At 43.0% G+C, this 72,089-nt stretch overlaps 5 protein-coding genes across 5 annotated transcripts in view; all 5 read right to left on the bottom strand.

Moving 5' to 3' along the window:
• The window catches only part of LOC128483342 (galactose-3-O-sulfotransferase 2-like), an 8,878-nt gene extending 7,735 nt beyond the window's left edge, over positions 1 to 1,143 (bottom strand). The window contains exon 1 of the mRNA XM_053459505.1: positions 1,044 to 1,143. The gene's annotated coding sequence lies outside the window, so the exon portion shown is untranslated. The remainder of the gene's footprint in view (positions 1 to 1,043) is intronic.
• A 10,233-nt stretch (positions 1,144 to 11,376) lies between these two features.
• Positions 11,377 to 12,686, bottom strand: LOC128484123 (galactose-3-O-sulfotransferase 4-like). The gene is given in 2 exon segments (XM_053460442.1): positions 11,377 to 12,213; positions 12,492 to 12,686. Coding segments are annotated over 2 exon segments (1,017 nt in total). The 5' UTR covers positions 12,672 to 12,686.
• Positions 12,687 to 38,675: 25,989 nt separating this feature from the next.
• Positions 38,676 to 42,324, bottom strand: LOC128483715 (galactose-3-O-sulfotransferase 4-like). The gene is made up of 2 exons (XM_053459992.1): positions 41,849 to 42,324; positions 38,676 to 39,641 (listed from the first exon to the last, which is right to left on the bottom strand). Exons 1-2 carry the CDS (start codon positions 42,302 to 42,304, stop codon positions 38,817 to 38,819), a joined length of 1,281 nt encoding a protein of 426 aa, XP_053315967.1. The 5' UTR covers positions 42,305 to 42,324; the 3' UTR covers positions 38,676 to 38,816.
• Positions 42,325 to 47,255: 4,931 nt separating this feature from the next.
• Positions 47,256 to 63,931, bottom strand: LOC128484122 (uncharacterized). Its single transcript, XM_053460440.1, has 4 exons — positions 63,623 to 63,931; positions 62,343 to 63,514; positions 47,574 to 47,669; positions 47,256 to 47,382 (listed from the first exon to the last, which is right to left on the bottom strand). Exons 1-4 carry the CDS (start codon positions 63,929 to 63,931, stop codon positions 47,256 to 47,258), a joined length of 1,704 nt encoding a protein of 567 aa, XP_053316415.1.
• Positions 63,932 to 65,567: 1,636 nt separating this feature from the next.
• Positions 65,568 to 68,510, bottom strand: LOC128483833 (galactose-3-O-sulfotransferase 4-like). Its single transcript, XM_053460131.1, has 2 exons — positions 68,093 to 68,510; positions 65,568 to 66,445 (listed from the first exon to the last, which is right to left on the bottom strand). The coding sequence occupies exons 1-2, from the start codon at positions 68,489 to 68,491 to the stop codon at positions 65,663 to 65,665; spliced, it is 1,182 nt and encodes a 393-aa protein (XP_053316106.1). The 5' UTR covers positions 68,492 to 68,510; the 3' UTR covers positions 65,568 to 65,662.
• Between the last annotated feature and the right edge of the window lie 3,579 nt (positions 68,511 to 72,089).

The raw sequence follows: 72,089 nt of genomic DNA, 5'->3' as shown, positions 1-72,089 counted from the left end.
ATATGTGTGGATTAGTGTACGTGTGGATTGGTATACGTGTGGATTAGTATGTGTGGATTAGTATGTGTGGATTGGTATGTGTGTGGATTGGTATATATGTGTGGATTGGTGTATATGTGTGGATTGGTATACGTGTGGATTGGTATACGTGTGGATTGGTATACGTGTGGATTGGTATGTGTGTGGATTGGTATACGTGTGGATTGGTATGCGTGTGGATTGGTATATGTGTGGATTGGTAAGTGTGTGAGAGTGATGGGTGTTATGATGTACCATTTCCAATGTCTTTTTCATGATCTAATTATGCTCTAAAAGTACATCATAACTCCCATCACTCTATACTGTTCCATACAGTGGCAGAGCTGGGAGGCAGAGGCCTTGCACCCCCACCGCAGGACTCCTGAAAGGTAAGTGAACTTCAAAGAGGGGAAGGGTAGATAGTTAGGAGGGGGTAGATAGGGAGAAGGGAGTCAGGCAGGGGAAAGGGGGTAGATAGGGAGAAGGGAGTGAGAAGGGGTAGATAGGGCAGAAGGGAGTGAGAAGGGGTAGATAGGGCAATCATACTCCTATCATGCCAAGTCTGCGAGTACATCTGGGTATGCCTGGGCATGATAGGAATGTGATTGATGTTAATCATATATATATATATATATATATATATATATATATATATAATATTGTTATTTAATTGTTTTGTCCTATTTTGGTGTGTTACTTACTTTAAATAAAAGTGTTAGATTTCTTTATGATGTGGGGGGGGTCATATTCGGTTTTGGCCAGGTAAATGCTGCACTTTCGGTTTCAGTCCAGAATTCGTTTCGGTGCATCCCTACTACTAAGCCAGACAATGAAGTGGTAGGCCTACACCACATCAATGTTTGGCGTAGTATATAGTGATTGGGGTTTTGTTACAAGTTTTTATTATTTTTTTTTTTGTGATGGGGGGGCGCCAGAGGAGTAGTCCGCACAGGGCGCCAGAACACCTAAGGCCGGCTCTGCCTATGAACACATTATACACAGCGACAATCCACTACGTCACTTACCTAAATGGCGCACACGCAATATTATTTTGTAAGATGTACACGGACGCTATCCCGATAATTACAAGAGCACTGACAAAAGTCTTCGGGCGTGAAATTTTCCTGCACATATAATTAAAAAGAAAACATTTACGTAATCATTGAGAAAATTACACATTTCTTACAGTAATCAACTCATCCGTGACAACAAAGGACAAGGGGTTTATTCACAAAAACAGGGGTATGCAAGGAGGATGCCGTTTTTATTATGAATTATACATTATGGACCACCCAAAGTAAGCTTCACCTGCAAAAAGAGATTGGCGGGTGGTGTAAAATTCATCTATAAATAATTGCGATTACACAACTCAGTCCGTCTTGTAGATGTAACCTTCCTAATGCATAATGAAGTTAGCGAGGTGAAACTGCAGCTCTCCTGCACACTCGTGCTTAATTAGATAAACACGTCACTGGACTTTACACGTCAACCCAGTTACTATATGCGTGTTACTATAATTAGTCCTTTCGGAATGGATACGTGTATCTACAGATCACAAAAATTTGGCACATGAGTCAGCTACGAGAAATCACATTTCCGATGGTATTGAAGTATCATAAAGTGGTATAAATAAAAGCTCATAATTACCCCAAAAAGTATTACCTTTCCAAGTCTATAGTCAAAGGCTTTGTGACAATGTAACTGTTGGCCGTTTCTCTCTGTATTACTTGGTATTTTCTGCACAGGAACATTTGTGATGCCCTATTACCTCGTTGGCCTCTTTGTGAAACCTCTAACAACCAGCAAATATTATCAAGCATTTTTTATTAGTTTGTAGTAACTCTATGTATTTAATGCTATTTTATAAAAGGTACAATTTTTCAACTATTCTACACTGAATACCCTATTATCCCTTTATATTCTTGGTTGCCATAATAACTGCGGCTATTCGTTTTACTTTCAATCAACTCTGCTATTAATGAAGGTTTTGAGCATGCTACTGACAAATCAAAGTGTATTTTTCTTATTTGCCAATATGTTGTGTTTTCATTTTAGGTGTCAAGGACAAAAAGTGTTGTTTAATGAAGGCAGATATGATATCAGTACAAATGTTTAGATTTCCAATGTTAGTTAAGTTTAATAAATGTTCTTGAGATCTTATTTCAAGCAGCAAAAAAAAGGTCACATAAACATCACTGATCATTTATCATGTAAAATAAAATATAATTCGATACATTAAACTATAACATACCAACCGATTGTCTTCTGAGGCAACTATTGCTCCCCTGGTCTTTCATATACGACTAATTTTTGAATGTTTTTATTTACACTTGCTACATGATGTCATAGTTAGTGCGAAAAATGTTTTTACAGAAAATACACAAATGTACACACAAACCCTCTAATATATTAGCACAAACATTGAAGTATTTACTGCCAAGCCCACCGACTATAATTTAAAATGTAAATTTTAATCATATTTTTGCTAAAAGAACCCTATATAGGATACCCAAAATTTAGCGTAAAAAAAAAAAATTCTCACAGTCGGAAACGAAAATTCAAGCATACATTGTGCAGGTAATTGTAGTATTATCAAAATTAGAATATTGTTAATGAGTTGCATTCTTACCTGCAGCACCACGTCAGTATCATCATTATTCAAAAACTCTGATTCTTCTAAACGTTAGTATGACATAACGTCAGATGATCTCTTTTATTCTGGAATCAATGCTTTCTCGTGTTGCTTAACCTTCTTATTGTCTCGTGTGTTCTTGTGGTAATAATACATTCTTTCTTTTTTTTTCTTTCATGGTGTTCAAATATGTACTTTTTGTTCCCTCCTTTTTTTTTTTTCCATCTGACTCCACCCTTTGTTTTTTTCTCCTTTTTCAACTACCGGTATGTAATTAAATTAATTGTGCTAATATAAAACTGATAACATTTTCCCCTAGAATTGTAAAATGACTTTTGACATTCTCATTTCTCCACTTTGGCATATTTTGTCAGCACACCTTTCATCTTCGCAGATAAAATGCGTCACCTGCCATCAGTACATATCTTAGATATTTAGTATTCAATGGGACACACACTTGGAATTTCCCAGCCACTAATTAGAATTTCAGGTTATACAACCTTGTCAGATGTCGCAGTGAACATCAACTTTTGTGCTTTATTAGTGTATAATGAACGTTTCTTTAACTTCATCCTCTGGGGAAGTACTTTATTAGTCTTAATCTGTGCAGGGAACTCTAAGAGTTAACAACAATATATTATTAATCTATATATACATAGAGACAGTGGGTGAAATTGGAGTTAGACACACATGGCCACGTACTAAACTTTTGCAGCTTGCGGATGCATGTATCCCACCGGTGGCCGCACACTAAGCATAAAAACTCAATGTGCAGCCCGTCATATCGAGTCCTGAGCTGCATTTACCTCATGAGATGGCCTAGATGAGAGAGGCACATTGTCATCGTCAGTCTGGCCCTGCTAGCTGGCATGTAGGGGAAATTGTCTGCGCTATACAAACTTAGGTTCAGAAATCATATAAGCCATCCCCCCAATAAAAAATGGAAACAATAAAAAAGCCCCCACGCACATCTCGTAATAAATATGCATGCCCCCCAACTGTCCCGATTTAGGCGGGACAGTCCTGATTTTGGGTCTCTGTCCCGAAAAAATGTCGGTGCGCTAAGCTAGTCTCAGGCTCAAATAATACAAATGTGTAAATGAGGCCTACCAAACAGGTGTAAGCATGCTGCAAGAAACAGTGTATTGGCTGTACAATGTATACAAAAAACAAAAACTGTCTGCGCTTCTTACCCTAATAAAGTTGGCAAAGTTGTTTTTAATGTATTTGGGACATTTTATCCTGCCATAGGCATTCCTGCCCTTGTTCCTATGCACTGTTCCATGGTGCGGACAGCTGGTTACGCCAATCGCCAACAGATACGTTTGTAAGTCCACTTAAAACTTAAAACACTTAAAACACGCTTCATTTTTGTCAGCACAGTCATGCATATTAAAAATAACCAACACATTGAATTGAATTCCCATAAGGCTCAGCCAGACATACTACTTCCATGATGCTGGCTGAGCGTCATGGGAAGTGCAGCAACGGTAAAGCTGAAGATGCTAGCTGTGAACTAAAATTCCTATGATTCTCAGCCAGCCAGGTGTCCAACATAATGCTGGCTGAGCATCATTAGAAGAGTAGTCCACAGCAGCAGAGATTTTTTTAAATTAAAATGGCTAATGTTAGCCTCCTTCCCAGGACCCCTACACACTGCCTTTACACACACCTGCTCATAAACACACATATACTGCCTTTACACACACATATACACAAACACTGCCCTTACACAAACCTGCCCATAATCACACAAATACACGTACACTGCCCTTACACACACATATACACGTACACTGCCCTTACACACAAATATACACATATACACGTAGAGGCAGAGTGGCATAAAGGGGTTTAAAAGGCATATCATAGGGCACTCTGCCTCCAGAAAAGCCTTATGCCCCCCATATAACCCTCCCTCCCAGACTTACCACTGCTTCTGACTTCCTGGTGTCTGGTGGGGGCAGCGGGTGGAGACCTAGGTTCATGAAATTAAAGGGGCCGGCATGGACGCAACACGCCGCCCAATAGCCAGGCCTCAGCACTTCGTCCCACGTCTTAAAAGGGGTGGGACGAACAGCTGAGGCACAGCCATTGGGCGGCGCTGTGCGTGCACGCCAGCCCCTTTCATTTCATTAGGCGCCGGAGGCCAGAAGAGGTTTTCAATCCTGATCACAGCCGCTCAGCGGATGTTTTGAATGTTGGTCTGCCAGCCACCCCGGCCCACGGACCTGCCAGCCCACTGGGAAATTGCCCGGTATCCCAGTGGGCCAGTCCGGCCCTGGCCTCACTCTTCCTCTGCCCCTACAAAGTGGAACAGAGGAAGGGATAGGTGGGATGGCGGGACAGAGACCTAAATTCGGGACATTTGGGGGGGCATGCCATTTTTAACTACTCCAACCTTAAATGCTGCAAAGTCAAGTTTATCAACAATAAAACAGACATTACCACCACATGGTGGCAACAGATGCAACCATAGCGTAAAAATGGACAATTCAAGCCAGTGTTGCTATAGAAAATATTCTAGAGAGAACAAGATGATTGCTGGATAAAAAATTATCAGGGAAGACTAAGGAACTCAAGGAGAGGAGAGAGAAGTAACAAAGTACAGGAGGGAAGTTTATTTCAAAGAGGGGAGATTTTAGAATAAAGAGTTAGATGTAATGTAAAGAAGTTGTACTTTACTGAGAGGGTAGATAAATGGAACCGCTTCCCATCAGAAGTAAGGAGATGCATAGGATAGGCACAGGATACCGGGAAATTTCCCAGTGGGTCGGCAGATCCGTGGGCCGGGTGGCTGGCAGACTAACATTGAAAACATCCGCTGAGCGGCTGCGAGCGGGATTGGAAGCCTCCTCCGGCGCCAGGGGCGCAGCGTGAGGGGTGAAAGCTCCGCCCCCTCGCACAGAGCTTTCACCCCTCACGCTGCTCCCATCACTATGCGGCCATCAGATTGCTGGAAACAGGGGCGGGCTGGCCCGGGGGGCAGGGGGACAAACATTCATGGCAGCCGCAAAGTTAAAAACTAAGCGGCTGCCACAGGGACTGGCCGCCGTGCCGGTAGCGTACCTGGTAGGGGGGGGCGGTCCACCTGGAGTGCCGCTCACTGAGGGCTTGATGACTTGATGTCAAATCCCGGCGCACAACACTGAAGCCACGCCCACCGTCTTCCGCGCACCGGAAGGACAGGACACAGAACAGGAAGAAGAATGAAGAGGAGGAGGAAAAGTGACAGTACCAGAGGAAAGGTAGGAAAATATTAGTAAGTGTGCGAGAGTGATGGGTGTTGTGCTGTAGTTTATGATGAATGTTTGTGAATATGGTTGCAAACAGCAATCACACGCCTATCATGCTAAGTCAGCCAGTACATGATAGAACTTGGGCATGATAGGATTGTGATTGCTGTTAATTATATGTGTGTATATATATATATATATATATATATTAATATTGTTGATTTTTTTTTTTGTCTAATTTTGGTGTTTTACTTTTAATAAAGTATTTTAAACTTTTTTTTTTTTCGGTTTTGGCTAAATGAATGCTGAATTTTCAGTTTCGGTCCAGAATTTTCATTTCGGTGCATCCCTACTATATACTAAGCCAGTCACTGAAGTGTTAGGCCTACACCACATCAATGTTTGGCTTAGTATATAGTGATAGGGGTTGTACTGCAGTATTGTCAGTGTCTAGCTCAAAGTATAGGCACACATTGACGGTGGTACAGCGTAATCCCTAAGTATATAATGATAACAGTTATGCTGTACCACCGTCAATGTGTGCCTCAGTATATAATGATAACAATTTTGCTGTACCCCTGTCAATGTTTGCCTAACCATAGAAACTATGCAATTTTAAAGTGTGTGTGTGTGTGTGGGGGGGGGTGCCACATACAGGATCTGCCACAGGTGCCAAATACTCTAGGTACGCCCCTGCATCATGCAGCAGTCAGACCCAATGGCCATTCCTCAGCTCTTCGTCCCACGTCTTAAAAGCTTTAACTTCATTAGGCGCCAGTGGAGTGACTGCTATCAATGTCGCTCGCAGCCGCTTTGGTGGCGCAATGGGCCACTTGACTAGACTTGCCCCCCAGGCCTTAGGCTGCCAGCCCTCCCCTGGCTGGAAATGTAATCTAAACGGCCGATGTGTGCTGATGCCACCGGCCTGGCAGACCAACATTCAAAACATCCGCTGAGCGGCTGTGATCAGGATTGAAAACCTCTTCCGGCCGCCGGCGCCTAATGAAATGAAAGGGGCTGGCGTGCACGCACAGCGCCGCCCAATGGCTGTGCCTCAGCTGTTCGTCTCACCCCTTTTAATTCGTGGGACGAAGTGCTGAGGCCTGGCTATTGGGCGGCGTGTTGCGTCCATGCCGGCCCCTTTAATTTCATGAACCTAGGTCTCCACCCGCTGCCCCCACCAGACACCAGGAAGTCAGAAGCAGTGGTAAGCCCACCCCTGTTTCCAGCAATCTGATGGCCGCATAGTGATGGGAGCAGCGTGAGGGGTGAAAGCTCTGTGCGAGGGGGCGGAGCTTTCACCCCTCACGCTGCGCCCCTGGCGCCGGAGGAGGCTTCCAATCCCGCTCGCAGCCGCTCAGCGGATGTTTTCAATGTTAGTCTGCCAGCCACCCGGCCCACGGATCTGCCGACCCACTGGGAAATTTCCCGGTATCCTGTGCCTATCCTATGCATCTCCTTACTTCTGATGGGAAGCGGTTCCATTTATCTACCCTCTCAGTAAAGTACAACTTCTTTACATTACATCTAACTCTTTATTCTAAAATCTCCCCTCTTTGAAATAAACTTCCCTCCTGTACTTTGTTACTTCTCTCTCCTCTCCTTGAGTTCCTTAGTCTTCCCTGATAATTTTTTATCCAGCAATCATCTTGTTCTCTCTAGAATATTTTCTATAGCAACACTGGCTTGAATTGTCCATTTTTACGCTATGGTTGCATCTGTTGCCACCATGTGGTGGTAATGTCTGTTTTATTGTTGATAAACTTGACTTTGCAGCATTTAAGGTTGGAGTAGTTAAAAATGGCATGCCCCCCCAAATGTCCCGAATTTAGGTCTCTGTCCCGCCATCCCACCTATCCCTTCCTCTGTTCCACTTTGTAGGGGCAGAGGAAGAGTGAGGCCAGGGCCGGACTGGCCCACTGGGATACCGGGCAATTTCCCAGTGGGCTGGCAGGTCCGTGGGCCGGGGTGGCTGGCAGACCAACATTCAAAACATCCGCTGAGCGGCTGTGATCAGGATTGAAAACCTCTTCTGGCCTCCGGCGCCTAATGAAATGAAAGGGGCTGGCGTGCACGCACAGCGCCGCCCAATGGCTGTGCCTCAGCTGTTCGTCCCACCCCTTTTAAGACGTGGGACGAAGTGCTGAGGCCTGGCTATTGGGCGGCGTGTTGCGTCCATGCCGGCCCCTTTAATTTCATGAACCTAGGTCTCCACCCGCTGCCCCCACCAGACACCAGGAAGTCAGAAGCAGTGGTAAGTCTGGGAGGGAGGGTTATATGGGGGGCATAAGGCTTTTCTGGAGGCAGAGTGCCCTATGATATGCCTTTTAAACCCCTTTATGCCACTCTCCCTCTACGTGTATATGTGTGTGTAAGGGCAGTGTACGTGTATATGTGTGTGTATATGTGTGTGTATATGTGTGTGTATGCTGAGCCTTATGGGAATTCAATTCAATGTGTTGGTTATTTTTAATATGCATGACTGTGCTGACAAAAATGAAGCGTGTTTTAAGTGGCGATACAAGCGCGACATTTTAAAGTGCAATTGCTTGAATTGGTGGGTTCCGTGAGATTTTAAAAAAAGTGTCCCTCACATTTTTCACATTTTTAAATGTTGGGAGATATGTAATGGGGAATGTCTTGTAAAAGTCAGCCTTAGGGGTACTTAGTAAAAAAAACAGTTTTCAATGATTTTTTAACATTTTAATTCCACTTACATTTTCTTTCACACGCTGTACTGTACTGTTAGTGATATTTTGTCTTTGTTTTTTTCGCATTCTTCTGCATTGTAATTTTATACTCCGGTTACACAACCTGTTGTTCCTGATGTGCCATTTGCACTGAATTATACACGCTTGGCTTTCCTGAAATCACAGAATGATCACTACTAGTGAGTACACCTGTGCCTTTGCATACATATTGGTACAGTTTGGACTTACAAACGTATCTGTTGGCGATTGGCGTAACCAGCTGTCCGCACCATGGAACAGTGCATAGGAATAAGGGCAGGAATGCCTATGGCAGGATAAAATGTCCCAAATACATTAAAAACAACTTTGCCAACTTTATTAGGGTAAGAAGCGCAGATAGTTTTTGTTTTTTGTATACATTGTACAGCCAATACACTGTTTCTTGCAGCATGCTTACACCTGTTTGGTAGGCCTCATATTACACATTTGTATTATTTGAGCCTGAGACTAGCTTAGCGCACCGACATTTTTTCGGGACAGACGAAGGGATAGGTGGGACGGCGGGACAGAGACCCAAAATCAGGACTGTCCCTCCTAAATCGGGACAGTTGGGGGGCATGCATATTTATTATGAGATGTGCGTGGGGGCTTTTTTATTGTTTCCATTTTTTATTGGGGGGATGGCTTATATGATTTCTGAACCTAAGTTTGTATAGAGCAGACAATTTCCCCTACATGCCAGCTAGCAGGGCCAGACTGACCATGACAATGTGCCTCTCTCATCTAGGCCATCTCATGAGGTAAATGCAGCTCGCATCCTACTGGAAATAGGATGCGAGGTAACAGAATTGGTAACAGTGGCCCCAAGTTGGAAGTCAGTGATTCTGCAAAAGGCATCAACACTAACAGAGTCTATAAAAGGACAGGAGGACAAGTATCTCCATCTCCCGTAGCACGTGGCCGGGCAAATTAACTATACACCTTTTGTCTACTAAATGCCTTGCCTTGCCATTTACTATCAATTTACCAGGGTCAAAATCCAGAAGGTCATTCAAAACAGCAAACACACTCTCTGGAGCAAGGTAACTTTACAATTGAGCAGGGAGGAAAGGGTGGGTCGCTTTATAAAGGGATCGAGGTGGTATGGCTGTGTAGTGGGGTGCACAGGGCAGCAAGGATCGCACGATAGAAGCAAGATAGAAATAGATATACACTGATCAGCCATAGCATTATGACCGCCTGCCTAATATTGTGTAGGTCCCCTTTTTGCCCGTTGAGGCATGAACTCCACTAGACCTCTGAAGGTGTGCTGTGGTACCTGGCACCAAGATGCTAGCAGCAGATCATTTAAGTCCTGTAAGTCGCGAGGTGTGATCTCCATGGATCGGACTTGTTTGGCCAGCACATCCCTTACAGCCTGATTGGATGGAGATCTTGGGGATTTGGAGGCCAAGTCAACACCTTGACCTTTTTGTTGTGTTCCTCAAACCATTCCTGAACCATTTTTGCTTTGTGGCAGGGAGCATTATCCTGCTCAAAGAGGCCAATGCCACCAAGGATTACCGTGTCCATGAAAGGGTGTACATGGTCTTCAATAATGCTTAGGTAGGGGGTACGTGTCAAAGTAACATCCACATGAATGACAGGACCCAAGGTTTACCAGCAGAACATTGCCCAAAGCATCACACTTGCCTTTTTCCCATAGTGCATCCTGGTGCCATGTGTTCTCCAGGTAAGGGACGCTCATGCACCCGTCCATCTACGTGATGTAAAAGAATATTGATTCATCAGACCAGACAACTTTCTTACACTGCTCCGTGATCCAGTTCTTATGCTCACATACCCATCACAGGCGCTTTTGGGCTATAGTAGCTCGTCTGTTGGAATTGACCACACTGGCCAGCCTTTGCCCCCACGTGCATCAATGAGCCTTGGCCGCCTATCGCAGGATCACTGTAGTCCGGGAACACACCACAGCTGCAGTTTTGGAGATGCTCTGACCCAGTCGTCTAGCCGTCACAAATTGGCCCTTGTCAAAGTCACTCAGATCCTTACGCTTGCCCATTTTTCCTGCTTGTAACACATCAGCTTTGAGGATGAAATGTTCACTTGCAGCCTAATATATCCCACCCACCGACAGGTTCCATGATAACAAGATCATCAGTGTTATTCACCTCACCTGTCAGTGTTCATAATGTTATGGCTGATCAGTGTATTTGTCTAGTGGGAGCTCTTTGGTCTATGGAATTCCACCCAGGTCGATGCTCAGTCCTATGTATAAAGTCGCAGGCTTACACAAAAGAGGGAGCACGTGCAAAAGCGCTTGAGGAATGAAAAAGTGACATACCTTGTGTCTTTATTAAACTTTGTATCTTTTTGATTTCATCGTACCTTTATTTAAAGTAATTATTTTTCCTTTTGTGTAAAATGAAGTTTATTAAAGAGTTTTACAAAATATTTAGGAGAGAGGTACATAACAGATGTATGGGGAAAATATAAATAGATAAAAAAATAAATACATTATGTAGGTTACCCAAGGCATCTGGATATAGATATAACTATGCATATACAATAATGTATTACAGAGGAAAAATCTCTACAAATTTCCATATGGTTTTTGGTCATCTACATAAAGTGACTAAAATCAATGAGAATAGATACCAATTTGACATGCAGTGATTTTCTACAGAACCCTATAAATTAGTTAAGTGGAGAATGAGTTTCCAATATCTTTCATGTAGCACTTTTCAGTGACCATTGTCTAGTTTCTATGCCTGAGAATTTCATTTTAAACAGTTCATTAAATTGCAAACCTTGCATTTTTTCCATTTCTAGTTAAACCAATTACGAACCTGCGGATTCTTTTTCATTTTTTAATCTCTTTCTTACGCAAGAGACTGCTGTACTGCAGTTCTGGAGTTACTAATCTCTGGCACAGTAGCTGTTCAGCCATTCCAAGTCCTGGCTTCAGATTGTAACCGAGAATCTTGGCCAATCCATATTGGAATGGCTTCAGTGACTTGTCTTTTATTTCTTTGGCTTCCACCTCACCCTGAAAACATATTTCAGACATCTGAGCCCTCCGCCATCTAAGTTCCTTCACCTCTTGCTGCATACGGTCCTTTCCAAATTTCTCTACCCGATTCCAGAATGACCTGTTAAAGTAGACATACAGTTCCCAATCGAGCTGATTCCATGCCTTTATCCTATCATGAGTTTCAAAAGTATGGTTCTTTTTGGTGCTGTTGCTCCTGCTGTTAAGTGGAAATGACAACACGTCGTCAAAAGTCCAACATAGGGCATCCTTCAAGAGCACCAAAGATTCATCAAAGTATTCTGTGATGAGCACTAGATCAAACACAGTCTCCACTACTCGTCGCATATAATTTAAGTGCCTTTCAGATACTTGCCCATTGTTGTCAAAACCCAAGTCAAATGTTAAGAAGTTCTTGGCATAATTACTTGACATACTTTTACTTGAATAGAATTTGGAGGTATTGTTGAGGAAGTCCTCTAGACTTTTAACTTTGGAAAAGCTAGGCGTTGCTTTATAGTATGAAAATGAAGATTCCATGAGGGAGATTGGGTTCCTTAGGATGGTAAAATAAAATGTGTCACTTGGCATCACCTTTTCCACCTGTTTAAAGTATAGAAGCAATCAGTCAAATATATTCACTCAATATTTGTTACCGAAATAATAGGCAGTGACTTAAATGAATAAAATGAGGTTTAAAAACAAACATTGGAATTGTTATGTAGAATCATTGATTCAGCTCCACACACATTGTGTTGAAGCAGGGTGATACAGGTATGTGATGGAAGAAGTAGTCAGGGGGATGCTGATTCAGTATCTGAGGGGGATCATCTGCAAGTACACTGGACCAGCACAGGAAAAGCTGTATGAACATCACATACCTCATTAAGCCGGAACCTCATATGATGGCACATGATATGGAATGTATTGTTGTTGCCCTCAGAGAAGTTGTCTACCTGAGAAGCACTAAAAAATCCAGGGTAGTAGAACTGCGCTCCATTTTTAGATGGGAAAGCAAAGGTCAGGTTTCGAGACTCTCCAAACCTGAAGAGTATGTTCATAATTGTGCTGCTGGCAGTCTTGTGAGTTTTTAGGAAGAAAATGTGTGTCTTTGGCTGGCATGAGCCTCTGCTTTTCTCTGTATTCTTTGGCGTGTCTTGCTTCTTGATGCTTACGTTACGCTTTAACCTTTCTACTTGCTTTAGCAGTTCCTTACACGTTAGCTGTTTCATTTTACATGATACATTCATGTTCTTTTGAAATGCTGGTAGCTCTGTGTCGGTGCCTCTTTTACTCTTGTTTCCGAAGTGCCCCCCATCAGGTATAACAGAACCCACCTGACACGTGAATCTGTGCAGTAAACAGAAACGAATCTCTCTTTAGTGTGCAGCAACATAATTACAAGGCGTCTGGAAGTCAGTGGGGAGCGTGAGGCAGGAGCACACCTTAACGATAGGTATTAAACTGAAACTATAGGAGATTAGTGAACCTCCAAGCAGGGCAAGGGTTTCTGCCACCATGGGCCAAACATAATTTTGCCGCCCCATGGCTCCACCCCACAAGCCCCTCCCCTTTTCCCACACCCATTTATACCCCATCAAGTGACCGCGAGCCCTGCCACCAACAACCATCCATGTTCTCACTGTAGACTGTATACCACCTCAGTGCCTTCTTTTGGGAAGCCGTCAACACCTGTAGTTTGAACCTAGACGTTTCTTTGGTTGACATATTAACCATTTATTACCTGACACAAATGGCTAACTGCTGCAGGGCAGTGCGATAAGGATTACCCCACCGTATATAGAAAATAAATCACATTCATTGATTCATTTTATGAATGTTACATTGTACTGAGCAGAACCTGTCTGCATCATATAGGTTCATATATAGTGTGTGTATATATGTGTGTGTATATATATATATATATATATATATATATATATATATATATATGCGATAAGGATTACCCCACCGTATATAGAAAATAAATCACCTTCATTGATTCATTTGCATTCATCTGCATCATATAGGTTCATATATAGCTCATAGGTGTCAGGGTTTTGAATCTGGCAAACCTAACTATACCTTTAATATAAAGAGATATGCCAACTGTTTCTGTTACTGCTTGTTCGAACCATTGCATTTCTCACCTCTTATATTTACAAACATGCATTAATTGCAGCGTGACGAAAATCATTCCCGAGATCAGTAGAGCTGCAGTAAATAGCTTCATGTGTTGAAAGTGCCTGCAATAATAATTAAACAGACCATTTACATCCAAGAATTCTAAACTGTCAGTTATTATAGAATTATTATCTATGGTAAATTGTGCAACAATGTGCTCCTTGGTAAATAAGAAAATGCTGTAGATGTTTTTGATAATGTGAAATCTGTAGAAATACAATATTCAGTTTTATACAAAAATAAAATATTGTTCGTGGATACTTGTTACAGATCATTTAGTAAAAAGTAAATCCTAATACTATTATATAAAAGCAAAGCTGCTTGATCTGGCAGGGTGTGAACCTGTTGAACAAAAGCGATAAGGCAAAAAGATTTCCGAGCTCTTAAAAGACAACTACATGACTTAATTAATGAGTCAAAGAACTAGAGATATTATTTGCCTATTGTTTGAATGATATAAAAAGTATCAGGTCTGCTTTAAAGGGAAATACTCACCAATAATTTTTATTACTATTATAGTATTCAAAAATAGTTTTAAAAAAATGTTTTTCTTTCTTAAAACCATTTTCTTTTCTTTTTTTTCATAATATAGAAAACTGCATACTAGTCATTTGTATGTGTTCTAGCTCTGTTATATTAGCCTAATCTACTAGAAAAACACGCTTATTCTTCACTTGTCAAAATGAATCGCGGTAAACAATAGAATGGCTTAGTGCTAATCACACAGACTCTGACATAAAGATTCAGCTCGGTGCGGTGTTTGAGGAAAGTCACCAAAATATAACAACTGCATACAATATCAGCCTCCATGCCTGCAGATAACAATATTTTATAGGAACAAAATGCAATAAAACCAATTGCTGCAAGAATTTTTCCTCAAGATGAAGTAAAATCCAATTAAGGGTGAACAAGGCGATAGGACATGGTGATTTTCAGCCAAGGGTTCTTCCGTAGCTTAACGGATGAAGGGACTTCCAGACCTGTTTGTACATTTTCTCTGGGAGTAGGTACCAATTAACATTTTTATTATGAATGAATCTATCTATATACAGTATATATAAACTATATTCAATAAGAAGGATATATATATGCACTATATTGTATGTATATATATATATATATATGTGTGTGTATATATATATATATATATATATATATATAATGAACTATATTTTACATATATAAAGTCCTTGCAATCCTAAAAAAAGTTGCTTATTTTGTGAGATTTTTTTAGGGGGGTAAAAAAATCAAAATTGTGTTATTTATTTACAATGTACTAATATATTGAATATTTGTTTCCATTGTTGGTGAGTGATAAGAAGACATTCTTTATAATGATATAATGAGGGCATTTCATTTTATATGGTATGTTGATATCACACTAATCAGGTTATCCATCTGGTATTTAGTACAAGTAATACCATTTAATTGTGAATCTTTAATTCTTTACAATTTTTCAGACTTTTCTGAAGTAATGTTTGCCCAGTAATAGTAGGGATTCTAAAAATGTCTTAATCCATTGAAAAAGCAAACACAAAGGCTACTGTGTATATACTGCTCGTTCTGAAAACACTGAAAACAAAATTAATTAAACACTATAATTCACTTAAAGGGACAGGCACAGCAATCTAAAATTCTGAATAAATAAATGTGTCACATTTTAGGAGAGGAATAATATTCTATTTAATTATGTTTTTTTTTAAATATATCTCCAAAAAGGGAACTTTAATGGCTATGCTGTAGTAGTTTGATTAAATAAACCAAATTTTGCTTACTCACATGTTTTGAGTATTTTGCTGTTCTCTGGTAACAATATTGTGGAGTTAAATCTTCTCACTTCTTCTTCATCAGCAGTGATGGTTGGTAGGGCAAGAAAATGAATATTTAGGTAAACAAAAAAATAAAGTTTCTATTTTTTTCTATTTATGTTGATAAAAGCGTAAAACTTATTTTTTTTAATTGCAGTTTCATGTAATACTTTTGTATTTCTCTTTTGCTTGAATTGTAATATTCAGAGCATTTCTTATTTGTAACATGTTTGGCACTGACTAATATCATTATCACTACGGAAAAAATGTAAAAGTGGATTAGGTATAAGATCTAATTCAGTACAAGATGCTGTGATATAAACCAAAGTAAAGCAAAGAGTAGCACTTACTGACAACAAGACCAGGTAAAACACTCAGCAATATTTGTGATGTCTTAAAGCAAGCAAAAAGAGACCAAAATATAGACAGGACCGAGTTATATTTCCTGTTACATTTTGTTAGGAGTGGTTTATGTCATAAGCTTGTTCTTTAAATAACCCATTGATGGATATATCTGCAGGGAGTTGCATCAATGAGTTTTTGAATGGAAAGGTCACTCAGTATATGTGCCAATTCTCTACCGGTGAACCCAGGCTGAGAGAACAAGATGATAAAGACAACATAATTTAAAAAAAACACAAAGGGAAATGAAAAGAAATATGTATTTAAACAACATCTGCATTTACAATTTAGTGCATTTTACTAACGTCATCATAAGATAAATTTGAGAATATGGTGAGAAGACAACTACTTCAGGTGAGAGCATATGATATATTTTAAGTGCCCCGGTCAAAGGAGCCATGTGATCACCATTGTGTAAAAGAAGTTTGTAGCACCAATGAAGATCAACAGCAACAGAAACATACTGGCATGGCAGCATCTTTTTGCTTCATACCAAATATCTATTAAAAATAATAGGATGAGACAGTGATGGATCAAGGCCAAAAAATATGGTGTGTTGGATGAGGCCCCATCCAACCAGGGCCGGCCGAAGACTTAACGCCGCCTGGGGCGAAGTTTAAAACGCCGCCCCAACGCCGACGCGGGGGGGGGGCGGCATTTTAAACTTCGCCGACGCCATAATCTACGATCCCCCCCCGGTACTTACCTTTAAACAGTCCTGCTGCGAGTCTCCCTGCTCTGCCACGGTGCCGGCTTGTAATGCTGAGTGCTGGAAATTGACGTCACTTCCGGCGCTCTGCATTACAAGCCGGCACCGGGACCGAACAGGGAGACTCGCCGCAGAGGAGAGAGAGAGAGGGGCGCCGAGCGGGTAAGCGAAAACCACTCGGCGCCCCTCTCTCTCTCTCCTCCGCTTCAAAAAAAAAAACAAAAAAAAAGCGCTTGGGGCGGCAAAGTGCCGCCCCTTCTAAAGTGCCGCCTGGGGCAATTGCCCCAGTCTGCCCCATTATAGGGCTGGCCCTGCATCCAACACACACACACACATATATATATGGAAATATAGAAATATATATATATATACTGTAGTCAATATGCCTATCTAAATGAATATCTAAGCATAATAAGACAAGATAGTATCAAAAGGAATCTTCACATGTATCATAGGAGTAGAAATGCTGTTTTTAACTTGTACTTCTATAGTTATATGACGTTTGTAGACACACAGAAATGTCTATTCACGAAAGAGAGAGATGGGGAGAGTTATCAAGAGGAAAGCCCAGTGAGCATATGTTGTCTGAGCTGATGCCAAATACTCTAGGAATGCCCCTGGGCAGTAATGCATTATTTGTTATCAATGGAGCATGCGACATTTAGTTCTCTGTGTATGGAATGTTGTGTCTTTCTCTGTTACTCTTACCCTAACCCTTCAGGGCATCAACCACTCCTTAAAACACACCTTTTTAGAGAGACCAAAGGATCATCTGCCATTTATTATGCCTTTGTCTGTTTATCTCACAACCTAAGCAACGATAAAAGGTCAGCTGACCTGAATGTTACACTTATTAATATTCTGTATAAAGAAATGATAAAAGTGTTAATTCAAAAACGGTGTAAGAACATGATGGTTGCAGTATTTTCATCTCTGTGCTTGCACGGTACTTATCTGAGCATTTTTATGCCTTTACAGTTAGAACCACGTGTGATTCTCAGGGCCGGCCCTATAATGGGGCAGACTGGGGCAATTGCCCCAGGCGGCACTTCAGAAGGGGCGGCACTTTGCCGCCCCAAGCGCTTTTTTTTTTGTTTTGTTTTTTTGGAGCGGAGGAGAGAGAGGGGCACCGAGTGGTTTTCGCTTACCCGCTCGGCGCCCCTCTCTCTCTCTCCTCTGCGGCGAGTCTCCCTGTTCGGTCCCGGTGCCGGCTTGTAATGCAGAGCGCCGTCAATTTCCGGCGCTCAGCATTACAAGCCGGCACTGTGGCAGAGCAGGGAGACTCGCCGCAGGACTGTTTAAAGGTAAGTACCGGGGGGGATCTTAGATTATGGCGTCGGCGAAGTTTAAAATGCTGCCCCCCCCGGCGTCGGCGGGGGGGGGCGGCATTTTAAACTTCGCCCCAGGCGGCGTTAAGTCTTCGGCCGGCCCTGGTGATTCTTATGGCTCTTTTAACATTTTTCAGTGTTGCTGTTTAGCTGTGATTTTCTTCTTTCTCATTTTGTGCTCCCACACATATTATATATTGGTTTTTTTTTTCAGGACAAACAGGGCTTTCTTTAGATACCATTATTTTTATCATATCATCTAACTTACTATAAAAAAAATGATAAAATTATTTTTTCTCACTTTTTAAACAAAAAGCTTTTACTCATCTGCAAAAAGCCGGCCAATACAATTTACCCCATCAAACCAAATATTTTTGACAACTAGACACCCCAAGGTATTTGAAATGCTGGTATTTTAACCCTTTCCATGCACTAATTTTACCACCAGCCTTTGTCAAACTTTATGGTAGTAATTTTTTTTTTTATGTGTTCTGCAACACCCCACACCGATACAGTACAGCGATACCCCACATGCATGGGTTATTTGGGAGGTAAAAGGCCACCTTTGTGAGGTGTGTATTTTTTTGCCATTTAGACATCTGATCCTACTGCCCCCATGTCCCATATTTGGGACATCTTTGATCCCGGCCAATTCAATTTACCCCATCAATTTACCCCATCAACTAAAATAATTTTTTTTTTAACATTTTTGAACATTTTTTTTTACTAATCCCACTGATTAGTGAGCTGGGCTCCATTGACCTTACATGGTTGGATGTAGTACCTGCATTCAACCTGCAGGAGGCGCTCGAGAGTTCTCAAGAGGGTCTGGATAGACCCTCTGTGAACTCATATCTATTGTTGATGCCATCTTGTGAATGACGGCAACGTCATTTACATGATGGCACTTGTGGTTGCTCTTCGGAGCAATCACAAGGCTATCGGGGTAGGGGGGTTGTGTTGCTGACATGCCTCGATATCGAGGCATGTCAGCAACACAGTTTATGCTTAGGAAGCGATTCTGATCGCTTCCTAAACTGTTTTAGCCAGGGCCTTCCTCCCCGGATCCACAGTCAGCCTCACTTGTGAGGCTTCCGTGGATGCTGCAAAGCCGCAAAAACGCAGCGATCGCGGCAATGCAGCTCTTTAACGGCAGCCCGTACATGTACAGGCATTGTCGTTAAGGGGTTAAAAACAGGTGCTTAGAGAGCGTATATTGAAGGGTTAATATATGGATTTTTACATTTTGCTGACCGGCCCAGATAAAGTGTTGCCCTGCAGTATGGAGGATGTATAACTGACTAATTGGTTCCCTTCCATGAGTCTATACATCCACTTTACCTGTGCTGGTCATCAATAAGTAAAACTTATATGTGTCCTGTTCAATCTCGGTCAGATGGCCAAGTTGGATGATACTAAGAAAGAGGAGGATGAGTGGAAAAGGTATAGGTTGATACCTAGGACCTTTTCAAATTGGCTAAAGCCAACATTGGCAAGTGTCATTGGTGAATATCATCTGGAACGCTGCTGTTTTGCTTTTTAGACAGCATTAGGGAGACTTATTGTGTATATGGGACACCGTGCTTGCTAAGGCATGATGAGCAGTTCAGGAAATGACTGCTGTGCATCCCGTCCTTTTCTGAATCATAAAGAAATTGATCTATGGATGAGGCTGCACCAGCCAAGCCTCCCAGTTTTCAGACGACCTCAGGAAATGCTTTGGGTGCAGGCAGTACTCTATCTAGCAGGGAGCGGGGGCGGTCTGCCCTGGATGCTGCTCATCAGGGGGGTGCCACCACGCCGGCACCCCTCCAGAGACGGACAGTAATGTCAGTCACTAGAAGAGCAGGCTCAGAGATCAAGGATCTCCCTTTAACCGTCTTAAAGCCAATCAAGGTAGCGGGAGGTCTGCATGGCCAGACTGGGAATGAAAAGCAGCCCTGGAAACATTTGGACACCAGCCCCATATATTTTATCTCGTGGTCCAGCTCTCGTACCCACACGCATCCATCATACATACCTGAGTCACACTATTTACCATCCAAATAACTATAAATCATTCATTTTTATCACCTTATTTGCATTAAAATCCCAGAAACCAAAAGTGTTAAAAGTGTGAAAAATTCCAGTTCTGCCAGTGTGTATGTAAAAGGTTCTCCCTTAAGGGGGGAAGGACTGTGAAACCAAAGGGAATTGACCCCTGTAGAGCAGAATGAAATCAGGCCTTACAATTAAATTGGGTTTCACAGACTCCCAACCACCATCCAGGTTTAGAGTCAATATCACAAAACCTTTACTTTTCCTCTCACTGATTTCAGAGCCAAATTTTTATCCTCTGAAGTGACTACAAATTCAGGAGGGCGTTTTATCTCTAGATAAGTAAAAATTAAATAGTTCAATTCATTCCTACAGAAAGTAAAGTGCCAGGAAAAAGAAAACCAAAAATAACTTTTTCAATAAATTGTTTGTGGTACGGCTCATGCTTTGGCACATTGTTTTTGCCGCTCACAGAATGGATCTCGTGTGACAGAATGACCTGTCATACAGAGACCTGTATCTCAGGCATCTAAGCAGCTACAGACTCCCAACATATACCGTTGGAAAGGTAATCGCCTCACCTTTTCAACGGTATATAGATTGTAAAAAAATAATAAAAATATTAAGTAAAAAAAATAAAAATGTACAAAAAAAGTCAAAAAAATTATTTGGGGGTCTCTAAAGGCAGATAAATAAAGATCAAAATTGCCTAGAGACCCCCAAATTAAATTATCTAAACATAAACTAGTTTAACTTAAAAAAAAAAGTTTAAGTATTCTAGCTAAATGATCACTGTGGTAGCCAACGTTACCACAGTGATCATATAGCTATGAAAAAGTCACATTCCCTTTTTAAAAATGGCCGATACTAAATTTTAACCCCATGATCCCTTTGATCATGGGGTTAAATTTAGCCAATAGTAGAGGAAGGCAATTTTTGAAATCCTGATGAATAAATATATTATTAAAATATATGCAAATATTATTAAAATCAGCCATTTAGCCTGTGTGGTACGTGAGTAACCATCTCATCGCTGGAGCGCCTTGCATTTTTACTGCAAAACTTATTTTTGCTGTAAAAGTGATTTTTTTTTCCCTTTACCATCATTTCTTTGGGATTGTAAGGGGAAAGAATGGTGTGTGCTTCTGTGAGTGAATGTATGGAAAGTATGGTGTGTGCTTCTGTGAGTGAATGGAGATATGAAAGGCGTGTGAATGGTCAGTAATTAGGGTTGAAGCCTTGACATGGCATTACTGCTCAGAAGTTAAATTATGGCACAAAAAGTACATATTTGCAAAAACTACACCCCTTGGCGCATCAAATGAGGGGCTGCATGTGTTTCTAGGACAAACCTGGAGTGCGCAAGACACAAATGAACATGTCGCTATGGTTAGAAAAAACATATTTTCTAGCCAAAGCGACATATTCCATCATTATTTGTGCACTCAACTTTTGTCCTAGAAAAACATGTAACCCCTCATTTGAAGCCCGAAGGGGTGTAGTTTCTTGAAATATGTACTTTATGTACCCTAATTTAACTTCCCAGATGTCTCGACCACTTTAACTTCAGATATGGCAGATTGGAGAATCTTGTTAAAAAATTGTTTTAAAACATTTAGGGGTGATGCCTGCATTTAGACAGCTCTAGACAGCTGGTAAGTTAAATTATGGTACATAAAGTATATATTTTCAAAAACTACACCCCTTGGCGCATCAAATGAGGGCCTGCATGTATTCATAGCACAAGACTGGAGTGCGCAAGACATAAATGAACTTGTCGCTTTTAATTTAATTTTTTTTTTATTTTTAGAATTGTGATATTCACTTATTTGTTGTGCACGTGTCACTTACCTGGCTGCCGGTGCTTCTGGGTCCTCGGACCGGCAGCCGCCGAGGAGAAGGGGGAGACCTCCCACCGTGCCACGGCAACCGCAGCCACCACGGAGAGGAGGGAGACCCTCCACCGTGCCGCAGCAACTGCAACCGCCGCGGAAAAGAGGGAGACCTCCCGCCTCAACACAGCAGCCTCAGCCGCCGCGGAAGAGGGGGAGACCTCCCGCCTTGCCGCGGGAGCCGCAACCGCCGCGGAGGAGAGGCAGACCTCCCGCCTCTCCGAGGCAGCCTCCGCCACCGCGAGGAAGGGGAAGACCTCGTGGTTCCTCGCGTCGGTCGTCTTCTGCAGGAGCCAGGTCGGGTCCTGCTGCGTGCACGCGGTCCTCTGCACGCCATCTAGTGGCGCCAGCCGGTACTACAACTCCTTTTAGCATTTTACGTTCTGCCAATCCCAAGATGGCCGCGAACCGGAAGTGACGTAACGGCACTTTGAAAATTTGGCGGGAATTCGGTAATTGATGCCTGGACTTCCTCTGCCTATTTAAGAGTCTCAGAAACATCCCAGCCTTGCCTTCTGATGGTTGTACCTATCTCGTATAGTGTCTGCTCAGTACGCGTTCCTATTGATTTCCCGTTACCGACCCGGCTTGTTCCTGATATTGATTCCTGGCGTTTGACTCTGGCTTTCCTTACGTTTATCCTGACTTCTGGCTTCCTGACCTCGGCTTACCCTGCTACGATCCTGACTTCTGGCTTCCTGACCTCGGCTTGCTCATTGGCTATTCTATACTGGACTCTGGTATTCTGTCTATTGGACTGGCACACGCTGCTCTACCTGATTACAGGTTCTACCATACGCTGTGCGTGACAGAATCAGAAGGCCAACATGAGACCTGCATCGGTAGGACAGCAGAGCTCCACGGAGGATCGTTTGGATGGGATGGATCACCGTCTGGATCAATTTGCCCAAGCTCTCCAGACGTTATTGCAACGCACCGACCCAGCGCTACAAGGTCCTCCGTCAATTGCGATCCATCCACCTCCGCCTGCACCTGTTCATTCGGTACCTGCTCATCTACCTCCTCCTCAACGTTACGGTGGTGAGCCTGCAGCATGCCGAGGATTCCTGAATCAATGTGAGATTCATTTTGAACTTTCACCTTACGCCTTTCCTACTGAACGGGCCAAGGTGGGCTATGTGATTTCCTTGCTCACCGACAAGGCTCTGGCATGGGCCTCTCCACTATGGGAGAGAAATGCTCCTCCAGTACGGTCCTACTCGGAGTTTGTCTCGACACTGCGCGCAGTATTTGACGTTCCTGGGAGGAGGAGTACGGCATCCACATCACTGTTCTCCATCCGTCAAGGTTCTCGTTCTCTCCAGGAGTATTCTATTGAATGCCGTACCCTGATGGCAGAGGTCGACTGGACTAACGAGGCACTAGTCGCCGCATTCCTTAATGGACTATCCGAATCCCTGAAGGATGAGATTGCGGCTAGAGACCTTCCTACGGATCTGGACGCGGTGATTCAGTACGTCTCCCAGGTGGATTTGCGTCTTCGCGAAAGACAAACTCAACGAGAAAGAGTAAGACGACAGGAGAGGGGAGCGAGGGACACCGTGCGTCAATTTTTTCAAGTCCCGTCCCCATCCACTATGCCTGATTCCGCGGAGGAACCCATGCAGCTGGGGGCAGCTAGACTCACCGAAAAGGAGAAGAGCAGGAGAAGAAGGGAGGGGCTATGCCTGTATTGTGGCCTTTCGGGGCATTTCCTGAAGAACTGTTCAAAGAGGCCGGGAAACGCTCGCACCTAGGTAGGCTGAGGGGACCTACTATAGGTGTGATCCAACCATCCCCTGAAACCAAAGTCACCCGTATGACGGTTCCGGTTCGAATAAGCTGGGCTAAGGGCTCTGTGGATACTGTGGCCTTCCTGGATTCCGGTGCTGCCGGGAACTTTATTGACTCTAAATTCTGTAACCGGTTCCTGGTTCCCACCCTTCCCTTACCCAATCCGTTATCTGTAGAGGCTATCGACGGGAGACCGCTCCTTCAGGAGCACATCACTCTTCACACATCACCTCTTACCCTCTTGGTGGGAGTGGTTCACAGCGAGTCAGCCCAGTTATTGGTCATCAACTCTCCTTCTGTTCCGATCATCCTGGGGTTTCCATGGCTGCGCAATCATAACCCTACAATTGATTGGTTTACGAACCAGATTACGGCCTGGAGCAGCGCTTGTATGGATCACTGCCTCTCACCCGTAAAGACTGTCTCCGTAACACTAAGCTCCATTGGAACTTCTTTGCTGCCAGATCAGTATCGTTCTTTCGCGGACGTGTTCAACAAGAAGGAGGCGGAGAAACTACCTCCACATCGTCCGTATGACTGTCCCATCGATCTACTCCCTGGTACCATGCCACCCAGGGGTCGGACTTATCCGCTTTCGGTTCCAGAGACTAAAGCCATGGAGGAATATATTGAGGAGAATCTTCGTCGGGGATTTATTCGCCGCTCCACATCACCCGCTGGAGCGGGGTTTTTCTTTGTGAAAAAGAAGAATGGGGAGCTTCGCCCCTGCATCGATTACAGAGGGTTGAACAGAATCACCAGACGCAACACGTACCCCATTCCATTAATCTTCGAGCTATTTGACAGACTGCGCGGAGCGAAAATCTACACCAAGCTGGATCTGCGTGGTGCCTACAACCTTGTTCGAATTCGCGAGGACGATGAATGGAAGACGGCATTTAACACACGATCAGGACATTATGAGTATACGGTTATGCCGTTCGGGCTATGCAATGCCCCAGCTGTCTTCCAGGAGTTCATTAACGATTGCCTCAGGGATTTTCTGCAACAGTTCGTCGTAGTATACCTAGACGATATCTTGATCTACTCCTCAGATCTTTCCACCCATCGCACACAAGTGGCTCAAGTATTAGACCGTTTACGACAACACGGGCTCTACGCCAAGCTGGAGAAGTGCGAGTTCGAGGTTTGCAAGGTGCTATTCCTAGGATACGTCATTACCCCGGAGGGGTTTGAGATGGATCCTGCTAAAGTACGTGCTATCAGAGACTGGCCGCAACCTGTGGGTCTGAAACCGCTGCAACGCTTCCTGGGGTTTGCGAACTATTACAGACGTTTTATCAGAGACTATTCTAAGATTGCCGCTCCTCTGACGGCCCTGACCAAGAAAGGGTCCAATACCATTGAATGGCCACCCGCTGCCGTCTCCGCTTTTGACCAGTTGAGAGAGAGATTTACCACTGCTCCGGTACTGCGACATCCAGATCCCCTTTTACCGTTCGTTCTGGAAGTGGATGCATCAGAGACGGTTGTGGGTGCTGTCCTATCCCAGAGGGCCTCGTATAGTGGGCCACTACACCCGTGTGGTTTCTTCTCCAGGAGATTTTCGTCTGCGGAGAGGAATTATGATATCGGCAACAAAGAACTGTTGGCGGTTATACTGGCCCTAGAAGAGTGGCGACATCTGTTGGAGGGGGCACAAGTTCCTACTTTGATCTTAACGGATCATAAGAACCTACAGTACATCGAGACCGCAAAATGTCTTAATCCTCGGCAAGCAAGATGGTCGTTGTTCCTGTCACGATTTCCTTTTGTTTTGACCTACCGCCCAGGATCCAAGAATACCAAGGCTGACGCTCTCTCTCGCATGCACACGTTTCCTGAAGAAGAGCGTCACGAACCCGAGTCGATCGTTCCGGCGACCAAAGTCATGGCTGCTATCCGACTTACCTGTCGTACTCCCTTATTGGATCGTATTGCCAGTATGCAGAATCAAGCTCCGGTGTCTCTACCTGTCGGCAAGCTGTTTGTTCCTGTTCGGTTCCGGTCTCGAGTCCTCCGTCTTTCTCATGGTTCCAGAACGGCGGGACATCCAGGAATTACACGCACTAAAGAGCTTGTGTCCAGAACTTTTTGGTGGCCAAATTGGGCCAGAGACACTGTCTTATTCGTCCAGTCCTGTACCAAGTGTGCAGCTAATAAGTCTTCCAAGAGACGGCCTGCTGGCCTGTTGCACCCTCTACCTCTTCCTTCGACTCCGTGGACGCACATAGCCATGGATTTCATTGTGGACTTACCGAACTCCAGAGGTCATACCGTAATCCTTATGGTTGTTGATCGCTTTTCCAAGATGGCTCATATGATACCGTTGAAGAAACTGCCCTCTGCTGCCATGTTGGCCGAAGTTTTCATACGCGAGATCGTCCGTCTCCATGGATTACCCACCGAGATTGTCTCCGACCGAGGTTCACAATTCATAGCACGCTTCTGGCGTGAATTCACCAAGGCCTTGGGTATTACTCTGGCATTCTCATCCGCGTATCATCCACAGTCCAACGGAGCAGCGGAGAGGGCTAATCAACACTTGGAGCAGTATTTACGCCTGTTTGTCAATAACCACCAGGACAATTGGGTTAATCTGCTACCCTTCGCTGAGTTTGCCCGCAACAACGCCGTACAGGAGTCCACTGGAGTGTCGTCATTCTTCTGTTTGTATGGTCTGCATCCACAGTCTTTTCCCAGAACGTTCCCTGCCTCTGCGGTTCCGGAATTACAGGAGAGATTGGCTACCATACGGTCCACATGGTCTTCAGTACTAGAGACTTTACAACAGGCGGGCAGGCGTCAGGAGCATCAGGCAAACAAAAGACGCTCCAGTGCTCCCGCGTATTTGCCTGGAGAGAGGGTCTGGTTGTCTACCCGGTATCTCAAACTCAGGGTTCCTTCCATGAAGTTGGCTCCACGTTTTATTGGTCCTTTTCCTATTCTTCGTCGGATCAATCCAGTAGCATACGAACTCCTCTTACCTCGCACCCTTCGGATTCCACGGGTCTTTCACGTTTCGCTTTTGAAGCCTCTGGTGTGTAATCGGTTTACTACCACAAGACCTACTATTACGGATACTTCTGGTGCTGATCCACCTCGGCGTTTTCCTCAGATGATTCTGGCCACTCGCAGACAACAAGGGAGCGTGCAGTATCTGATCCACTGGAGAGGTCTTGGTCCAGAGAGTCGTTCCTGGGTACCCGCGGCTCGTCTCAATGCTCCTCGTCTGGTACGAGCCTTCCTCGCTAGGAGACGGGTTGGTCTTGCCAAGGGTCGTCCGGTGGCCGCCCCTTCAAGGGGGGGTACTGTCACTTACCTGGCTGCCGGTGCTTCTGGGTCCTCGGACCGGCAGCCGCCGAGGAGAAGGGGGAGACCTCCCACCGTGCCACGGCAACCGCAGCCACCACGGAGAGGAGGGAGACCCTCCACCGTGCCGCAGCAACTGCAACCGCCGCGGAAAAGAGGGAGACCTCCCGCCTCAACACAGCAGCCTCAGCCGCCGCGGAAGAGGGGGAGACCTCCCGCCTTGCCGCGGGAGCCGCAACCGCCGCGGAGGAGAGGCAGACCTCCCGCCTCTCCGAGGCAGCCTCCGCCACCGCGAGGAAGGGGAAGACCTCGTGGTTCCTTGCGTCGGTCGTCTTCTGCAGGAGCCAGGTCGGGTCCTGCTGCGTGCACGCGGTCCTCTGCACGCCATCTAGTGGCGCCAGCCGGTACTACAACTCCTTTTAGCATTTTACGTTCTGCCAATCCCAAGATGGCCGCGAACCGGAAGTGACGTAACGGCACTTTGAAAATTTGGCGGGAATTCGGTAATTGATGCCTGGACTTCCTCTGCCTATTTAAGAGTCTCAGAAACATCCCAGCCTTGCCTTCTGATGGTTGTACCTATCTCGTATAGTGTCTGCTCAGTACGCGTTCCTATTGATTTCCCGTTACCGACCCGGCTTGTTCCTGATATTGATTCCTGGCGTTTGACTCTGGCTTTCCTTACGTTTATCCTGACTTCTGGCTTCCTGACCTCGGCTTACCCTGCTACGATCCTGACTTCTGGCTTCCTGACCTCGGCTTGCTCATTGGCTATTCTATACTGGACTCTGGTATTCTGTCTATTGGACTGGCACACGCTGCTCTACCTGATTACAGGTTCTACCATACGCTGTGCGTGACAGCACGTCAGATTTGTGATACAAATACAACTAAGACCTCATTTGCTGCAGCTGGGGGTGTAGTTTCTAAAAATATATAGTTTTGTTGGCATATTTTAACATCCCGGGCAGCTAGAGCTGTTTAATTGACGGCAGCCATGCATTAAATTTAAAGATGTCTTTTGTGATAGTCTAATACATATAACTTTTAGCTATAAAATATTAGAAAAACACAGTCTACTGTTCTCAATTTCTGTTTATTTTAGACCGGTTACCTACTACAAATATTTAGCAACACAGCTTTTGATATTAGAGTTTAGAAAAATAACATTACAAACTAGTTTTTATTGAGTCGGAAGTGAAAAATTACACTTTTTTCCCATTTTTGGCTTTATTTTGCAAACCTAGTGAGACATACACATATAAAAATGGTATATTTGGAATCTGCTGGGTGTGCTGAAAAAAACAATATATGGTTTGTATAGTTTATTCCCAAGAAATTTACTTCTAAACGCGTTTAAACGTGAGATGCACCAAAATGCCGAAAAACAGCTTAGCACCAGGGTGGGAAATGGCTTAGCAGCCAAGGGGTTAATTCAATTATGTGGATATATAAGGCTATGTTTTACAACAATAAAAGGTTCCATTTGTTCTTCACAATCATGGTGGTCGTGACTACTTTTGTGATCTAAGACAAAGATCCATCTATTAGCCTTTTTGAGGCTGAAGACTATCCTGGAGGGACAGACAAAGGATTCATAGGGTATCTATAACCCTAACTAAGCAACCCATTACACTGGTGGCAAGCGGTGGAAACCTTCTTCTTACTGTCCCAGAAGGATGGCAGATAACTATCGGGTCCTCAACGTACCAGTCCTGCAGGACCTACTGGCCCGCCGAGGCAGAGAAACTGCCGGAATGAAAAAGAGTGAATTGATCGCAGCCCTGGTAAACCTAGATCAGGAGGACGAAAGACCGATCAGCCCCTTGGACCAGGGTATGATACCCAGCTTCTCGACAGGTCATACGCCTCCCCTTCCCGAGGAACATGATGTGGTCGACCAGAGGGTGAAAAGGAGGCTATCCAACTATGGGGCTAACCCTCCCTTCGAGGTGGTGGATCGCATCACACAAGCAGCAGAAAGGGAAAGAGCAGAGGAATTGCGGGTCCAACCCAACGGAAACAGCTGTGGTGACTCTCCATCAGTTCAGAGCACAAGCACCAAGCACAGACTAAAGGTTACCCATCAGTCCTTTCAGACATTTGATGACCTGAAGGGCGACATCGATGGCTTCCTGCAAGACTTCGAACGTCAGTGCAAGCTCCATGACATTGAGGACCGAGATTGGGTTCCTGTCCTAGCGGGGAAGCTCACGGGGAGAGCCGCTGAGGCGTATCGTGCCATACCCGACGAATGCAGTAAGGACTACTTTGAAGTCAAACAACAACTTTTGGCACGGTATGCTATCACCCCCGAGACTTACCGCCGGAGGTTCCGTGAACAACGCATGGGTCCTAAAGATACGCATGTGGAATGGGCACACCGGATGAGCCGGGCAGTCCATAGCTGGCTGCAGGGATGCAAGGCAGTCACAGCCGAAGAAGTGATCCAGCAATTTTTAATGGAGCAATTTTTTCAACTGGCAGCCGGAGACATCAAGGACTGGGTAAGAGACCATGACCCTACCACTGTGGAAGAGGCGGCTCGTTTAGCAGACAAATATGTGGACATCCGCCGCCCTCTGACCCGTACTCACTACCCTTGCCCCGCTACCCAGCCAAACCCTACCATGGCACAACCGCATTCCCCTGCCCCGGGACCCCAGAGACTGTTTTCCACCCCCATCCCACGTTCTTATGCACGCCCCCCCGGATCCTTAAGCCTGCCACTGGATGTTTTCAGTGCGGGCAGTCGGGGCACATCAAGCGGAATTGCCCAAACCTATGTCCCCGGCCAGCTCCCTCCGGGCCTCGCTATGCTGGCACCACAACTCCTTTTCTACCCCGGCAGGCTCATTGCGTGAGCCATCCCCCTGTGGTTACTGGGGACCTGATGTCTTTTGACCCTGTTGATAACCCTGTCCCAGCTGAGGATTGTACCCCTGTTTGGGGCTATACCCAGGATGTATCCCTCATACATCAGCCTAACATGGATAATAGAGAGCACCACTATCAGCCGGTCCTTGTAAACGGGAGACAGGTCGAGGGTCTGAGGGACACTGGGGCTACCCTCACACTCGTACAACCTAGAGTACTGGAAAACATAGAGCCCCTGGATTACAAAATCAACGTTCGAGTAGCAGGGGGACAAGTCCATGAAACTCCCATGGCACGGGTCCACTTGGACTGGGGTGCAGAAAATGGATACCGGGATGTGGGCATTATGCACGGACTCCCCACCGATGTGCTCCTGGGCAATGACTTGGGACTGCTAGAAAGCCACTTTGTACCTCGCAATCCAGATCTCACAGCCGCCTGCTCTGCTGTAACCCGAGCCCAAGCACGCACTGAGGGGACCCCAGTAAGTTCTGACCCTGACCCCCCACCCCTGACTTACTCCCTTCCTTGGCCCAATCCAGACGTGTTCAAGCAGGCTCTCCTGTCTGACTCCACGCTACAACGTTACCGTACTAGGGCTGCCACGGGGGAAATAGGCAAGCACAAGGACCGCATTCTATGGAAAGATGGGCTCCTGTAGCGGTCACCCTTAGAAGACACCTCTGATCCCCACACTGTTACACCCCTACAGTTAGTCGTCCCCGCTCCCTACAGAGTTCCCCTCCTCGCCCTAGCTCATGCTGCTTAGCTTAGCTGGTCACTTAGGTAGTACCAAGACCCGTCGCCGGCTAGCAAAAACATTTTTCTGGACGAAATTGCCTCAGGATGTTGCACAATATTGCCGCACCTGTGATCTATGCCAACGGGTAGGAAAGCGAGGAGACTCTTCCCGTGTGCCCCTAAATCCCCTACCCCTGATCAGCGAACCCTTTCAGAGGGTGGCGATTGACCTCATAGGACCACTGGCTAAACCAAGCAGGTCTGGTAAGAGGTATATCCTCACAGTGGTCGACTATGCTACCCGATACCCTGAGGCAGTAGCCCTCCCCAACATAACCACTGAAACGGTGGCTGATGCCTTAATAGGAATCTTCACCCGGGTAGGCTTTCCCCCAGAGGTTTTATCCGACCAAGGCACCCAGTTCCTCTCAGATCTGCTACAGCAGGTGTGGACCCTCTGCGGCGTTAAAGCCCTCCACACCACCCCATATCATCCCTAGGGTAATGGACTCTGTGAGCGCTTTAATGGAACACTCAAACAGATGATCCGAGTCTTCATAGCCCAGCACACCGATTGGGAAAGGTTTCTTCCCCATCTCCTCTTTGCCTACCGCGAAGTTCCACAGGAATCAACAGGGTTCTCACCATTTGAGTTACTGTATGGTAGACCCATATGCGGGCCCCTGGACATTCTGCGAGAATTTTGGGAAGGAAAGGGCGATCCCGAGGAGACCCCAGTGGTCACCTATGTGGTAGAACTTAGGGACAAGCTGGCCAGGCTCATGGATCTAGCACAGGGGCACCTCAGAATAGCACAGAAAAGACAGAAAGAGTACTACGATGCCCACTCTACCCCCCAGGAACTACAGCTAGGGCAGAAGGTACTCCTACATCGTCCCACCCGACAGAATAAGCTGCAGACAGCTTGGGAAGGACCATACGAGGTAGTCGCCAAGAAAAGGACCACCACGTACGTGGTAGCAAAAGGGGCACACCTTGAGGTCAAACGTGTGTCCCATATAAATGCCCTCAAGCTATACCACGAAAGACCTGCGGATATAGCGGCCATATGCACCCCCTCCTTTACGGAGGAAGGGAATAAGGCGCTGCCGGACCTACTGGCCGAAACCAAAGCCCCTAGCTCCCTTGATCAGGTCTAAATCGGACCGACCTTACAACCCCAGGAGGTCACTATTACAAAAGATGCTCCAAGCCCGTAGCCCCCTATTCTCAGCCCTTCCTGGCATAACACACTTAGCCACCCATCCCGTAGAGACCCCCGGCCAGACACCACTACGTCAACCCGCTTACCGGGTATCTGAAGCAGTTAAGGGACATATTCACAAAGAGCTAGAGGAAATGAAGATACTGGGAGTCGTAGAACCCTCCTGCAGCCCATGGGCTTCCCCTGTAGTCCTCGTCCCCAAAAAGGATGGTTCCACCCGGTTCTGTGTAGACTATAGACGACTTAATGAAAAGACTGTCACGGATGCTTACCCGATGCCCAGAGTAGATGACCTCCTTGACAAACTGTCCGGGGCCAAATGGGTATCCACCCTCGACCTAAGTCGAGGGTACTGGCAAATTCCTCTGACTGAAGACGCTGCCCCTAAGTCAGCGTTTATCACCCCGTTCGGACTGTACCAGTTTAAGGTCATGCCCTTTGGGATGAAGAACGCCCCTGCTTCTTTTCAGAGGCTGGTAGATCAACTCCTCGAGGGGCTGCAGGAGTTTGCATGTGCGTACCTGGACGACATAGCGGTCTTCAGCAGCTCCTGGAAGGAACATCTCCAGCACTTGGAGCAAGTATTAGACCGTATCCAGCAGGCAGGGATGACAATCAGACCGGATAAATGTCAGCTAGGTATGGGGGAGGTACAGTACCTAGGACACCGAGTGTGGGGGGGGGGAACAGCGACCCGACCCTGCCAAGATAGACAGTATAGTCCACTGGCCGGTGCCACAGACCAAAAAGCAAGTCTTGGCGTTCTTAGGAACAGCGGGGTATTACAGAAAGTTCGCACCCCACTACAGCTCCATAGCTAAGCCCCTGACAGACCTCACCAAGAAAGCCCGGCCCAAGACAATACTGTGGTCGCCAGAGTGCAGCCAAGCTTTCAACCAACTTAAGTCTGCACTGGGAAAAGCCCCAGTCTTAGCAGCTCCTGACTTTAACCGTCGCTTTCTGGTTCACACAGATGCCTCCATGTTCAGGCTCGGAGCTGTATTGAGCCAGGTTAACGACAAAGGGGAAGAGCACCCAGTAGCATACCAAAGTCGCAAGCTATTGGACAAAGCGGCTGTAGACTACCAACGCCGGCCACCTATTAAAATTAAAGCGACCAGGGTGCATTCACCGTGCCGCCCAGTGGCAGTGCCTTCGTCCCGCCCTTTTCAAGGCGTCATGCTAAAGGGGGCGGGCAGGGCGAGGTTTGTCATGTCAGAGGAGAGCAGGAAAAAAGAAATGTAAGTATTTCCAAAAAAAATAGAGGTTAGAGGAAAGTGGACCCATATTTAAGGGGGATTCCCTTGGGACATCAAAAGGGGGGGGTGGTTGGGTTTTGGCATTACAAAATCAATATAAACAGGGGGGGGTGGCTGGGGGTAATACACATGGCAGCGGGGCATCAATAGACAAGAGGTGGTTCCCTTTCTTTGGGGCATCACATTAACCACTAGAAAAGGCGTAGGGCATCAATACACAAGGGAGGCGGGGGGTGGCTGGGGGCATTACATAAATCAATACTAAGGGGGGTTCTGGCTGATCACATCAATCAATAAACAAGGATGTGGGGGCACAAATGCACAAAGGGGGCGTAACACAAGGTTGTGGGGGGGCACATTAATCAATACTAAAGGGGTGTCTGGCTGGGGCATTAATACACAAGGGACAAAAATATAAAAGGGAGGGGAGGGAAAACATTCTAGGCCCAGAAATCAGTGAGAGTAAAAGTAAAGGTTGGGATCTTCAGAGTCTGTGAAACCCAATTTAATTATAAGGCCTGATTTTATTCTGCTCTACAGAGAACAATTCCCTTTGGTTTCACAGTCCTTCCCCCCTTAAGGGAGAACCTTTTACATACACACTGGCAGAACTGGAACTTTTCCATCTGAAAGTTTTTGCAGAAGCAAATGTTTTAATTCTATCATGTCTATTCTCTGTAACTAATTTGGGCCTTTTAACACTTTTGGTTTCTAGGATTTTAATACAAATAATGTGATAAAAATTAATTATTTATAGTTATTTGGATGGCAAATAGTGTAACTAAGGTACGTATGAGGGCTGTGTGTGGGTATAAGAGCTTGACCATGAGATAAAATATATGGGGCTGCTGTCGAAATGTTTCCAGGGCTGCTTTTCATTCCCAGTCCGGCCCTGGATGGTGGTGAAGCAGTTTGGGCTTCCGTTATAAGGTTAAAAAGGAAAGCCCAACCACATGTCTTCAGTTTTTAAGAATTAAGAATGACACCATGACTATGATCTGTCGGTTACCACAGTACAAGCTGGCTGAACGTATGGGTGCCTGTGGTGCGGCGGTGGGCCAGTTGCAGTACCTTCTTGGGCATGCTCAACTTTGCTTGCATTGTTATGCCAATGGGGAGGATTTTTAATATGCATTTGCCTTTGGCTACGTCTGGGGTATCGCGCCTACAGGGCTGATTTGGAGGTGTGGGAAAAAAATGTGGGAAGTCATGTAGGGTGGGTTTGAGGAGGAGGGAGAGGAGCAATGGTAGCTAGAAAAGAGATAAAATTGAAAAGGACAGGGCAGTCGCATGGGCATTATGAAAAACATTATAAAAAACTTTACTTATTATTGAATAAACATTTTTCTACTTAACTTCCGTCTTCTACGTATACTGCCTTGAGGGAGTCCATATCCAAGAAGAACACAGATCCTTCTTAAAGGACTATTCTATGCTCTATATCATGTAACGGGCTGTCTTTGTATTTATATTCTCCACATTTATCTACTTACTACACTCTATAGTGTTTATGATCTGTTTTTTTATATATATATATTTGGAGCCATTTGAGTTTCTTTCAGCACTTCAAAGATTTGTTGTGTATGTATTTTTTATTATTCGTTCACACATGTGAATTGGCCACCGAGTGCGCAGTTATTTATTGTTTCTTTTCAGTTGACAGATGTTGATGTATTTGTTTGAATATCCTAGTTCACAAGTTTGGGTTAGTTTCCTTTCCAGAAGGTTGGAGACTTTGGGGATGGTGATATGGATATGTTTTGCGAAGCAGTTTTGACGTCAGAGGAGACGGGAGGAAGCTGCATAGAGGCACGCAACATAGAGACTGTCTGGAGGGATGCTCTTATGGTGAAGCTATAACTGCAACAGCCACAAATACACCATAATTTTTATGACATTTTACAAAAGAATCTAGCTGTTTTTATTTTGTATTTGTGATTAAAGTTTGTCTGTTTCTACGTTCTTCTTCGTTTTTGTTTTATATATATATATATATATATATATATATATATATATATATATATATATGATATTGGGACTCCCTACATCTGCATTTACTGGAGCATCCATACATGGTCATATTACCTTGGTTTATCCTAATTCACTTGTTAGGGGCGCAGGCACTATTTTGGTATTTTTGAGTGTATGTTAGTGTATATGGTAGGGAAGTGAGTGTGTTACAGTGTGGTGTTAGTTTGAGTGAGTGTTGCTATATGGCAACAGAGCATGCATATGTGTGTATTGTATGGTTTTAACGTGTATGTGTTTGTGTGAGTGTATTGTATTAGCATATGCAAGAGGTTGCTATTAGCATGTATGTGTGTTTATTATTATATGGCGTTAGAGTATGGTGTTGGCATAAGTGTGTGTTAGCATATGAGGTTAGAGTGTATGTATGTCAGTGTAAGGTAAGCATAAATGTATATCTGCGAATGGTGCTGGGTGTCACGGCTGAACCTTGGGATAGTTGTGCAAGGGAGAGGAGGAGGAGATATAGTGTGTGTGTATTTTTACGTGTATGGTGTTTATGTTTTATTTTTTGGCACATGTTTTAGTTGTGGGGAGGCAGACAAAGAAATACTGTACAGAGGTAAGCTTGAGAATGAAATAGTTGTCTGCTATATATATATATATATATAATGTTGTGTATTTCCAAATGTTGGCATATAGTAGACCAAATCTACAAGTCCAAAAGTGTTTCAAGTTTATTATGTTTTCTACAGTGATAAATATGTTTATGACTGTGAGATAACTTTGCCATGAATTATTCAACTCTGTTGAACACTGTGTTCTTTGAGAAATAATATACAATGTGCTTTAGTGGGCTAAAGATGAAGGAGTGATTTGCAACATAATGCTCTTGATGAGATTAATACTGACACAAGGGTGACGTGGTAGACATACGTAGCAGGGTTTGGGCAGCAGAAGATTAAAATGCAATTTAATAGATAATAGTAACTCATAGATCAATCTATAGTGGAGATCAGCGATAGGTTTTATTGCGAGTTGGACTTTTGTCAACTTCCAAGCACTTGCTGTTTATGGAACAAAAGATAATTGTGATGGGCCAGAAAATAGGATTTTTAACTTATGAATGAATTAATACTGCAAGCTAAACAGTGTAAATTAAACAAAAATAGAGCATTTCAAAAATCAATACAGTCAGCAATGGTAAAAAAATAATTTTAAATAAATTTAAAGATTTTTTAAGGAATATAGTGTCTCCTGGAATGCCACTAATATTTCATGGAATTCTTTTTTAAAAGGACAGTTTAATGATTTTGCAGAAACACCCCATGCATTTGCAAAATGGACAACATTTTTAACACAACTATGCAGCCATCCTATGCATTAAAGTGCATATGATGGCTGGAACAGTCTAATTCACCAGTGGGAATCAACAAAGAGTGGTCTCTAAGTGGTAATAAAAATAAAAAATATCTGGCACTTGTATTTTCTACAAAATAATACACCATCATAATTAGACTTGTGCATTTGTGTTGTTCACCCCGAACATACGAACATGGCGGCTGCAAAACGTATACGAAGACGAAGACACACAACACGATGAATCTTCCTGTTCGTCTTCGTTTACTAATCCCCCTGGTCCTTTCCCCGTCTAGCGTACCTTATATATACGCAGCATCTCAGGGGTTAACGGGAGCGGAAATCCATCAGTTGGTTAATGCCAGAGGAGGCCCCTGCCAGCGACCAATAGAGTCACTCGCATGGCCCTTTAACTCCTGATGGTGGAACTTGGCCTATTGGTCGTTCGTACGGACCTTTAACTCTTGGCGCAGGGAGACCAGTGGTCTCCCCCGGCCAAGTTGCGGCACCAGGATTTAAAAAGTCTGTACGAGCGACTCTATTGATCACCGACAGGGGGCTCCTCTGCCATCAACCAGTGACAGAGGAGCTCCCTGCTGGCGACCAATAGAGTCGCCCATACAGACCTTTAACTCTTACCAGTCTCCCCAGGCCAAGTTCCGCGTCAGGAGTTAAAGGGCTGTGCGAACGACTCTATTAGTTGCCTGCCAGCGACCAATAAAGTCGTTCTTATGGCCCTTTAACTCCTGACGGCGAACCTACAGATTTCCGTTAACCCCTGCGATGCTGCATAGATAACGGGAGCAGAAATTTGTAGGTTCGTCGTCAGGAGTTAAAGACCTTTAACTCTTGGAGCGGGGAGACAGGCCAAGTTCCCCATCAGAGTTAAAGGGCCGTGCAAGCGACTCTATTGGTGGAGGAGGAGCCCCCTGCAAGGGACCAATAGAATCGCTTGCACGGCCCTTTAACTCCTGATGGGGCGCACTACTCCATGCGGGCACGTAAATTATTTTAGCGGTAAGAGGGTCTAAATCTGTCTTCACTAGACAAAAAAATAATGATTAAATGCCCCGCTTACACTCATCCCACTCTAATATAATGCTAATGCTGCCATCAAACCAAACCTGGTTAAAACGCTCACTTTAAATTTAATCTACTGTCCCCAAATAGTTTATGAAAGATACCCGAACAGGCAGATTAGCCAAGCATCTATGCAAACTAGGGACTATTAAATAAGTCTCTTCAAGGAAAATGTGGTTCTTATATAAGACAAAGGCAGGAACTTAATAAATGAATGATTTATTATGAAATAAAAAAAATATTCACAGTAAATATAAAAAACAGATATTAACAATTTAATCACACCAAACAGACAAAAATAAAAGGGAGAAAAATTAATAAAAATCCTACTTACAGTACTTGATTCTATTCCCGGGGAGCTTCCGGCGACACAATTGGCAACTTACTGCAAAATTAGACCTTGGCCCCAAAAAAATAAGCACACTTTAATTTTCAAGTACCAGGTAATGTATACATGTTGACTGCAGGTCAGATTTCAGGACGGCCTCTGGGATGAAGGGGGCGGAAAAATAGGAGCGGCTTTTTAACACCTAGCAAAGGGTGTCATTTACAGCACCCTTCATCAAGAAAAGCTTGATATCTTGGAGTATGGATTTTCTATAAAGGTTATATTTTCAGATTTAGACTTCTTAGAATTTCCTCTTTCCATAAAGGCCTTACATGGTCAGTCTGTGATCCAACACTGCTGACTTTTGTTTATCTAGATTGGAGTAAAGCTCATGTATGGTTCATTGGGTTCACACCGCATCTCATTTAAACGCTCGCCACTCCACTCTCTGCCTGAATGGGTAACCAGTCCATATATCTACTACATACATATTTACAATAAACCAAGTCTACTGGGCCTGACAGGGGGAACTTGGCCTGGGGAGACCATGGTCTCCCCGCTCCAAGAGTGAAAGGTCCGTACAAGCGACTCAGGACACAGGAACGGGCGAATATTCGTGGAATACGAAGATTTTTTTCCCCATGAAGACGAACACAGAGACGAACACGAAGAGTTGGCTGGCGCCAAAGTCTAATTAAAATACAATATGTAAAGGAAGCATGGATTCACTATAATAACATATTTTAACTTGTTTTGGTCACCAAAAATTTTTTTTATAACTGCAGAATGTTTGGTCTTGGGATCTGTTACTACTATTCCAAGTATAGCTTTTGGATTCCGCATATAATTTGTTCTCCGAATAATTCCTAAAATCTGCTGGACCATTTCACTGAACTGAATTGATTATTTTGGTTTTACTTTTTTGTTTTTATTTTTTACTTTGTTGTGTTTTAGGACATGAACATGTTCATTTTTCTGCCTCTGTTTCTTACGCAAGAGATCGCTATACTGAAGTTCTGGAGTCACCAATCTCTGGCACAGTATCTTTTGCTCCATTCCCAATCCTGGCTTTAAGTTGTACCCGATAATTTTGGCCATGCCATACTGGAATGGTTTCAATGACTTGTCTTTTATTTCTTTGGCTTCTACCTTACCCTGCAAACAAGTTTTAGACAATTGAGCCCTTTGCTGCCTTAGTTCTTCCACCTCCCTCTTCATACGCTCTATTCCAAATTTCTCCACCCTATTCCAGAAGGTCCTGTTGAAGTAATTATACAGTTTCCAGTCATGCTGATTCCATGCCTTGATCCTTTCCTGGGTTTCCAGAGGGAGGGCCTTTTTGGTGATGTCGCTCCTGCTATTAAGAGGAAATGACAACAGATCTTCATACGTCCAACACAGGGCATCCTTCAAGAGCACCAATGATTCATCAAAGTATTCTGTGATCAGCACCAAGTCAAATATTATCTCCACTGCCTCCTGCATGAGCTTAAAATACTTAGCAGATTCTAGACCATTGTGATCAAAGCCAAGATCGAAGGTCATTAGGTTCTTGGCATAATTACTTTTTGAGTAGTATTTAGTGGTATTATTGAGAAAATCCTCCAGACTCTTAGCTTTGGCAAAGGATGATGTTGATTTATAGTATGAGAAGGAAGATTCCATGAGGTAGATTGGGTTCCTCAGGATGGTAAAGTAGAATGTGTCACTTGGCATCACCTTTTCCACCTGTAAACATTTAAACAATTAACCAGTTAGGTATTTAATATTATATCAAGTGATGTTTTTGTTCTTCACAGATACAGCTCAGTTATTCAAAATTCACTATTATAGTTATAAGGAGCACATGCCCATTAACACCTTCTAGTATAAATAAAATTAATAGCAGTACCGAGCATTCATTATGTAGAGACCTGCTCCTTACTTATTACTACATATAAGTGTATACAATGATGGCGAACATATGGCACGCTTGCCACAACAGGCATGCCAAGGCCTCTATAGTGGCATGCAGCCAGCCAGTCTGGTTATTTTTTTAATCAGCCCAAAATAAAGGGTTCCTACAGACCTACATTTCACTGCTCCTTCGCGAAGTGTACCGGCTATTGATGCCTAGATATGATGTCATATGCATGCACTCATGGCTGAAGCCACACGCTTTGTAGGAACAGACCCAGCACTCCCACCACAGGAATCAAGAAAGGTAAGAAATTGGGAGTGAAAAGCTAGATAGTGAGAAAAAGGAGTGATTGTGACAATAGAGAGGTAAAGAGAAGGATATTGAAGAGAAAAAAAGAAAGAAAAAGTAGGGGGAGATAATGAGAAAGAGGAGAGATAGTGAGAATAGTGGGGAATAGTGGCAACGGTACGTGGGTTCCATCAAACACCTTACACCAATCCTGTGTAATCTAAATATGTTTATATACATTAAGATAAACAGGGTGGATGCAAGGTGTTTTCATATATGTATATATTTAGGTAAAACAGGATTGGTGCTAGGTGTTTGGGGGCTTCTCAGATGGAACCCATATGCTATTTATATATTTCCTAATATGTCTTGAAAAATAAACTGTATCTGCCAAGCTGTGATTTATGTGTTATTTATATAAGTGTTTGTATGCATGCGTGTAAGTATGTGTGTGTGTGTGCATGTATGTGAGTGTTAAACTAGAATAAGTATAACCCACTAGTTATAAAGCATGATAAAGCAATGATCTAAAATACATTACATGTATTCATTTTTGTTGCAAATACTTTCGTCATTAGATTCTTTGGAAAGACATTTCCAGAAGTCATATTTCCAAATTACCTAACAGGATCTGTGTTACAAAGTACAGTCATTCCATTCCATATCATATAAATATTTATCAAACCAAGTTCCTGGATTTATTGAGTGCATTGCACCTCTATATTTTTTTCCAAATTGTAAAATGTATTATGTCACTTCAATCTCCTTGGCACTTTTTCCATTTCCCATCCCTAAAATTTAAAGGGGATCTTCTACCAAAAATGTTATTGCTAGTATCAGCAAATAATTTTTAAATCATAAGTATTGTTTTTCAAAACCATTCTAGTTTTTACATATGTTTTCAGACATCTGCATATTAGTCATTTTATGTTGTCTAGCAGTGTTAGCCTGATCTACTTGACAAACACTAAGACACGTATCATGTCCCCAAATAGATTACTTGTGCCATCATTATCCTCAAACAGCTTGTCTGTGACATCTATGCCCTCAGTTTGTCTGTACCATTTCACCCCAACCAGCTTGCCTGTGCCATCTTTACCCCCAAACAATTTTGTGCCATCGCTTTGCCTCTAAAAACATGTATAGAAGAGGAAATTCTGATGGTGTTGTATGAGGGGGTGATCTGGGGAGTGGGCCCCAGACCATTTGTTCTGTAAGGGCCCCAACATTTCTAATCGTGGCCCTGCTACCTCCAACCCCTTATACTGGTCATCTGGTGTGGAAAAGGACATTAATCCCAAAGATGACATTTCTGGCTTCACTTAATACTATGTGGATCCTAGCTTATGCAGACCAGTGCTGAAAGGGCATTGCTTCACCCTCGGTCCACAGTAACTAAGCAGATGAACATTGTGTATATGCTTAGCTAAGTTTCTAATGCACACTACTCTTTTGAGTCCTTTCAATCTGAATTTTAGCTGCTGATACCTTATTTAGTTGCCAGTAATCTCACTATATTTAAATCTATTGGTCAATATTCATGAATAATTCTCCTTGACCTTTGTGCAGATTTGCACATAGTAAACTAGCAGTTATTACTTCAGCCCAATTACACTTTGTGACATTGTTCTTTCTTTGTTTTCCCAACACACCTCCCAGCACTAAAATGAACAATATAGTCTCTTAATAGACCTCATAAAAATGAACCATTGTACCATAAAAAGCCATTGTGAATACTGACTGATACCTCAGTAAGCCGGAACCTCATATGATGGCACATGATATGGAATGTATTGTTGTTGTAATCAGAGAAGTTGTCCACCTGAGAAGCACTAAAAAATCCAGGGTAGTAGAACTGTGTTGCATTTTTAGAAGGAAAAGCAAAGGTCAGGTTTCGAGAGTCTCCAAACCTGAAGAGTATGTTCATAATTGTGCTGCTGGCAGTCTTGTGAGTTTTTAGGAAGAAGATGCGTGTCTTTGGCTGACATGAGCTTCTCTTTTTCTCTATATTCTTGATACTATTACTCTTGCTGATGTCCACTTTAAGCTTTAACTTTTCTATCTGTTTCAGCAATTCCTTACACAAGGGTTTTGGGGTTTTATCTGATATATCCATGTTCTTTAGGCATAATAGTAGCTCTGTGCTGATGTCCCTTTTATGCGTGACACCAAAGTGTTCCCCTTGGGTGTCTTGGGCTGTCATGTTGAGTTGAACGGACCGCCTATCAGTTGAAATAGAACTGACATGGCACTTGAATCTGCACGGTAGAAACAAAAACCTCTTTAGTGTGCAGCAACATAATTACAACATATCTGTATGTAGTAGGGGATCAGGAGGCAGGAACATACCTTAGTGTTAGATATTGTACCGTAAGCATGTAGAACTTTTATTAATTCCATAAACTGTAGGTTGACATAAATCAAATCAGGCCAACATTGCATAGTTCCTATGGTAAAATTCAAATATCCCATGATGACTAATAAATTAATTTGTTCCCTTCAAAGAATAAAGCCACGTATGATATATTCCTGTGTTGGAAAGCAGCATATGGAATTTCTTTGTGTTTGGATTAAAATGGGTTGAAGCATTAGAAAGAAAAGGCTGGTATATAATATTGTGTAACATATTGTTCATATTGTTAGATTTTTTATTGATCTACAGCTCAGTATCTTAGGTTGTCATATAATATTACAGGCATGCCCCGCTTTAGAGACCTTCACTTTACATACACTGGCGAGCATGGACATACTGCGCAATCACTGCCCTGTTTGCAAACACTTGCTTCGCACGAACGGACACGTGGTCACAGTCGATCACACGCTTTGAGGAAGTGACTGCCTTTTAGCAGTGTGCATGGCTCCATTTATCTCCACAGAGATTATTGTACTTGTTTGGGCAAAGATTGATATATATTTTTTAATTTTTAATCCTAAAACTGAAAGCTAGGCAAAAATGGAATTTATTTTTTTCTGAGACTGTTGGTGAATAATGCTTAAGTTGTTTAGGGTTGGGTTTATTTTGTTTTTTTGTTTTTTTTTCCAGTAAGCTACTGTATTTGGGAGCAAAGTATTTTAATGAACATTTGACTACAGTACATTAAAGCTCCTCAGCAGGTGTCTCCTCTTATTAAAGGTTGGTGAGTTTTTTGGGGAAAAAAAGCTCAGCTAAATCTCACTATATCTATTTATTTTTAATTTATTTTTTAATCATATGATTTTTACATATGTTAGTACAACAAAGTACAACATCCCAAACATGAACATCCAGATTGATGAAGAGCATTGTTCTGTAGAGTACAAAATAACCTTACAGGCATAAGGAGGTTTTGAAAATGACCAAAGGTGAAGAACCCCAAAATGTTCCTAACAAAACTAAACTTAGTACAGAACAAACTAATAAAATGAATTCAAATAAAACCAGGTCATATGTCAAGCAGTCATTTGTGCGTGTTGCCGCCAATCTTTCCTGCTGGTCAATTGACAAATTAACCCCTTGACTGCTAACGACGGCATGGTGCCGTCGCTAGCGGTCCCAGTCAGGTGCTAATGACGGCACCATGCCGTCACTAGCACTATTTTACCTTTATGGAGGTCTGTGGACCCCCATCACCACCTACCCCGGCGATCTGCCCCTCATATTGAAGGGCATCACTGGGACCACCCGATCCGGCCGGTGACGTCGCGCGTAATGACGCGATGGCGTCACCGCGCAACTTTATTGAAAACTGACAATTGTCAGTTAAAGAGGTATGGGGGCATACCGTTGGAAAGGTAATCGCCTCACCTTTCCAACGGTATATAGATTGTAAAAAAATAATAAAAAATATTAAGTTAAAAAAATAAAAAAACAAAAAAAGTAAAAAAAATTATTTGGGGGTCTCTAAAGGCAGATAAATAAAGATCAAAATTGCCTAGAGACCCCCAAATTAAATTATCTAACCATAAACTAGTTTAACTTTATAAAAAAAAAAAAAAGTTTAAGTATTCTAGCTAAATGATCACTGTGGTAGCCAATGTTACCACAGTGATCATATAGCTATGAAAAAGTCACATTCCCTTTTTAAAAAATGGCCGATACTAAATTTTAACCCCCATGATCCCTTTGATCATGGGGTTAAATTTAGCCAATGGTAGAGGAAGGCAATTTTTGAAATCCTGATGAACTGCAAATATTATTAAAATCAGCCATTTAGCCTGTGCGGTACGTGAGTAACCATCTCTTCGCTGGAGCGCCTTGCATTTTTACTGCAAAACTTATTTTTGCTGTAAAAGTGATTTTTTTTCTCTCTTTACCATCATTTCTTTGGGATTGTAAGGGGAAAGAATGATGTGTGCTTCTGTGAGTGAATGTACGGATTGTATGGTGTGTGCTTCTGCGAGTGAATGGAGATATGAAAGGCGTATGAATGGTCAGTAATTAGGGTTGAAGCCTTGACATGGCATTACTGCTCAGAAGTTAAATTATGGCACAAAAAGTACATATTTGCAAAAAGTACACCCCTTGGCGCATCAAATGAGGGGCTGCATGTGTTTCTAGTACAAACCTGGAGTGCGCAAGACACAAATGAACATGCCGCTATGGTTAGAAAAAACATATTTTCTAGCCAAGGCGACATATTCCATCATTATTTGTGCACTTAACTTTTGTCCTAGAAATACATGTAACCCCTCATTTGAAGCCCGAAGGGGTGTAGTTTCTTGAAATATGTACTTTATGTACCCTAATTTAACTTCCCAGATGTCTCGACCACTTTAACTTCAGATATGGCAGATTGGAGAATCATGTTAAAAAATTGTCTTAAAACATTTAGGGGTGATGCCTGCATTTAGACAGCTCTAGACAGCTGGGAAGTTAAATTATGGTACATAAAGTATATATTTTCAAAAACTACACCCCTTGGCGCATCAAATGAGGGGCTGCATGTATTCGTAGCACAAGACTGGAGTGCGCAAGACATAAATGAACTTGTCGCTTTTAATTAAATTTTTTTTTTATTTTTAGAATTGTGATATTCACTTATTTGTTGTGCACGTCAGATTTGTGATACAAATACAACTAAGACCTCATTTGCTGCAGCTGGGGGTGTAGTTTCTAAAAATATATAGTTTTGTTGGCATATTTTAACATCCCGGGCAGCTAGAGCTGTTTAATTGACGGCAGCCATGCATTAAATTTAAAGATGTCTTTTGTGATGGTCTAATAAATTTAATTTTTAGCTATAAAATATTAGAAAAACACAGTCTACTGTTCTCAATTTCTGTTTATTTTAGACCGGTTACCTACAACAAATATTTAGCAACACAGCTTTTGATATTAGAGTTTAGAAAAATAACATTACGAACTAATTTTTATTGAGTCGGAAGTGAAAAATTACACTTTTTTCCCATTTTTGGCTTTATTTTGCAAACCTAATGAGACATAGACATATAAAAATGGTATATTTAGAATCTGCTGGGTGTGCTGAAAAAAACAATATATGGTTTGTATAGTTTATTCCCAAGAAATTTACTTCTAAACGCGTTTAAACGTGAGATGCACCAAAATGCCGAAAACCAGCTTAGCACCAGGGTGGGAAATGGCTTAGCAGCCAAGGGGTTAAATACAAATTGGTAATTGTCCTCCCAATTGTTGACACAATTCGGTTAAGTTTAGTTTTCAGTGCATCGTCTACTCTAGGGAATTTATGTATGGTTCCCAAGTGGCAAATCATTTTTCGTATCATGTATTTGTGAATTGTGGTATCAATCCAGTCCATATGAAACAGATCTTGAAGTTTGGTTTGGAAAATCGCGAATGTGGGAGGCATTGAATAAATCTATTGATGTAAAATGGATTTTCGTGCCACAGCTAGAATAACTGTCAGACTATTTTTGTCCACAAAGAGCAGATTGATGGACAGCTCCAAAAACTGTGCAGGGCAGTTCACATTTAGGAAAAGAATTGGATTGTGGTATCCCAATCCTAAGGTGTTGAGGAAAGATATGACTGATGCATCTTCAGTTGCATTTCTACATAAGTACCAGGTAATTGTTCACAGGTTTTTAAAGTGTGGCGAATGATGTCAGTACACTCCAGTTGTGGGAAATGGGTCAACCAATGCATCATCCCTCTTCGTGGCGTTCATAGTGTATAATACGTTTCATAGCTTACTAGATATAGCTGGTTCTAAGGCACATATGGAGGTTAGATCCCAGGTGAACAGTGTATCGTCCTAGTCTGATGGTGTGAAATGTTTAATTTGTTGCAGTATGAAGCTTTGGACCTGGAGGAATGCAAACCAGGGTATATAGACCCCTGGGAAATTATGCCTGCACTCCTCCAGGGTGAGCATTTGTTGTCACAGAAAATTTATAGTGTAGTGTAAGGATATGATGCATCTCCATCTGAAAGGAAGGGTTACTGCAAAGTGAGAGAAATAAAGAGTACTGCCAATTTCCAGTGGAATCAGGTTAGAGGACATCACCAAAAGTGCTGCGATTTTGGGGGAAGTTCACCTTAGGGTAAAATGGCATGACAAATGGCAGTGACATGATTGGAGGATTGGACATAACCTGGCGTGAAATGGCTGGGCACCATGGTGAACTTACACCAGAATTGCAGATTGTATGATGAAGGTGTTTTTCAAGCTGAGCGCAAGGCTTTACTCAGAACACAATTAACACAGTCATGATGAGCAAACATTCTTGAGGAAGTTACGAGTGCTACACCAGTTAACACAACAACACTCAGAAAAAGGGATAGCCTTGTTGAAGACATGGAGAGATTTGGATAGAAAAAATAGACTAAATGCCATGCTCCTGCAAACCGTTTGACAGGTTCAAGAAGAGGTCTAACCTACATAACTTTAAAGTGCAAAAGGAGGCAGCTGCAGCAGGTACTGCGGTTGCAGAAAGCTACCCAAGAGCTTTGAAAAACTGAAAAGTATGGGTGACTGCAGCCCTTTTTGAAGATTATTTTGATACCTGCTTTGTTCCAGATGTGGAAGCCTAATGCTAGGACAACAATACCGAGCCCCTCAGCAATGATGATTTTCTTGAACTTAAAAAGGAGAAAGAAGATGCACAGGATGGGAGACCCTCGAACAGCCTGAGGTTCTCTTGGAAAATTTCTGTCATCTTAATAGTGCCATGTTGCCTTTGTCTCGTTCTTATCGTCACCCATGCAGGGAATGGTCTCTTGGTCCATCCTTCTGGTCCAGTGGCAACAGCTGCAAGTCTGCAGATGTTGCCATTCTGATCTGGATGGAGCAGATGTTAGGTTCATCACTGTTGGTGTCTCCCCTGAGAAGAAGCAACGCCTGTAACCTATAGACCCAACTGACCATCACCAGGACCTTGCATGCATGTATGGTTATCTTGCTGTAGCCATTGATAGCATGAGAGGAACCTCCCAACACCAATATGGTCTGTCAAGGTGGGCTCACGCCGGCTCCTTATACCAAAATAGGACTATGTTGTTTTAGATTACTCACCTGTTTTGTTTGCTTATATTTACAAATTGCACTGTGATGAGCAGTATCCCAGCAGCAAAGAGGGCCGTACAAAGTTGTTTCAGATGTCGCACTTGTCTGTAAAGTAAGTAATTTAACAGGAAAGTCACTAAACAAGATGTATTTCACTTTTACACAAAATGAGAGTAAATGATTAATATAAGTAAACTGTGCATGCAGCATAAGAACCAATAAAAGTATTTTTTAAAATAGTCTTATTGCTTAAACAGACGCTCTGGCCATCATATGTACTTTTAATATATATGATAGCAGAGTGGTCCCTTTGTTGCGATCCCCATTGTAAATGCATGGGAGGATTCTGCAGAAACCCCCCCATATGCATTTGCCCCTTTTGCCACCTCCCAGCTATTTGGCAAGCAGATTTTTTCGACCAAACAAATCTCCTGACACTTGTTACACGTACAGACAGCACTGGTGGTGAGCGCAAAGGGGGCAAACAAGGCCCTCTGTGCACAATGCGCAGAAAGTGCTCCCATTGACTTTAATTAATTACTAAAGCAAATTGATATAGAACAGAGGGGTTTCTCCCTAATGTAAGCATTTTGGACAGGTTTAAATAATGTTATTAAAGTATTTTAATGTGTATTATTTTTTCAAAAGGCTGGAATGTCCCTTTGAGTCATATAGGCCCAAGTAGTCTTTGCAATCCATTGTTTTAAGAACCGTTAAACAGCTGGAAAGATATCTTCACCGTAAAAACATGTAATTACACATTCGTTAACTGAACACACTGAAGAAAATCAAGAGCACTGATATGATTTAGAGCATTGTGTTAAGTTCCTGACAAAATAGTGCACTGGACTGTTCCTTTAATTGACATAATTTTGAGAAACAAAAACTGTCTGCGCTTCTTACCCTAATAAAGTTGGCAACAAATATATAAACATAATATAAATGAGAGGTTTTGGTTATATGAATTGGCCAAAGCATAATTAAGCTCACCTGCCACGTCAAGGCACACTCTCAATAGGGTGAGAACCTACTCTCACCTCCTACATAGTGGGCACACAAAGCAGTTTATACTGCTACCAAAACCTTATTAATGTGTTGTGGGAGGTGCAATTAAACCTCCCCCCCATTAACCCCTGGACAGCAAGCTGCAACCAGACTGATGAGGAGCCAACAACCTCAAATATGTGCAAACAGGGAAAAGAAAAAGTGTCGGTGCGCTAAGCTAGTCTCAGGCTCAAATAATACAAATGTGTAATACGAGGCCTACCAAACAGGTGTAAGCATGCTGCAAGAAACAGTGTATTGGCTGTACAATGTATACAAGAAACAAAAACTGTCTGCGCTTCTTACCCTAATAAAGTTGGCAACAAATATATAAACATAATATAAATGAGGGGTTTTGGTTATATGAATTGGCCAAAGCATAATTAAGCTCACCCGCCACGTCAAGGCACACTCTCAATAGGGTGAGAACCAGGCCCGGACTGGGACAAAAAATAGGCCCGGGCATTTAAGCCTGAGCAGCCCATATTTATTTATTTATTTATTGTTAAAGCCCACCCGTACCATCTTTGCATTTAATCATTCACACAAATCATTAACACATTCATTAATGCAGTCTCACAAATCATTCAAGCAATTCATCCTCACATGAATTCATTGTCATACGCATTCACACAATTCATCCACACATTTATTCATTCATTCTCATACGCATTCACACTACCCCCTCTCTTCATCTTATCTGCCCCTTCTCACTATGTTCCCCCTTTTCACTATGTAACCCCCTTCCCCACTTCTCAATATGTACCGCCTCTACCTATCCCCTCTCCCCCTTTCTCACTATCCAACCCCCCTCTGCCCCTTCTCACTGCACCCCCCTCCCTCCCCCTACTTACCTTGTTGCCGGAGCAAGCAGCAACTGCGACCGCGCCTGTGCCAGGGCAGGATTGACTTAGGGGCTGATGGAGCTGCAGCTCCAGGCCCCCACCTTAAAATAGGTCCAGTCAGGACTGGACTGACTGGTCCTATATGGCCGCATTAACGCAGAGCCCCTTAAGCCTGCAGCAACTACCCCCTCCTAACTAACTACCCTCTCCCTCTTTGAAGTTCACTTACCTTTCAGGAGTCCTGCGGTGGGGGTGCAAGGCCTCTGCCTCCCAGCTCTGCCACTGTATGGAACAGTATAGAGTGATGGGAGTTATGATGTACTTTTAGAGCATAATTAGATCATGAAAAAGACATTGGAAATGGTACAGCATAACACCCATCACTCTCACACACTTACCAATCCACACGTATACCAATCCACACATATACCAATCCACACACATACCAATCCACACACATATACCAATCCACACATACACCAATCCACACGTATACCAATCCACACATATATATACCAATCCACACATATATACCAATCAACACATATATACACCAATCCACACATATATACACCAATCCACACATATATACACCAATCCACACATATATACACCAATCCACACATATATACACCAATCCACACATATATACCAATCCACACATATACACCAATCCTCACATATATACCAAACCACACATATATACCAAACCACACATATATACACCAATTCACACATATATACCAATCCACACATATATACCAAACCACACATATATACCAAACCACACATATATACACCAATCCACACATATATACACCAATCCACTCTCACTGAATGTTTTCCTACCTTTCCTCTTTTCTCCTTACAGCTCCTTTTCCTCCTCTTCGCTCCTCTTCTTCAGTTCTTCTCTCTTCTCTGTCTTCTTCCGGGTCACCGGGTCGGTGGGCGCGGCTTCAGTGTTGTGCGCCGGGATCTGACAGCAAACCCCGGCGCACGACAGCTGTTGCCGCGCAGATCACAAGGGACCGGTATCGGAGGTCTTTAACAGACCTCCGGCTCCCTTGAGTGATTTTAAGCCGGGTTGAACCCGGCTTAAAATCACTCAAGGGAACCGGAGGTCTGTTAAAGACCTCCGATACCGCTCCCTTGCGAGCCTGCTCCTCCAGTGGCGGACATTACTGTCCGTCTCTGGAGGAGTGCCGGGTGCCGCAAGTTGGCAGCCCCTGATGAGCGGCACCCGGTGCGGACCGCCCCCCGTCGCGCCCCCTGGAGTGTGGCGCCCTGCTCTAAGAGGCCGGGAAGCCCCCACCAGGGCCGGCCTTAGGGGTCTGCGGCCGCACAGGGTTTAAATTAAAACATCGGGGTTTTTTTTTCAACTTTATTTAACATCCTCCATGTTAAATAAAGTTAAAAAAAACTTTATTTAACATGGAGGATGTTAAATAAAGTTAAAAAAAAAACCCCGATGTTTAAATTTAAACCCTGTGCGGCCGCAGACCCGTAAGGCCGGCCTTGGTGGGGACTTCCCGGCCCCTTAGAGTGGCGGACCCGGTCGCAGTTGCGGCGGGCTTATGGGGCAGGTGCCCCTTATGCCCTGCGTTACTGCGGCCGTAGGTAGGTTAGGGGCCTGGAGCTGCAGCTCCATCAGCCCCTAAAGTCAATGCGGCCCTGCCGTGGCCCGGCCCACCGGGCAAATGCCCGGTGTGCCCGATGGCCAGTCCGGGCCTGGTGAGAACCTACTCTCACCTCCTACATAGTGGGCACACAAAGCAGTTTTGGTAGCAGCATAATTTTGAGCCTGCAAGTGTCCCTGCAATTACTGGGTTCTCTCCAGTTCTTTGATGATGCCTCATAAACATGAATGTTGATGCTTCTCCGAACACCTTCAGCCAGAACACCTTCACCCAGAGCCAGTAAAATCTGTTTTCCATTAACCACATTCTCCCCACCAAACTGACTATGATTAATGTATGATGAATTGGAAGAAGATTATCATGGAGTGGTATACCATTTGTTTCTGCCATGGATAGTCATGATCTTCGACAACCAACTCCAGGGACATTGAGAACTTTTTCCATGAATTGTTTTAAATAATAGACTTAGTTGAAACGTATATGTAATCAGCTTTACAACCCAAACCTGAATTACCGATTGTCCATGCAACTTGGCAATAATCTCAGTGTTTTCGCTCCTTTATAGAATTCAGAGTGAGTGAACTTCGAATAGGTTTTGAAACAGCTTTTGTTCCTACGTCAACTAGAGCCCCAGACAGATCATACGTTTCCCAATAGATCAACAGCTTGGGTGGTGTTGAACTGATTAATCATATTGTGTGTTTACGGTCTCATAAACACAGTTCTCATAAAGTGATTAATTCAGTTGCATGTACAGGTAAAGTCAAATGACGTTGAATGGCAAGGACAAAGCAATTAATGGAAACATTCCAGGTAATCTGTCCCAGGGAGTGAATACTTGAATCTCCAGGACCTTTTTTGTATGTCCCAATCCATTCCCTATATGCCCTATTCTAAATGTCCTTAAGCTGTTCCAAAGACACACTAGCCATAAACTAGTAAAATGATACAATGATAAAATCTGCTGTCTTCAACATAAAAGAGATTTGTCCCTTGGCTCAGTTAACACCTAAACTGTAAGAAATGTGGTATCTCTAAAGAATAGTGCTGAATAGCAACACGAACAACAAGCTTGCAGTAGACCTCTGTAAGAAATCATTTTAGGCCTGAATGCAACTTGAGTGCTAGGAACATACGGTATCAATTAAGTGACGTAGCTTAGAGGGTCTTTTGTGGAATGCTGGTGTATCATATGACTGTTCCAATAGGATTCCTTTACGTATACCCTAACCAAATGTAAAGGGGTATAAATTGGCGTGATTACAAGGACAAGGTCTCTTTCCACGCGCTCACCTTCATCTCAACAAGAATATTGAACCTACAGTACCTTTTATCACCATTTGTTCCAGCATCGGTACTCTATGAATTGATAATTTGTTATTGAATAAACCTGATTAATAGACATAGAAGCTGTGGTCTTCATTGCTGTTTGATCACTGGAGAAGTTTAGATATTCAAGACAAAGAATATTCTAACAAACTCTTACAGTGAAGAAAAAAATTATTTGATCCCCTGCTGATTTTGTATGTTTGCCCACTGACAAAGACATGATCAGTCTATAATTTTAATGGTAGGTTTATTTAAACAGTGAGAGATAGAAAACAACAAAAAATCCAGAATAACACATTTCAAATAATACATTTATAAATATATTTGCATTTTACTGAGTGAAATACAAACATACAAAATCAGCAGGGGATCAAATATTTTTTTCTGTTTCAGAATAATGGCATTGATCATAGACATTTTCCTAGGTATTTACAAATAAAAGTGCAAAGAGACAAGTCTAGAGCTACATTTAAATCCAAATTACCCAAAGCTCACAGAAGTGGCAGTGCAACAATTAATTATTCCGAAAAATCCTCGGCGGTGGCAACAGTTATTTTGTGGCAAAGTATCTCCACAGTTCAGATTCCGTTCCAAAACGATTAAATTCAGCAGATAAAGTCGAACAGAACCTTTAAGGTTCACTGATTTAATCAAATATGTGAGGTTATTACCAGTGTGGTGAGTATATATTAGAAGTAGAAGCCTTACGTTCTTACCTGGTTTCAATCCTGGATTTTCCTGCCATGGTTAGATCTGATGGTTTCTAATAAATTCGCCGGAGAGTGTTGAAAAATTCAACTGTCCCTATTCTTCTGTATCCTTCATCCTTCACGCTCTCCGTTACCCATTGCTTTTACGGTGCTTCTGCAGCAAATTATATATTATCTTTTCCCTTGCTACATCAACTTGATGTCTGTTTTCCATCACTGTCAGTTAGGAGGTTATTCATTAAGCCGTGATATCACCCAGAGAAATGTAAGCGTAATTCTTAACGTTTAATGAGTAACCAAAAAAATATTAATAAAAAAATACCTTAAATTATGCAAGATAATGAACATTTTGTATCATATATCAACCTTAAATATGTTACATAAGGGAAGCACTACCTGCAGGGTCCTCAATTACTGTGGACATTAAGGGTACTTCTTCACTTTGACATGGGTTTTGGCTCTTGAGACTTTTTTTAATTGAAAACTTCTTGCAATCATGGAATGGAATTGTTTATCAAATGAAAAGATTTATAGCCATACTAGGTCATACCGAATGAGTCTGATAAACTAATGTTAATTTCAAGCGTGTTGCAGAGAGTGATTGATTTCCTTCCATTTTTTGGAAAATGTATGAAATGGGATACTCCCAAGTGAAGATGACCATCAAATTTGTTTGTTTAAATGTCATGCATGAAAGGTAAAGATACATTTTATACCATCACTTTTTTGCCCAGCCTTTGGTAACCTTGCTAACCTTAAATCCGGGACCTTACCTTGCTACTTGTTTATATTATACACATTTCTCTGCACTGCTGAGAATAGATTAAATTGTTTTGTCACTATTTCTTTATTTAATTTTTTTGGGATACTGGCAATTCCACTGAATCATGAAAGATGGTCTAAGTACCAGGACTCCTGGCTCAAAAAAGGTAACGTTTTTAATGGTAATTGTGTCTTTGGAAGTTCTGACAACCACATCTTGAGTTGAGTTCCATGAGGTCCCTGGGGAAGATCGAAGCCTTTTACGGACTTTTACGGATAGGAGGAGCTGAAATGTTTGACACTGCGCAAGCACTGCCAGCTTCAGGAGTGGCTCATCATCACACCTCGCACAAGTCACTTGAGCATGACACCATGATGAGTGAATTAGTAGTAATTAGTAACAGATAATGGCAAAAACATGTTACCCAAGGGGCACATTGTTGATGTAGGAGAGGGGGGTCAAAGCCGTGTTTTAAGTTTTGACCCCCTGCATTTTTGCTGGCTGGAAGGGATGAAACCCTGCACTTATTTAAAAAATGTATGCATTGAAATACCCGGACACATAATTATTTATTAAGAATATATACCGTATTGGCCCTTAAAGTTTGGTGCTATTTTAAAGAAAATGTATTTTTAAAGAAATGGTAAAACAGTATTTTACCTAATAAACAGGAATACATGTATTTTAACATTTTTCATATCTATTATGCAGTTAGTCAGCATATGTGACAGACATTTGGAAAACCAATAGCCATTTTAAGGTCCCCCTTAATTCATAATGCACCTTACTTGTAGATATTCCCCTCTGCTCCCCTGACTGTGCTTAAGATCCCTATAAGGGAGATTTGTGGGGAGAGACCTATGCAAATGTGACTCATAATAAAGTATTTTTTATTTAACCCCTTTAGTCCCCTATGGATGTACTGGTACGTCCAAAAAACCCATCCTAAGAATCCCGAATGGACGTACCGGTACGTCTTCCCTTTTTGCAGCGGCAGGGACACATCCCTGCCGCTACACGGGAGATCAGACTGTCAGCTTTGACTGCCTGGACTCCCCCCTGACAGCAGAAGCCGGCATCGCTGGCTTTCTGTGGCCCAATCTCATGTAACAGCTTCTGGCACGAAACCTGGAAAACTGTTACATTTTTAAACACCGACCCTGCTTGGATATCCGATCGCTTCGAAGAGGCACATACACTGTGATCTTTATACAAGTCTGTGGGGAATTGCATAGAGATCACAGTGTGAATGGTGCAGGGGGATCGCAGGGAGGAGAGTGAGAAACCATGTTTCTCCCATGCTGAAAAATGAAGAAGAAGAAAACATTTTTTTTTTTTGTGATTTCAAAAAATTCTACGAATAATGTACACCTTATAGTATTTTCCCTGTGTGAAAGTATGGAAAATCTATATAAATAAGGTATTTCTGTAATCAGGACACTTGAATTGATAAACTTGGAGGGGATTTTCCATCACTTTACCTAATTTTGTGAGGATTCAGAGGGAAAATATAAAAAAAAATTAGGTGTTTTTTTTCCAATTTTCGCTAGTTTTTACAAAATTTCTCATCCTAAATTTTCAGCTAACCATATAACTATGGTATCAAAAGAAAGCTCTGTCTCTCGTTGAAGAAAACAAAATATAGTTTACATGGGTACACTATTCACAGGAAAGGAGAATAATCACTGAACCACAGTGCATACCACAAAAATGGCAAAATTGCTCTGGCCTTTGAGGTACCAAAAACCCCTGGGACTGAAGGTGTTAAACAACAGTGAAGATACTTGTTTTTCATCACATTGATATTATTAAACCGCTCCCTCGTGTTAAGAAAAATACGCTGCTTTTTGTTTAGGCCCCTAGAAATCTGCTCCTGAAAATAACCCCAACATAACTGCCACGTAAATGCAGTGTTTGCTAGCACATGTAAATCGATTTTTAAAACATTTAGTAATAAATAAACCTGGTAAAGATAAAGCTTTCCTGATCATTAGCCATATATCCATCTAGTTGTTACATTATACAGCACTAGAAAAGCAATAACTTGTCAATAGATATAGTCCCATATCACATACAGTACGTTATGTGCAATAAAGTGTCACCTTGCATGCAAATCTTATTAAACATTAAATGGGGATGGGGAATGGAGTTACAAGGACATTATTTTTTTTTTCTAAGTGAAAAAAACAAATTGCAACATTTGTATCATATTTTTAAACTCCACGAATTATAGAGCATGCATTAGAGGGGGTACTAGTAGACTCAACCAGGTTGGGCTAAGCTGTCTCTGCTCTAAGTACCAGTGCCTTCTTGCGACCACAACTCTATGAGTTGAGTTCCGTGAGGTCCCTGGGAAAGAACCAAGCCTCTCTGGGACGTGTTGGAATAGGAGGAGCAGAAATGTTTGATGCTCCACAAGCGCTGCCAGCTTCAGGAGCAGCTCGTCGTCACACCTTCATTTAGGGCGTTTTATTTTTTATTTTACTTAACATTCCGTAATGTTTTCATGCAGCTGCATATTAGCCATTTTTACATGTACTAGTTTCTATATGGCGCTTTGTAATTTTATTGTTCATTAGAGTAATCTAATCCGGCACCATTTGACCAGCATGCAGGATAAAAGGTCCTACAACTGTTAACATACTGAAATCAGGAACTCTTATGTTACCAGTGTTCTCCCACTGTAAAACTCCCTCCCGACATCTGCCTACCACTAATTCCATGAAAATGTTGATAAGCTATCACCAACCATGGCTAGAATGATGATGATAAGATGATGACGGGAGAAGAAGCATGTTACCTCAGAGATGTAGAAAGGTTAGCATACTTAGGGAAATGTACCCCCCCCCCTATATTGTGTCTTTTAGCTTAATTACCAATTTTAACCCCTTCTTACACATGTCTACCGTGTGCTATGCTGTGTGCTTCATGAGTAATCTACATGTATGTACCAGCACACCTACTACGAAGAGTTGGGGCTTTTGAGAAATATAATTGGTTTTGTTATTTTTACAATTTTGGCATATACAATATATGGACAAAAGTATTGGGACACCTGACCATTAGACCAACAGGGACTTTTATGATATTGCACTCTAAAAATAACTATAACAGCTTCCACTCTTCTGGGAAGCATTTTCCAAGATTTCTGTGGGAATTTTTGCCCATTCATCCAGTAGAGCATTTGTGAGGTCAGGCAGTGATGTTGGACAAGAAGGCCTGGCTCGCAATCTCCCTTCCAGTTAATCCCAAAGGTGTCAAGTGAGACTGAAGACACCAGACTCATGCAACCATGTGTTAATGTCATGGATATGTTTCCCTAGGTAAAGTGTAAGCTATTTATAAGGTAGCTGCTTAAATATTATAACAGATGTATAATGTGCACATTACCTATGTATCTATTTATCCCTTATCAATTTATCATTTAACATATAACGTTTATTAATATCTGACAAATACATTTTATTTTATCCTCGTTGCAAGTACCTTCTGGCTTTTCTCATAACTTTTTGAGGAAGTGCTGGTGCCTGTGCAAGTAGAACCAAATATCCACTGGCAGAACTAAAGGCAGTGGTGCAAGATTGCTTGTAGGGCCCCATTTTTTACAATAAACACAATTACAAATAATTTAGATTTAACAACAAACAAAAATACCAACATTTAAAGGGAAAATGGGTGGGGAGCAGGGCATGTCAAGACCCCGCTCCTGTGACCTGGAGGATTCGGGTCTTGACCCGCAGAACCGGTGCTTCACCCGGAAATCCGGGTAATAACCCAGAGAGTTACCAGGTATGATAATCACACTAAACTAGGCATCTAAAAATAGCCTAATATGTCCTGAAAAAATAATATATAGGTTTCCCTAGTTCAAGTATAAGCTGTATAGAGGAGTGTCAGCCAAATGTAACTATAGCAAAACTCTAAAAAATGTACCCCAACCCCCTGTGTTAAGAGCAGTGTCAATGTATAATAATGTTTTGTGCATGTGGTTTCATCAGCTGGCAAGATAGTCCTTATGGTGTTAGTATAAATAGAAGTCCCAATATACACTGATCAACCATAATATTATAACCACCGACAGGTGAAGTGAATAACACTGATAATCTTGTTATTGTGGCAACATTTTGTCTTCAAAGTTGATGTGTTAGAAGCAGGGAAAATGTGCAGGCATAAGGATCTGAGCAACTTTGGCAAGGGACGAATTTTTAAAGCTAGACAACTGGGTCAGAGCATCTCCAAAACTGCAGCTCTTGTGGGGTGTTCCCGATCTGCAGTGGAAGGAAATTGATGCACGTTAGGCCGAAGGCTGCCCAAGGGCTCAAATCCAACAGAGGAGCTACTGTAGCTCAAATTGCTGAAAATGTTGATGCCTGTCCTGATAGAAAGTTGTCAGAACACACAGTGCACCACAGTTTGTCGTATATGGGGCTGCATAGCCGCAAACCAGTCAGGGTGCCCATGCTGACCTCTGTCCACTGCCGAAAGTGCCCTAAAATGTCAGCATAAGAACTGGACCACAGAGCAATGGAAGAAGGTAACCAGGTCTTATGAATCACATTTTCTTTACATCACGTGGATGGCCAGGTTTGTGTGCGTTGTTTACCTGGAGAACACATGGCACCAGAACTTAGGGGATCTGCTGCTAACATCGTGATGCCAGATACCACAGCATACCTTCAAAGGTCTAGCGGAGTCCATGCCTCGATTGGGTCAGGGCTGTTTTGGCGGCAAAAAGGGGACCTACACAATATTAGGCAGGTGGTCATAATGTTATGGCTGCTCGGTGTATCTGTAGTGTAACTGTGTGTGGCATGTTGGTGGAACTATTTCTCTTCCATGTATAGAGTTCCATGTACTGAAACCATATGGCCTCCACAGCAGATCCTGTAGTAATGTCCCCCTATTACAAAGGGATTTGGATTTTATTTCACTATTAAGTTGTTGAATCTTTCATTGCGGTTTATCCTGCCAAATAAACATGGAATTAGTCCCAAGTACACATGATATTTTAAGTTTAGGATATGCACTTTAAATCGGGGACATACCGTATTTGCTCAACTATAAGATGTCCGGCTGCCAGGGAGAAGGATCCATGTCCCCTGCAGTGCTGTGGGGGATCTGGATCTAAGTATTGTAGTCACATCTCTATTTGAGGTCTGATTATAAGACGACCTCGAATATAAGAGGATGGTTATTTTGCATTTGCTCTGAAGAAAAACATTGTCTTATAATCGAGCAAATACGGTATTTTCCCAAATGTGTTAAAAAAAACTATAAAAGAACATGTTGTTGGAAAATATACATGATAGCAATACACATATATGTACAAATGAAATATATCACTATTACCTAAATGAAAACCAAGTTGAAAAGGGTTATCGTAAATATATTAGACATATAAAAATCATAAGTTTTTAAATCAACAGTAATGAACTAGCATTTAGCAATCTATGCACCAAACCAGTAATACCGGTATTTTGAATATAAAATACACCCCAGATTAATATGTAGCAATCTTTTAAACACATTCAGGGCCGGCCCAAAACATAGTGCCGCCTGGGGCGAAGTTTGAAATGCCGACGCCCCCCGCCGATTCCACTGCTCATTATCTACCCTCCCAATTGTCTACCCTATCCGCCCCCTTTGTACTTCACTTACCTTCCAGCAGTCCTGCGCGAGTCTCCCTGCTCTGCCGCGGTGCGCGCTGCTTCACTGCTGAGCGCCGGAAATTATGTCATATTCCGAGACCGAGCTAGAGGCCTCGCAGAGGAGAGAGACGCTGAGTGGGTACTGACAACTTGTTAAGCGAAAACCACTCAGCGTCCCTCTCTCCTCCCCTTAATTGCCCCACTCTGCTCCATGGCAGGGCCGGCCCTGAAAATATTATACGCATAATCATTATCTTTTTTTTTTTTTTTAATCTAGTTTTATACCAACTGTCACGAACGCACTCTACTCCAAGCGTGCGTGTGACTTGGTTCTGGTGGTAAAAGGGTTAAAATTCACTATCTGTCTGCACTAGACCGAAAATAGCGATAAAAATACAAATATCCACCCTTACTACCACCCGCACTTAACTATAATGATATAACAAATATCAAAATAACGCTGCCACCACCAAGACAATTTAGAAATGGGGTGTCTTGGTACCCCAAATGAATCAGACTATAAAAACCCACACAGTATATTTTAACACAATAATTATGTGATTTAAAATTATCAATAAAACGGTCTCTTCAGGTAACGTGAGTCTTTACCAGACAAAGGCAGAACTTAATAAAGGAATATTTATTATGAATAAAAAAATCACAGTGCATACACAAAAAAGATGGTAAAACAGATTATTTACACCAAACAGATAAAAATAAAAAGGAGAAAATTACAGAAAACCTAACTACTCACTGAATGGTCAAGTAACAGTTTTTCTGTCCGTAGGGCTCCGGCAAGGAAAGATGGCGACTTACTCAAAATTAGATCTTGGCCCCTAGTAAGCACAATGACCCATCTTCTCTCATAAACTTTATACTCTTCCCCAGTTCATCTCGAGTTTCCAAGCCGGCCCAGAGGTGGTCTAAGCGGAGGGAAGGGGTACCATAAGTGACCTCCCCCTTGTGTGGTGGAAACATATCCGTCAAAATAACTAATTTTAATTGTATTGTCCCTCCTGTGCTCGCCACAGCAATAATTCATGCATTTATGAATTTATTGTAAATTGTGAAGTCCATAGATATGTCACACTAGCTACTTATGACTGAACATCACAGACTTCACAATTCCTTCCAAACTGGTTAAGTGGCGCTGCCATGTTTGTACTCTTTTTGTAGGGTGTGCTTTCCCCGTTCTAGGTATGCACACAAGGAGGTATGATAATGAATATATAAGTTATTATTGATATGTGTTTGATATGACCTGGATATGAAATGGTTTTCCTGACTGCTAGTGGTCACTTAGCATATCAAAGAATCCAGTATCTATGAGGGGATACAGGCATATGGTCGTCTACATTTGAACCTAGACAAAACGGCAGCTCCACTGCAGGACCTAACACCCCGTAGAAGGCCCCGGTTGGAGTCCGAGCTTCAAAAGGACAAATTTATCTCACAAGACCTTTTGGCACCACATGCCTGTACAATCAAATTAACCCCTCTAATACTGAAATTGGCCATACCATCTCTACCAGGTAGCAAGTCCATGTATGCACTACACAAGTTGGTGTGACACCTCCCCCAAATAAGATGGTGGCCCAGAGATTAAGCCACAAGCTTATCTCTGCGCCTACCTACTTTTCCCTGGGTAACAGTTTCCGGCTAAGATAAAGTATTTCTTTGGGAAAACCCACCCTACAGAAGGTACTTTTCAAAGCATCGGCTACGTTGTCTGCTCTGTTACAGGATAAGGCCATGGTCTCAGGGTACCCAGGGGCATAGTCCATCCCCTTAGTAACAGATTGGTTCTCCATGCGGCTCGGTATAGCTACAAGCCCCAACAAATCTACTTGATGGGTAGCTAGGGTGTCTCGCCCTGGCTTCCCAAACCATGTAGGCCCTTCGTAAGGGATAACAGAATGGCCACCAGTTTCACCCTCTCCCTTGTGTCCTGACTTCGTAGTCCCACAGAATACGGGCACGGGTGCACCAAAGCCCTCTCTTTGTCCCCTATTCTGCTGCCAGGTTACCACAGCTATGATTGAAACATCTGTCACTCCACCTGTTCCACTCCAAGGATGCATACATACAGGACCCTGGGAACCAGCTAATCCTGACACAGAGGAACATTCACTCACCCTCTGCCCTTCTTCACAGGGTGGCCCCCTCACATTTTCGCACAGCACCTCAAACATCCCTGGTTCTGGCACAGAGTCACTCTGCCCTCCCTCCCAGTGAGGCAAAACCTTCAAATTCTCAAACAGCACCTCAAACAGTCTGGGATCTGGCACAGACGGACATTCACTCGTTCTTTGCCCTTCTTCACAGTCGGGTGTTCCTCTCACACTTTCGCAAGACACCTCAGACATTCCTGGTTCTGGCACAGATTCAATCTGCCCTCCCTCCCAGTGATGCGAAACCTCCACATTCTCACTTGGCACCTCAGACACCCCTGGTTCTGGCACAGATTTGCTCTGCCCTCCCTCCCAGTGATGCAAGACCTCCACATTCTTACATGGCACCTCAGGCACCCCTGGTTCTGGCACAGATTCGCTCTGCCCTCCCTCCCAGTGATGCAAAACCTCCACACTCTTACACGCCACCTCATACATCCCTGGTTCTGGCACAGATTCGCTCTGCCCTCCCTCCCAGTGATGCAGAACCTCCACACTTCCACACGGTACCTCAGACATTCTGGGTTCTAGCACAGGCAGACATGCACAACCTTTCTGCCCACTCTCCCCATGAGGCTGCCCTGGTACATTTTTATACACTGCCCTTTCTATGGTAGGGCCCCTAGAAGACCTGGATAAATCAAAAGTATCATCCTCCGGCATATATTTTGACAACAGCCTACCCAAATCAGTACCCAGTAACACATTAGTAGGAATGTTATCTGATACCCCCACATCTCTTACACCCTTCCCTGCTCCCCAATCCAAAAATACTCGTGCCATTGGCACTGCATGACGTAGTCCCCCAATTCCCCGCACTGTTAAGGTCTTGCCAGGAATAAAGTCCTCAGAGCTCACTAGCTCTGGACGCACAAGAGTCACTTCTGCCCCCGTGTCTCTGAGCCCCACAGTTACCTTGTTTCCCACAGTGACAGGTTGCATATTCACATTGGGGGTGTTCTCAGCGCTGGAGACGAACAACACCGAAGATGGCGATTCTGAGGGGTGACCCGCTCCTGTGGATGGCGTAGGATTTCTTTTTTCCGGGCAAGTTGCGCTAATGTGCCCCACTTTATTACAAATAAAACACCTGCGGCTATCCCGATACGTAGAAATGGCACTAGCTCCCATAGAAAAACCTCTGCTCCGGTCCGATTGTGCTCGGTTAGCAGTGTAGAAATCCGCCAGCTCCCCCGCTTTCCATGCTGTTTTGGGCTCCCGGTCCAGCAGCCATTCTTGTACATTGGCTGGGCACAGCTGCAAAAACTGTTCCTTGATGATCAGATCTTCCAAGCTTTCTAAGGTTGTAATCTCCAGCCCTCTAATCCACTGCCGGAACGCCGTCGTCAGGTGTCCCACAACTGCAGTGTAGCTCTCGATGGAATGCTTCTGCAAAGTCCGGAATCTCTTTCGGTACACCTCAGGGGTAAGGTTGTACCGTCTCTGCAGTGCAGCCTTAATTGCCTCATAGTCCTGGTCAGATTCTGCTGGTAGCTCTGCAAATGCTTCCAGCGCAGGACCTCTGAGACCAGGGGTGAGGTACTTTGCCCACTGGTCCTTTGGTAATTGGTACTGCCTGCAAACCTTTTCAAAACTGCGCAGAAAGACATCCAGATCCCCATCTTTGTCCAACGTGGGAAAATTCTCTGCACGTGGTTTGGGTGCATAATAGTCTCTTGAAACCACACTGATAGGTGAGGCACTTAACCTCTCCAACTCTGCCAGTTTTAGTTCATGCTCTCTTGCCGCCTGGCGCTCTGCAGCTTCCCTCTCTCTCTCGGCCAGGCGCTCTGCAGTCTCTCTCTCAGCCTGGCGCTCTGCAGCTTCCCTCTCTCTCTCGGCCAGGCGCTCTGCAGTCTCTCTCTCAGCCAGGCGCTCTGCAGTCTCTCTCTCAGCCTGGCGCTCTGCAGCTTCCTGATATTTAAGGATAAGCTGCAGTCTGAGGTTTGCATCTGCTGGGTCCACGTATTTGAAAACAGTTTGTAGATAAGAGTCCAAGGGATCTCCAGATCTTGGCACATAACCGACATCAGCTGCAGGTATCTCCCGTATGACCATGCCTCCCTCAGAAGCGTTTGCGGCATCACTTTGCACTGCTTGTTGCATATCATAGTCCACAAGCGCTTGAATAAGTTCATCCTTTGATTTTCCCCGGATGGGAATACATTGTTCACGGCAACGTTGCTCCAGAGCACTCTTGGACTGTGTTTGGTATTCCATTTATCACACCGGCCCAAACAAATGATAGCAAAAGAAAAGAAAACAAAGAAGGGGGGGGGGACTGTTGAGGTGTAAATATACTAAGTATGCACTGAGTTCAGCCTTTGGAAATTGAGAGACAATTTCTTTTTAGTGTCTGGATTAGCAAATCCAGCAACACTGAAATCTGGTACCGAAAAAGATGGAAAAAATCTTTAACTATCCCACCGCTATGCCACCAATTTGTCACGAACGCACTCTACTCCAAGCGTGCGTGTGACTTGGTTCTGGTGGTAAAAGGGTTAAAATTCACTATCTGTCTGCACTAGACCGAAAATAGCGATAAAAATACAAATATCCACCCTTACTACCACCCGCACTTAACTATAATGATATAACAAATATCAAAATAACGCTGCCACCACCAAGACAATTTAGAAATGGGGTGTCTTGGTACCCCAAATGAATCAGACTATAAAAACCCACACAGTATATTTTAACACAATAATTATGTGATTTAAAATTATCAATAAAACGGTCTCTTCAGGTAACGTGAGTCTTTACCAGACAAAGGCAGAACTTAATAAAGGAATATTTATTATGAATAAAAAAATCACAGTGCATACACAAAAAAGATGGTAAAACAGATTATTTACACCAAACAGATAAAAATAAAAAGGAGAAAATTACAGAAAACCTAACTACTCACTGAATGGTCAAGTAACAGTTTTTCTGTCCGTAGGGCTCCGGCAAGGAAAGATGGCGACTTACTCAAAATTAGATCTTGGCCCCTAGTAAGCACAATGACCCATCTTCTCTCATAAACTTTATACTCTTCCCCAGTTCATCTCGAGTTTCCAAGCCGGCCCAGAGGTGGTCTAAGCGGAGGGAAGGGGTACCATAAGTGACCTCCCCCTTGTGTGGTGGAAACATATCCGTCAAAATAACTAATTTTAATTGTATTGTCCCTCCTGTGCTCGCCACAGCAATAATTCATGCATTTATGAATTTATTGTAAATTGTGAAGTCCATAGATATGTCACACTAGCTACTTATGACTGAACATCACAGACTTCACAATTCCTTCCAAACTGGTTAAGTGGCGCTGCCATGTTTGTACTCTTTTTGTAGGGTGTGCTTTCCCCGTTCTAGGTATGCACACAAGGAGGTATGATAATGAATATATAAGTTATTATTGATATGTGTTTGATATGACCTGGATATGAAATGGTTTTCCTGACTGCTAGTGGTCACTTAGCATATCAAAGAATCCAGTATCTATGAGGGGATACAGGCATATGGTCGTCTACATTTGAACCTAGACAAAACGGCAGCTCCACTGCAGGACCTAACACCCCGTAGAAGGCCCCGGTTGGAGTCCGAGCTTCAAAAGGACAAATTTATCTCACAAGACCTTTTGGCACCACATGCCTGTACAATCAAATTAACCCCTCTAATACTGAAATTGGCCATACCATCTCTACCAGGTAGCAAGTCCATGTATGCACTACACAAGTTGGTGTGACACCAACCACCAACATTGTGCTTTAACACAGTGCAAATTGTATGGAATGTTACCAGTATAAGTGTTCTATATAGACATATTCCTGATTTATGTCATGTATTGCATACATAGACCCACGGATCACCAGAGATTTAGGACAAATACCATGTATTTGGGGGCTATGCCCTAAATGGCTTTATTTGCTTTTCCTCTTATATTCTATCCTAGGACTCCATTTTTTCATTTATTTATTTTTTAGGGGTTTTTTTTGTCCTCTGTTGCTGTTTAACACGTAAAAGATCACTATACTGAAGTTCTGGAGTCACCAGTCTCCGGCACAGTAGTTGTTCAGCAACTCCCAATCCTGACTTTAGGTTGTAACCAATAATCTTGGCCATCCCATACTGGAATGGTCTCAAAGATTTGTCCCTTATGTCTTCTGGGCCCACTTCTCCCAACAAGCAAGTCTCAGACATTTCAGCCCGTCGCCTCCTAAGTTCTGTCACTTCATGCTTCATACGTTCTTTTCCAAATTTATGCACTTGATCCCAAAAAGATCTATTAAAGTAGACATATAGTTGCCAGTCAAGCTGATTCCATGACTTGATCTTATCCTGGGTTTCTGGTGAAAGGCTCATTTTGGTGTTGTTGGACCTACTATTGAGTGGAAATGAAAGCACATCATCAAAAGTCCAACAAAGTGCATTTTTCAAGAGCACCAATGATTCATCAAAATATTCTGTAATCAGAACCAAATCAAATGTGGTCTTCACCGCTTGCTGTATTAGTTTAAAGTGCTCTGTTGATTCTTGCCCATTGTGATCATAGCCCAGATCAAAAGTCATGCAGTTCTTGGCATAATTATTTGAAAATTTGTAGAATTTTGATGTATTGTTCATGAAATCCTCCAGACTTTTAGCCCTGGAAAAGGATTGTGTCCCTTTATAGTATGAGAATGAAGACTCCATTAAAGAAACTGGATTCCTTAAGATAGTGAAATAAAATGTGTCATTTGGCATTACCTTTTCCACCTGCAAAGGACAAAACTGTTATTTTCTAACGCTAGCACAGTAATCCACATTGTCTTTGTATTTAGTTAGTTAACTGAAAGCAGTAATTCTGGATTAAAAAGGAAATACTAGCATATATGGTTTCTGACAAGAGACTGAAGTGCATATTTTTACATCATCTTAGATATAACGTGCATTGGATAACTTCCTTTTGTACTAAATTCTGTAAATGCTGTATGGGAAATGCTTAGGTCAGGGAGAGAGCAGTGAAGGGGTAAATGGATAGAATATGTGGGAAGGGTATCATAACAAACACAGGTGAAAAGATGTGTGTTGCATGAAATATACAATTGGTAATCCATCACCTGAGATGGACGAGGCTGTACTGGCATCCAAAAAACATATATGTTTATAGCACTGCTACAAATGTGTTTGTACCCTATGCCATCTCAATTATGAACTTGTGGGGTAAAGACCCTCTTAATGTACAGAGCCAGACTGTGGATTTAAATCAGCCTTGGTACTTGAAGACCAGCAACTGTTTGCCGGCTTTCTTGTGCCTCATCTTTAGAAGAGGCTTCCTTCTGGGACAACAGCCATGCAGACCAATTTGATGCAGTGTGCGGCGTATGGTCTGAGCACTGACAGGCTGACGAGGCTGTACTGGCATTCAAAAAACATATATGTACTCACTTTTGTTGCCAAGGTTTAGACATTAATGGCTGTGTGTTGAGTTATTTTTTAAGGGAACAGCAAATTTACACTGTTATACAGGCTGTATACTACTTTACATTGTAGCAGAGCATAATTTCTTCAGTGTTGTCACATGAAAAGATATAATAAAATATTTACAAAAATGCGAGGGGTGTACTCACTTTTGTGAGATACTGTATATATATATATATATATATATAAATATATATAGATATATAGTGTGAGATTGTGAACCCCAGGGAGATGATTGGCATGGCATCTGAGTACAGCTGCTATGCAGATTATACATATGGGTCCCTGGGGTGGAGCAATTGGAGAGCAGGGTGGGCCAATGCTCCATTTCCCCATTTTGTGGAAATTCCATGCCGGGTTTTCCAGGAGGCAAGAAGTCCACAGGATCCGGTCCGGGATTCCTATGGGGCCGGCATCAGACACAGGTGCTGGACATTAAAAACCCCTGGAGCCTGATACTCAGAGAGACTGTTGGGGAAGAGGAAGTTCCCTGTGCTCCCAGGGCAAGGAGAGGCCCTGAAGAAGACAATCCCTGAGCCAAGCGAGGCAATACCTGCCTGGACATTTTGTGTGTTGTCTGGGGGAGGGTTTCCAGAGCCTGGCGTAGCTGGGTCTGGCTGGGAGGTTGAGTTAGTGGGTGATTAGGCTGGTCAGTCTGGACCAGCATAGTTCAGTTAGAGAGGGCTCCAATTTGGAGCTATGTTTTGTTTTTATGATTTGGTTTTTGGGTGTGAGCAATTAAAAATAAAGCGCTGTTTTGTTACAAACTGGTGTTCCTGACTCTGATTGCCCTAGGACTGTGCTTAGGACCCCTAAAAGTGACATGTATGGCCCTCATGCTATGGGGTTTGTCACAATAGATATAGATATATATATATATATACACACAAATTATTTGAATGTCTACTGCCACTGAATCCCACTGTGTGCATGAGGTAATACCTCTGTCAGTTGGAATCTCATATGATGACACATGATATGGAATGTCTTGTAGTTTTCTTCAGAGAAACCTTCAACCTGAGAAGCAGCAAAATACCCTGGGTAGTAGAATTGTGCCATATTGTTGGATGGAAACGCAAAAGTCAAGTTTCTAGTCTCTCCAAATCGAAACAATATGTTCATGATTGTGCTGCTGGCTGTCTTGTGTGTTTTTAGGAAGAAAATATGTGACTTTGGTTTGCACAAACTTGAAGATTCTGCATCCTCACTTATATAATCTGCGTTGAGTGTTATCCTATTTACTTCTTTGAGCAGTTCCTTACACATTGGCTCTTGAATTCCATCTGATAACTTCATATTTTGCAGGTATAGAAGAATATCCTTCATTGTGTTGAGTTGCATGTGCTGCTGGGCTGCTGGGAAGGAGATGATATGCTCAGTGTACCTGCATAGAGAAATACAGCTCAGATCAATTTGATTGACAACTTTACAATTATTATGAATTTTTATGTTGCCTTAACTGGGTAACATGTCATAATGCAGCACACTTTGGTGTCCATAGGCTAGATTCAACTACACCAATGACCAATGATAATTAGTGATAATGGTGGTAAAAAAAAAGCATGTGACAATCGCACATGAGCAAGTCTTTAAAAACTACACTAGCCAGTTTCTAGTTTTGAGATCTGACTGTGGCATGGAGAGGGTTAAAACTTTTAAGTTACGATTTGTAATTTTATTCGACCGCCTGCAGAATTGACAGTCTCTGTATATCTCTCATTAGGACAGAGCATATTAACATAACAGCAAGTGGTATTTATACAATGTTTCCCCTCCCTACTCGCTCTCTGTGGTGAAGTGGTAGCATAAGGCAGGCATGATGAACTAGTTGTGGGTATTTAAAGTTCCTGCTCAGACAGTCCACATTTTCTTGAGAATATCCTGATGATCCAGCAGAAACGCGCGTCGGGCAGATCATTGCAGTTTTTATCTTGTTAGATGCAGAGGTCTAGTAATTTGGTTATGAAATTAGACAGGGTTTAGAATGTTGGTCTCTCCTTTCCCTCGGGTTATGTCCTTCAAAGTATCATGTCAAGCATCCCTTAGCTAGGACTATACCAAGGTTAAAGTAAGGTGTGTTTCAGAGACCCCTGTGACTACTACCTCCAATAGTTCATGGACTGACAGTGTATTTGAGAATTCGATTTAATCTCAGAGCTTTACTTGCTAAAGCTGTATGTATGTGAATTTGAAGTTTGTTACTATTCTGAAAGCATATTTTCTGGAGTGACTGCTGGTGCCCCCCTGGTCTAGTCACTCCGGCCAACAGCCTGACTTGCTGAGCGCTCTAAGTAACCAATGTAAGCATCAGAAGGTCAGTTAATTGTTGCATTAAAGGTTGAGTATCCCCCATCACAAATGCTTGGGACCAATGTACCATCTAATTTTTCTTAGGTGGCGTGCGCAGAAAATTTCTCTTGTGCCAAAATTTTCCCAGAGCCAAAATTTTGTGCGCACAATATCCACACTGCATAAAGTATTAAAAAAAACAATATATTTTTTTATTTTTTTGGGAAAAACTGTTGTGCGCACAATTTTTGCACGTGTGTGCCCTCTAAAAAAGCTTAATTTTTTAGAGGGAACACTGCTTGGGACCAGAAGTATTTCGGATAACGGATCTGTCTTCTAACCCAAGTCTGTAAAAGGGGAGCTGAGGTGCTCTAGAGAGTATGGAGAAGCCGAAAAGGAGGCAAGGAAAGGATCTACTGAGTACAGTAGACTACAGGAGAGGTCAGACACCTCTTTCCTGTCCACCCCAGTCACGAGTATCCCTTATCTGAATTACCTTTATCAGAAAAAAAATGGACGGACTGGCTGCGGCCGCAAGGTACACGCATGACACATTAACAAACTCCTGAAAAACAGCATACTCAAAATGAGTGGAACAAGTGTTAAAAGTGGTTTTCCACTGAGGTTGAGGTATGAGGTATTTATCACCCAGTAGATCTAATTTGGTGAATATCCTAGACCGCTTAAAGTGGTCAAACAGCTTGGAGATCAGTGGCAGGGGGTAAGTATTTTCGACGGTGATAAGATTAAGTCCCCTGTACTCAATATATGGTCTGAGGCTATGATCTTTCTTGGTAACAAAAAAAAATCCTGCTCCAGTGGGAGAGGTGAAACGGCGGATAAAGCCCTTTGGTATGTTTTCTTGGAAGTAGGACTCTATTGCTTCTGTCTCACATGGGAATAGTGGATACACACAGTCTCATGGAGGTATAGATCCTGGCAGAAAATCAATAGGGCAGTCGTAGAGGCAATGAAGAGGCAAGGTGTCAGCTTCCTTTTTGTCAAATGCCCTGTACTGCGGGGGTAACGTAGAGATTTCCACGGAGGCGCGGCTGGTAGAAGATACTGGTGGAGCATCACCAGGAGGTGATCTCACGAATGGTCCAATTAATTACTGGGTTGTGTAACTGAAGCCAGGAGTAGCTCAATACTATGGGAACACCTGGGAGGAAATAACATTGAACACCAGCATTTCCTTATGTAGTAGGCGTACATGAAAGCAAACATGTTCGGTTTCAAAGGTGACGGCAGCAGGTTGGAGGGGACGCTCATCAATAGCCTCCACAAATACTGGGCAAGCCTTCTTAACCAAGGGAATGCCATAGATCCTAGAGAAGTCTCGGTCAATAAAGTCTCCTGCAGACCCTAAATTGATAAGGGCTTGAGACCTGAAGTGAGAGAAACAGGCATGAACATACGGGGAACACAATTAGGGGGGAAGGCTGCTGAAAGTCTCAGAGTAGATCCCCCAATCCTCTCTAGTACTTGAAGTTTGCGGGCTTATTAGGGCAGATACGAACATCCTTTACCGCAGTACAAACAGAGTCCCTCACTATGTTATGGAACCATTATATATATCAGCAAGAAACGCTTATTGCTTTAATGAATATAAGCTGGCCTCGACCAATAAAGGGTTACACCTCACGCAGATACGTGAGAGACGCAAGTAGCAGTGTATTCAGTTATCTATATTTTACTAACCGCAAGCGCCATTCTGGCTATATCTTGTTGCAGGAAAGTATCTAATATTTGTTTCTAACGGTTTTCTGCCTTTCTGCCTATTTCCGCATAGTTTCAGGATTAACCAATTAATAAGCTTTACGTAACCTGACGTCCCTTTTTTTCTGGACACTATATAATCTATAATATAAACAAAATAAAGCAGAGTGATTTTGGACCTGACCCAGAGTGTGTCGTGTGTCTTATTTTTCTCTCCGTGCACGTACATTTATATTCACATAATTTGGAGCAGTTCAACAATTGAAGAAAGGCTTTATTGGAAAGCATCCAAAACAGTTGGCGCCCAACGTGGGGCTCGAGGAAGCCGTACCTGTCGGAGGTCCCTCCCGGGGAGAGTTCACGCCGTGAGCTGACGATTAGACCCTGGGACTGCAGCCCAGTTACAAGGTAAGATCGTTTCTTATCTACCTTGTGTGTCTCTCGTTACTCACGTGCGTATTCGGAGGAGGGAACTCAGGTGGTTGACGCACCCTCGAGAGGCAATAAAAGAACCCCATGTAAATCTACTGTATAATCACTTGTTGAACTGTGGTGCCTCCCTTTTGCTGGCGAGCACACTGTTTCGGAAAGGTTTCGGAAAGTGTTTCAAGTCTACACCGGATCAACCCAGTTGCTCTGATCCCCAGACGGTGCTGTAAGACTAACACTAATTTGGACAGCCCAGTCGCCTGTCCCCAGCACACTGTAGAAATCGGTAAAGTGTTTCAAGTCTACACCTGATCAACCCAGTTGCTCTGATCCCAGACGGTGCCGTAAGACTAACACTATTTTGGACAGCCCAGTCGCCTGTCCCCAGTGCATAATATTACTACAGTGTGTGTGTGCCTCGCTCGTATCAGAAGGTTTCGGACGGTTGCGGACAAGGTTACGATACCGCTGCGGAATGGGGAACGATAACAGCGTTCCAAGT

Source organism: Spea bombifrons, chromosome 3 (genome assembly GCF_027358695.1).
Source record: "Spea bombifrons isolate aSpeBom1 chromosome 3, aSpeBom1.2.pri, whole genome shotgun sequence".
In the NCBI taxonomy this organism is placed as follows: Eukaryota; Metazoa; Chordata; class Amphibia; order Anura; family Pelobatidae; genus Spea; species Spea bombifrons.
This window is presented reverse-complemented; position numbering and strand designations above follow the sequence as displayed.

Excerpts from the sequence above, each read along its gene's own strand:
- LOC128483715 (XM_053459992.1), bottom strand. The coding sequence starts at position 42,304 with ATGACAGCCCAAGACACCCAAGGGGAACACTTTGGTGTCACGCATAAA. Across the intron at positions 39,642-41,848 it reads TGAGGTTCCGGCTTACTGAG|GTGGAAAAGGTGATGCCAAG; the intron begins GTATCAGTCAGT and ends AAATGTTTACAG.
- LOC128484122 (XM_053460440.1), bottom strand. The coding sequence starts at position 63,931 with ATGGAATACCAAACACAGTCCAAGAGTGCTCTGGAGCAACGTTGCCGT. Across the intron at positions 63,515-63,622 it reads TTATCCTTAAATATCAGGAA|AGAGAGACTGCAGAGCGCCT; the intron begins GCTGCAGAGCGC and ends CGCCAGGCTGAG. Across the intron at positions 47,383-47,573 it reads AATATAAGCAAACAAAACAG|GGGAGACACCAACAGTGATG; the intron begins GTGAGTAATCTA and ends GCTTCTTCTCAG.
- LOC128483833 (XM_053460131.1), bottom strand. The coding sequence starts at position 68,491 with ATGCAACTCAACACAATGAAGGATATTCTTCTATACCTGCAAAATATG. Across the intron at positions 66,446-68,092 it reads TGAGATTCCAACTGACAGAG|GTGGAAAAGGTAATGCCAAA; the intron begins GTATTACCTCAT and ends TGTCCTTTGCAG.